The following is a 65,555-nucleotide window of genomic DNA, read 5'->3' on the forward strand; positions in this document are numbered from 1 at the left end:
GGGCAGGCATTCACAAGCCGCCTCACCAGGCCGAAGTAGCTATCGGGCAGGGGATCGCCAGGCCACATCCGGACTATAAGACCCTTCATGGCCTGTTCGGCTGCCTTGTGGAGCTCGACCAGTTGCTTCAGCTGGTCGCTCAATGGCATGGGGTGTTCGGTCCCAGTATACTGAGACCAGAACAACTTCTCCGTCGAGCTCCCCTCCTCGGCCCGGTAGAACTCCGCGGCATCTGACACACTGCGGGGCAGATCTGCGAACGCTCCTGGAGAGCTCCGAACTCGGGTAAGTAAAAGGAAATTTTCTTTCACATGCTTGCTTTGCATAATGAATGCCTTACCCGCCGCTATCTTCTTAACTGCCTCAATTTCCTGGAGGGCCTTTTGGGCTTCGGCCTTGGCGTGTTGTGCGCTTTCGAGGGCCTTCGCAAGCTCGGACTCTCGCGTCTTAGAGTCAAGCTCCAAGGACTCGTGTTTCTTGACGAGAGCCTGGAGCTCTTGCTGCACCTCGCCCACCCGGGCCTCTTGTTTTTCCCGCTCAATGCGCTCCTTGGCCGCCTTGTCCTCAGCCTCGGTCAGCGCCTTCTTCAGGGTCGCCACTTCGGTCGTGGCCCCTGGCAAAATTCATGACGATCCTATGATCTAAGCAACCACCCTTGTTTTTTCTTATCAACATACAGACGGGGTATAACTTACCTTTGTTCTCTTCGAGCTGCCTTTTGGCAAGGCCGAGCTCTTCCTTGGACCGCTCAAGGTCCCGCTTCAGTGCGGCGACCTCCGCAGTACGTGCGGCAGCGGCTAGCAGTGAAGCCTGCATATGCACATAGACATATTTCGATTAGACTCCTGCGGTTATTATTTGATCCTCTATTCGGCCTTTCTTCGCAAACGCCGAACAGAGCATCAGGGGCTAGTGTCTATGAGGTAACATTCTCTTATAATCTGGTCACTTACCTCAAAGCCTGTTAGGAGGCTGGCACAGGCTTCAGTCAGTCCGCTCTTGGCAGACTGAACCTTCTTGACCACCGCACTCATGATAGTGCGGTGTTCTTCGTCAATGGAAGCGCCACGAAGCGCTTCCAGCAAGTTGTCTGATGCCTCTGGATGGACAAAGGCCAGCGGCACAGGCGGCTTGCCCCTCTTAACGGGGGTCGCCTGACAGAGTCCGGAACCACTGGAGGTTCCGGCGCAGTGTTCGGCTGGGGGCCGAATTCGGAGCCCATGGGAGTCTTGCTCCCCTTGCGCCCAGGGTCCGGAACGTCGCCTGGAGGCGCCTCCAGGACTACCTCCCCTCGGCTCGGTGCCCTTTGAGACAACACCTCGACGTTGTCCGTAGGGCGAGGGGTGGAGGCGGTCGGAAGTGAATCACTATTCATATCCGACGGGTCCAAAGAACCATCCGACGAAGATACGTCGATATGGGCTCGGGATGGACTGCATAATCATGTTCGGCGTGATGAGAAGCAGTGCAATAAAACATACCATGAATTACTATGGAATCCGGATACTTACGACTTCGCCAGGGGCTTGTCCCTGGGCAACCACTCGTCGTCGCTGTAGGCGGCCGTCGTGGAGCAGTCCGGGAGGAGGGTCCTTCCCTTCTTGGACCCTTCAGCCTCCCCGGTTGGGGCGGCCTTCCTTTTCTTGTCCCCCCGGGCTGGGGCGGGGACTTTCCTCTTCCTCCTCCTCGTTTTCGTGGAAGGAGTGCGCCTCAGAGTTTTCGGACGATGGGTCCGATATAACCCTGCGCCGGAGACCCTTTCGGGTCCCCGTGGCCTTCTTCTTGGCCTTCTTCACCGGCACCTCGTAAGGCGCCGGAACCAGCATCTCCGTTAGGAGAGCATCTGCAGGATCTTCAGGCAGGGGGGCTGGGCAATCGATCTGCTCCGCTGTCTCTACCCAGTCCTGTTAACTAGCATGGAGGCTTAGATCCCGCACATGATTAAACTGGGGAAAATAAACATCCTATGAGATATGAAAAACTCACCGGATTGGCAGGACGCTTTGCACTGAGTCCGCGGTCCTCGGTGAGGGGAGGAGGTACCTCGGCGCCCTTGAACAGCACCTTCCAGACGTCCTTGTGCGTCGTGTCGAAGAGCTCTTGCAGCGTCTGGTGCTCGGCCGGGTCGAACTCCCACAAATTGAATGCCCGTCGTTGACACGGGAGGATCCGGCGGAAGAGCATGACCTGGACCACGTTGACGAGCTTGATTTTCTTGCTCATCATGTTTCTGATGCATTTCTGGAGTCCGGTCAGCTCTACCGGGGAACCCCAGGACAGGCCCTTCTCTTTCCAGGAGGTGAGCCGCATGGGGATTCTGGATCGAAATTTGGGGGCCGCCACCCAGTTGGTGTCGCGCGGCTCGGTGATATAGAACCACCCCGATTGCCACCCCTTTATGGTCTCCACATAGGAGCCTTCGAGCCAGGTGACGTTGGGCATTTTGCCCACCATGGCGCCTCCGCACTCCGCTTGCTGGCCGACCACCACCTTCGGTTTAACATTGAAGGTCTTCAGCCACAGGGCAAAATGTGGTTGGATGCGGAGGAAGGCCTCGCACATGACGATAAACACCGAGATGTTGAGGATGAAATTTGGGGCCAGATCATGAAAGTCCAGCCCGTAGTAGAACATGAGCCCGCGGACAAACGGGTGGAGGGAAAATCCCAGTCCGCAGACGAAGTGGGTAAGGAAAACTACCCTCTCATGGGGCTCTGGCGTAGGGATGATCTGCCCCGCATCTGGAAGCCGGTGTGCGATATCCGCGGCTAGATATCCGGCTCCCCGTAGCTTTGTGATGTTCTCCTCCGTCACCATCCACTTGTCTCCCGCTCCGGACATGCTTGGAGTGGTTTGAGGAGAAAAACGCGAACTTGGGCGCTGGAGCTCGAGTGCGCAAGAAAGGATGAGCTAGGAGGAAGAAGGCGTAGGTGAAAAGGGTGAATCCTTGTCCCTTTATAAGGGCGGAAGAGGCTATGCGCCTCCCCACCTACCTGGTAAAATCGCTTATTCCCCAAGCACCGTAATTGATGGCGTGGCTGGGTTACCCACACCCGTATTGATGAGAATCCCGTGATAAGGGGACACGATCTCTGCTTCGACAAGACGTGCCAAGGAAACCGCCTCGCAATATGTGCTGTGGCTGGTTGTGAAAACGGTTCGAATAATGACCAGGTCGTGGTGTGATGTCATGCTGCAAAATGCGTCAGAAGATTAGATTTGTGGGAATATTATTCTCTCTACGGTGGTATGTGGAATTTGTTTTGCAGAGCCGGACACTATCCTTGTGTTCAAAATCTTCTATGGAGTATTCGGAGGAGGAACCCGCCTTGCAATGTCGAAGACAATCTGCACGCCGGACTCATCGTCATTGAAGCCTGGTCCAGGGCTACTGAGGGAGTCCTGGATTAGGGGGTCCTCGGATAGCCGGACTATATCCTTTGGCCGGACTATGAAGATACAAGATTGAAGACTTCGTCCCGTGTCCGGATGGGACTTTCCTTGGCATGGAAGGCAAGCTTGGCAATACGGATATGTAGATCTCCTCCCTTGTAACCGACTCTGTGTAACCCTAGCCCCCTCCGGTGTCTATATAAACCGGAGGGTTTAGTCCGTAGGACAACAACAATCATACCATAGGCTAGCTTCTAGGGTTTAGCCTCTACGATCTCGTGGTAGATCAACTCTTGTAATACTCATATCATCAAGATCAATCAAGCAGGAAGTAGGGTATTACCTCCATCGAGAGGGCCCGAACCTGGGTAAACATTGTGTCCCCCGCCTCCTGTTACCATCCGCCTTAGACGCACAGTTCGGGACCCCCTACCCGAGATCCGCCGGTTTTGACACCGACACCGGGGGGCATAGGTTTCACTAGTGGCTTCTCTCATGATAGCATATATTACGGTGGGTGAACAAATTACTGCCGAGCAGTTGATAGAAAAGCGCATAATCATGAGAATATCTAGGCATGATCATGAATATAGGCATCACGCGAGACTGGTTCTACCGACGTGCTTCGCACACAGGTGGCTAGTGGGTGTCTGTTTCTCCAACTTTAGTTGAATCGAGTGTGACTACGCCCGGTCCTTGTTGAAGGTTACAACAACACACTTGATGAAAAATCATTGTGGTTTTGATGCATAGGTAAGAACGGTTCTTGCTACAAACCTATAGCAGCCACGTAAAACTTGCAACAACAAAGTAGAGGACGTCTAACTTGTTTTTGTAGGGCTTGCTGTGATGTGATATGGTCAAGACGTGATGATATATAAATTGTTGTATGAGATGATCATGTTTTGTAACAGTTATCGGCAACTGGCAGGAGCCATATGGTTGTCGCTTTATTATATGAAATGCAATCGCCATGTAATTGTTTTACTTTATCACTAAGCGGTAGCGATAGTCGTAGTAGCAATAGTTGGTGAGACGACAACGATGCTTCGATGGAGATCAAGGTGTCAAGCGGTGACGATGGTGATCATGACGGTGCTTTGGAGATGGGGATCAAAGGCACAAGATGATGATGGCCATATCATATCACTTCTATTGATTGCATGCGATGTTTATCCTTTATGCATCTTATTTTTCTTAGTACGGCGGTAGTTTTATAAGATGATCTCTCACTAAATTTCAAGGTACAAGTGTTCTCCCTGAGTATGCACCGTTGCGACAGTTCGTCGTGCCGAGACACCACGTGATGATCGGGTGTGATAAGCTCTACGTTCACATACAACGGGTGCAAGCCAGTTTTGCACACGCAGAATACTCGGGTTAAACTTGACGAGCCTAGCATACGCAGATATGGCCTCGGAGCACTGAGACCGAAAGGTCGAGCGTGAATCATATAGTAGATATGATCAACATAGTGATGTTCACCATTGAAAACTACTCCATCTCACGTGATGATCGGACATGGTTTAGTTTATATGGATCACATGATCACTTAGATGATTAGAGGAATGTCTATCTAAGTGGGAGTTCTTAAGTAATATGATTAATTGAACTTTAATTTATCATGAACTTAGTCCTGGTAGTATTTGCATAACTATGTTGTAGATCGATAGCTCGCGATGTAGCTCCCCGTCTATTTTTGATATGTTCCTAGAGAAAAACTATGTTGAAAGATGATAGTAGCAATGATGCGGAATAGGTCCGTGATCTGAGGATTATCCCCATTTTGCATAGAAGAATTATGTCCTTGATGCACCGCTAGGTGACGGACCTATTGCAGGAGCAGATGCAGACGTTATGAATGTTTGGCAAGCTCGGTATGATAACTACTTAATAGTTTAGTGCACCATGCTTTACGGCTTAGAACCGGGACTTCAAAAACGTTTTGAACGCCACGGAGCATATAAGATGTTCCAAGAGTTGAAATTGGTATTTCAGACTCATGCCCGAGTAGAGAGGTATGAGACCTCTAACAAGTACTTTGCCTACAAGATGGAGGAGAATAGCTCATTTAGTGAGCATGTGCTCAGACTGTCTGAGTACTACAATCGCTTGAATCAAGTGGGAGTTAATCTTCCAGATAAAATAGTGATTCACAGAGTTCTCTAGTCACTATCACCAAGTTACTGGAACTTCGTGATGAACTATAATATGCAAGGGATGAACGATTCCCGAGCTCTTCGTGATGCTAAAATCGACGAAGGTAGAAATCAAGAAAAGCATCAAATGTTGATGGTTGACAAGATCACTAGTTTCAAGTAAAAGGGCAAGGGAAAAAGGGGAACTTCAAGAATAATGGCAAGCAAGTTGCCACTCCCATGAAGAAACCCAAAGCTAGACCCAAGTCTAAAACTGAGTGCTTCTACTGCGAAGGAAATGGTCACTGAAAGCGGTACTGGCCCAAATACTTGGCGGATAAGAAGGATGGCAAAGTGAACAAAAGTGTATATATATATATATATGATATACGTATTATTAATATAGAAACCCCTCAATATTTGATACTGGTTCAATTGCTAAGAGTAGTAACTCGAAACGGGAGTTGCAAAATAAACAGAGACTAGTTAAGGGCGAGGTGATGATGTGAGTTGGAAGTGATTCCAAGGTTGATAAGATCACCATCGCACACTCCCTTTACCTTTGGGATTAGTGTTGAACCTAAAATAAATGCTATTTGGTGTTTGCGTTGAGCATAAATATGATTGGATCATGTTTATTGCAATACGGTTATTCATTTAAGTTAAAGAATAATTGTTGTTCTATTTACATGAATAAAACCTTCTATGGTCATACACTCAATATAAATGGTTTATTGAATCGATCGTAGTGATACACATATTCATAATATTGAAGCCAAAAGATGCAAAGTTAATAATGATAGTGCAACTTATATGTGGCACTGCCGTTTAGGTCATATTGGTGTAAAACGCATGAAGAAACTCCATGCTGATGGACTTTTGGAATCACTTGATGCTTGCGAACCATGCCTTAGGGCAAGATGACTAAGACTCCGATCTCCGGAACAATGGAGCGAGCAACTGACTTATTGGAAATAATACATACTGATGTATGCAATCCGATAAGTGTTGAGGCTCGCGGCGGGTATCGTTATTTTCTGACCTTCACAGATGATTTGAGTAGATATGGGTATATCTACTTAATGAAACATAAGTCTGAAACATTTGAAAAGTTCAAAGAATTTCAGAGTGAAGTGGAAAATCATCGTAACAAGAAAATAAAGTTTCTACGATCTGATCGTGGAGACAAATATTTGAGTTACGAGTTTGGTCTTCATTTGAAACGATGTGGAATAGTTTCGCAACTCACGCCACCTGAAACACCACAGCGTAATGGTGTGTCCGAACGTCATAACCGTACTTTATTAGATATGGTGCGATCTATGATGTCTCTTACCGATTTATCACTATCATTTTGGGGTTATGCATTAGAGACAGTTGCATTCACGTTAAATAGGGCACCATCTAAATCCGTTGAGACGACACCATATGAACTGTGGTTTGGCAAGAAACCTAAGCTGTCGTTTCTTAAAGTTTAGGGCTGCGATGCTTATGTGAAAAAGTTTCAACCTGATAAGCTCGAACCCAAATCGGAAAAATGCGTCTTCATAGGATACCCAAAGGAGACTGTTGGGTACACCTTCTATCACAGATCCGAAGGCAAGATCTTTGTTGCTAAGAGTGGATCCTTTCTAGAGAAGGAGTTTCTCTCGAAAGAAGTGAGTGGGGGGAAAGTAGAACTTGATGAGGTAATTGTACCTGCTCCCTTATTGGAAAGTAGTTCATCACAGAAATCAGTTCCAGTGATTCCTACACCAATTAGTGAGGAAGGTAATGATGATGATCATCAAACTTTAGATCAAGTTACTACCGAACCTCGTAGGTCAACCAGAGTAAGGTCCGCACCATAGTGGTACGGCAATCCTGTTCTGGAGATCATGTTACTTGACCATGACGAACCTACGAACTATGAGGAGGTGATGATGAGCCCAGATTCCGCAAAATGGCTTTAGACCATGAAATCTGAGAAGGGATCCATGTATGAGAACAAATTATGGACTTCGGTGGACTTGCCCGATGATCGGCAATCCATTGAGAATAAATGGATCTTCAAGAGGAAGACGGGCGCTGATGGTAGTGTTACTATCTACAAAGCTCGAACTGTCGCAAAAGGTTTTTGACAAGTTCAAGGTGTTGACTACGATGAGTTTTTCCTCACTCGTATCGATGCTTAAGTCGGACTGAATCATGTTAGAAATTGCCGCATTTTATGATTATGAAATTTGGCAAATGGATGTAAAAACTGCATTCCTGAATGGATTTCTGGAAGAATAGTTGTATATGATGCAACTAGAAGGTTTTATCGATCCAAAGGATGCTAACAAAGTGTGCAAGCTCCAGCGGTCCATTTATGGACTGGTGCAAGCATCTCGGAGTTGGAATAAACGTTTTGATAGTGTGATCAAAGCATATTGTTTTATACAGACTTTTGGAGAAGCCTGTATTTACAAGAAAGTGAGTGGCAGCTCTGTAGCATTTCTAATATTATATGTGGATGACATATTGTTGATTGGAAATGCTATAGAATTTCTGGATAGCATAAAAGGATAGTTGAACAAGAGTTTCTCAATGAAAGACCTCGGTGAAGCTGCTTATATATTGGGCATCAAGATCTATAGAGATAGATCAAGATGCTTGATAAGTTTTTTCAATGAATACATACCTTGACAAGATTTTGAAGTAGTTCAAAATGGAACAGTCAAAGAAAGAGTTCTTGCCTGTGTCACAAGGTGTGAAGTTGAGTAAAAACTCAGAACCCGACCACGGCAGAAAATAGAAAGAGAATGAAAAGTCATTCCCTATGCCTCAGTCATAGGTTCTATAAAGTATGCTATGCTGTGTACCAGACATATTGTGTACCTCACCATGAGTTTGGCAAGAGGGTACAATAGTGATCCAGGAGTGGATCACTGGACAGCGGTCAAAATTATCCTTAGAGGTATAAGGATATGTTTCTCGGTTATGGAGGTGACAAAGAGTTCATCGTGAAGGGTTACGTCGATGCAAGCTTTGACACTGATCCAGATGACTCTGAATCTCAATCTGGATACATATTGAAAGTGGGAGCAATTATCTAGAGTAGCTCCGTGCAGAGCATTATAGACATAGAAATTTGCAAAATGCATACGGATCTGAATGTGGCAGACCCGTTGACAAAACTTCTCTCACAAGCAAAACATGATCACACCTTAGTACTCTTTGGGTGTTAAATCACATGGCGATGTGAACTAGATTATTGACTCTAGTAAACCCTTTGAGTGTTGGTCACATGGCGATGTGAACTATGGGTATTCATCAAATAAAGATGTGAACTATTGGTGTTAAATCACATGGCGATGTGAACTAGATTATTGACTCTAATGCGAGTGGGAGACTGAAGAAAATATGCCCTAGAGGCAATAATAAAGTTGTTATTTATATTTCCTTATATCATGATAAATGTTTATTATTCATGCTAGAATTGTATTAACTGGAAACTTAGTACATGTGTGTCAGGACCGGTTTTTCGGGATATTAATTTCCCAGAAAATGGCCTTTGTGCTCACCAGCCCTAGGATTACTGTTAGCTGATGAGGCACCAACTTGATACAAGAATTCCAAGCAAAGTACAAAATATGTAGTACAAGACCATTGTGGCCTATGAGTACAACACTTGGTTTCTAGTGGTTGATGGCGGAAGCGGTTTGTGGTTCATCTGCGTCTATGGGACTCCATTTCCCACAAGAACAGCTGACCAGGATAACTCCTATCTTCGCGAGGCTATTATCATCACTGCGTAGGCTTCGGGGCTGTCATCGCAATGCTTATCTCCAAGCGAGAAATCTGGCCAAGACAATAGCCAGGGACAAGCCAGTGAGTACTTTTGAATGTACTCGCAAACATTATGAACACGGGTATAATATAATAAGGGATAATCATGCTCCGAAATATTCTATGATCATAACGTCTGTCACGAATTAAACGAAAATCCATGATGCACGCATGCGGGAAAATTATGAACATGCAATACGGGAGTAGAAATAGAATGCACCGATCGAGTGTCTGAAGCGACGCCTCGGAGGGATAAAAGATAAATCATGGCTCAGTCGGGCGTCTGAGCGACGCCACATAAAGGGCTTATAATATAAATAAAATAGCAAGCATGCCACAGTCGGGCGTCTATGCGACACCACATAAAGGGCTTATAAATAATAGAAATCACAGCATGCCACAGTCGGGCGTCTGAGCGACACCACATAAAGGGCTTATAATATAAAAGAAATAACAAGCATGCCACAGTCGGGCGTCTATGCGACACCACATAAAGGGCTTATAATATAAAAGAAAATAGCAAGCATGCCACAGTCGGGCGTCTATGCGACACCACATAAAGGGCTTATAATATAAATAGTCGCAGTGAGTATCCAGGAGGTAGAACCGTCCCAGGGATACTCAATAATTCAAATAATGTAAATGGTTAGTCCACAATAATAATAATCATAATCCTCATGTGTCACAGGTCATAATCAATGATCTAGTTTAGCCGTTTCTCCATCCGAAGACCGTCACTAAAATAATCATAATCCTCATATGTCACAGGTCAAAATCAAAGATCTAGTTTAGCCGTTTCTCCATCCGAAGACCGTCACTAAAATAATCATAATCCTCATATGTCACAGGTCAAAATCAAAGATCTAGTTTAGCCGTTTCTCCATCCGAAGACCGTCACTAAAATAATCATAATCCTCATATGTCACAGGTCAAAATCAAAGATCTAGTTTAGCCGTTTCTCCATCCGAAGACCGTCACTAAAACCCATCTCAGACTGTAATCCTTACCCATGGACATGGCTATCCGAATAGATATATCCTCTGCAGAGGGTGTACTTTTTACCCACGAGTAACGGATTTATTTAGTCCATCGGGACTAATTCCTCCTACGGTCTTTTAATTGAAAACACGCCTGACCTGCACACACCAGCTTAACTTACCGGTGTCTGGAATCACCCACGACACCTGTCAAGCAAAACTCTAAGTGGGGAGGCTACAACCTCGACGTAGCATGGGATCAAATTTATATCGCGCGCTCTAAGGGGTGCCCCCCTCTCGGTCCCAACCGGAAACACCCATGCCCCCGGACCAGGTGGCATGCCTACCGGATGCAGCCGGTATCTTCCACCATGGCCTCTCTGTACGGTGTGTGCTTTGGTAAGGGGTTGACAACTTACTGAACCGTACCCTACCTGCGGCAGGGACAAGTGGTAGTACGAAACAAGTATGGGGGTTTACTGGAACAAGACTCGATCTATGGCCGACTCAGGAGGTCCAAGTATCCCCTGTATGATAAGCATGACAAATATATTTCCATTAACCGATAAACTCACCACTCATCAAGCCTCACCATGCCATACCGGACATACTCGTCTCAACGAGGAACTAGGGACAAGCTCGTGTCTACCCAAGACCGCGACTTTCCCGGCTTCCTTCCGGTATGCATGAGAAGCTTATGAGGATGATTACCATCACCAGCATATCCATTTCTAACAGTAAAGCATCTCCATTATGCACTCATGCGTATGACTTTATCGTCACATAAAAATAACGTATGCTCCAAGTCAAGGTGGTGTTGCAGCCGTATCAAAACACCACACAAAAATATTATGCCAGAGTTCAGAATGCTTGCCTTCAAGAGTATGCAAGGGGGTGCACTTTTTGAAAGTTTTCTTCTCTCTCCATTTCCTATTTTGAAAAATATTCAAATAAAATATATTTCAAAAGCAGTACAAAAAGTTGTCCTAAATATTTTTGAAATAAATCTTAAAATAAACTATATGAAATTTGAGAGAGGTAGGAAAAAGAATCAACTCATTTGGAGTTTTATTTTAAAAGATATAGCCAGTCAAAGTTCTGTTTTTAATAAAACTAGAAAAAGAAAACGTTTCGGAGGGGCTTACGCTTTCTGTTTAGCGAAAACGTATATTGCGAAATACGCCTCCACTTAAAACACACGTCGGCGGGGCTGGGTCACTGACAGTGGGTCCAGCGGGCCCACTGGTCAGGTTTGACTAGTCTCTCCTCCCTCCTCTTCTTCTGCCCGAACGGAGGCGGGACTCCGGCGATCGTCGTCGACGAACGGTGCCTCCCCGCGGGTATCAGAGGGCAGGGATGGACCTGCCAGACCGGGGCGGTCCTCCCGGTGGTCGTTGGGTCGTCGGGGGTGGAAGGAGTTGCCGGCGGCGAGCTCCGCGGCGGAGGAGGTTTCGGGTGGTTTTGGGGTTTCTGGGCTGCGGTGGTTCTTGGTCCCGTTTGAGAGGCTGGGTGGCTCCGTGAGGTCGAGGGGAGTCGGGTGGTGGTGCTAGCTGAGCTGGGGAGGCTCTGTTGGCGACTAGCGGGACCGGAGGGCGACGGCGGCCGAACCTGCCGGAGGTGGGGGAGATGGCCTCTTCCGGTCAATCCGCGGCTAGAGGAGCACTAGGGGGACGGCCTGAGGTCGCCTGAGGGCTTGGACGAGCTTGGGGGCCCCTTTCATAGGCGGTTGGGGTCGGTTCCGCGGCGGCCGTGGATAAGAACGCCGGCGACCGTCGCTCTGTAGCTGCAGGGAGACGTGGCGGCGACGAGCGCATGCTGACGAGTAAGTGGATGAGCTCGGGCTGTTTAAGGGGGCAGCTGGCGCGCGCGGGTGGCTTGGGCGGCGCCGTCCATGGCAGAGCCTACTGCCGACGCCGGCGTGCCGCCAAGGGAGCCCTGACGGCGGCGCTGTAGGGCGCCAGGGTGGCTTTGCGGCGAGGGAAGGGGCGGGCGTGCTGGCTGCGAGTGGGGAGAGGCCAGAGCGGGCGCGGGGAGGCGGCCGTGCGACGCGGCGGCTCGGGCGCCCACACGTGCAAAACGTGCGCTCTGGGCGCACCCAGAGCACGCACGGGACGTGCTCGACGTAATGCAAGGGCAGCCTAGAGTGCTAGAGCGAGGCTGGCAATTAGCAGACCTAGGTTAGGAGTAGCTAGGATCTTAGTGGACAAGGTTGCTGGGTCAGTGGATTAAGTTCACAAAGCAAACTAATAACCATGCCAAATCTGGCCATGCACACCAAGTGTTCGACAGAATGCTAAGTGCGTCTAGGCAACTCTTGGAGTGGCATAAAACTCTAGATCAGGGCCTCCCTAGATGTAGGTGATGATGGCAAGATCATTTGGGCAAAACCAGGAACTTGCTAGTGCAAGTTTTGCAAACTTTCAGTTTTGGACAGAAAGAAAAAGGCCTTATTACATTTACTTAAAATCCTCCAATGGGTCCACTCTCCTGGACTTAAGGGTTTTGTAGGGAGGGCTACATGCAGGAAAAAGCTCATGGGCACTAGAGCTAAATAAAATAGGGTTGCAGTACAAATCACCAAACTGGAGCAGAATGAAGATGAGGTTGATTCACTCAAATATTTCAAAGAACACCAGTGGGTTTTTGCATAAAGTTGAATCATGTGCATCTACTGACATCTCCAAACACTTGGAAGAATTTTTAAAGGAATATTTAAATAGGTTGTAGTACAAAAATACCTACTGGACCAGGTTTGAAAAGTTGATGTAGAGCTCAAAATCTCCAATGACCAAAAGATATTTTTGCATAAAAGTGATGTGGAAACATCACATGACATCCCCAAATTTTGGTGAAAATTTTAAACGCATTAATCAAATGGTTGCAGTGCAACAGAGACTCCAAATTCATGAAAAATCATTTTAAAAGAATAAAGCTCAGGAAAAGCAATTATGCAATTAAATCCACTGATGAAGAATTGTTTTATTGGGAGAGTATACAAATCCAACAATATTTTTGGAAAGTTCCACTTGAGGTAAAACTCCACAATATTAAAGGAAAGAGAGGTTCTGAAATCAAGAGATAAATCCAGACAGATGGAAAAGTTTAATCTCCTGGCAAAATTTTAATTTATAAAACAAGGTCAAAATTTTGGGGTGTCACAATGTGTGAATACATAGACAAAACAGAGTGTCCCTAGTATGCCTCTACTTGACTAGCTCGTTAATCAAAGATGGTTATGTTTCCTGACCATAGACATGTGTTGTCATTTGATGAACAGGATCACATCATTAGAGAATGATGTGATGAACAAGACCCATCCGTTAGCTTAGCATTATGATCGTTGAGTTTTATTGCTATTGCTTTCTTCATGACTTATACATGTTCCTCTAACTATGAGATTATGCAACTCCTGAATACCGGAGGAACACCTTGTGTGCTATCAAACGTCACAACGTAACTGGGTGATTATAAAGATGCTCTACAGGTGTCTCCGAAGGTGTTTGTTGGGTTGGCATAGATCGAGATTAGGATTTGTCACTCCGTGTATCGGAGAGGTATCTCTGGGCCCTCTCGGTAATGCACATCACTATAAGCCTTGCAAGCAATGTAACTAATGAGTTAGTTGCGGGATGATGCACTACGGAACAAGTAAAGAGACTTCCCGGTAACGATATTGAACTAGGTATGATGATACCGACGATCGAATCTCGGGCAAGTAACATACCGATGACAAAGGGAACAACGTATGTTGTTATGCGGTTTGACCGATAAAGATCTTCGTAGAATATGTAGGAACCAATATGAGCATCCAGGTTCCTCTATTGGTTATTGACCGGAGATGAGTCTCGGTCATGTCTACATAGTTCTCGAACCCGTAGGGTCCGCACGCTTAACATTCGATGACGATATGTATTATGAGTTTTGTGATTTGATGTACCGAAGGTTGTTCAGAGTCCCGGATGTGATCAAGGACATGCGCAGTCTCGAAATGGTCGAGACATGAAGATTGATATATTGGAAGGTTATGTTTGGACACCGGAATGGTTTCGGATGAGTTCGGGCATTTTCCGGAGTACCGGGGGGTTACCGGAACCCCCTTGGGGGTTAATGGGCCTTCATGGGCCATGGTGGAAGAGAGGAGGAGGCGGCCAAGTGGTGGGACGCCCCCCCCCCCAAGCCCAATCCGAATTGGGGAGGGGGGCGGCTCCCCTTTCCTTCTCTCCTTCTTCCCCTTCCTTCCCCCTCCTAGTTAGACTAGGAAAGGGGGGAAACCTACTCCTAGTAGGAGTAGGAATCCCCCCTTGGGGCGCACCCCATGAAGCCGGCCCTCCCCCTCCTCCACTCCTTTATATACGGGGGAGGGGGGCACCCCATAGACACACAAGTTGATTGTTTAGCCGTGTGCGGTGCCTCCCTCCACAGATTTCCACCTCGGTCATATCGTTGTAGTGCTTAGGTGAAGCCCTGCGTCGGTAACTTCATTGTCACCGTCATCACGCCGTCGTGCTGACGAAACTCTCCCTCGACCTCAGCTGGATCTAGAGTTCGTGGGACGTCACCGAGCTAAGCGTGTGCAGATCACGGAGGTGCCGTACCTTCGGTGCTAGGATCGGTCGCATCATGAAGACGTACGACTACATCAATCGTGTTGTCATAACGCTTCCGCTTTCGGTCTACGAGGGTACATGGACACACTCTCCCTGCTTGTTGCTATGCATCACATAGATAGATCTTGCGTGATCGTAGGTAAATTTTTGAAATATTGCGTTCCCCAACAGTGCGGTACGACCGGCGCAAAGCCGCGCGCCACTCGGCGTTCGCGAAGTTCCACGCAGCGCCGAAATGGGTCCACAACAATCCGTACCTCGCCACCGCGTGATCCTCGAACGCTCCATCATCACCACGGAGATAGCTGCTAGGTTCCACCGTCGCCTTGACGGCGAGGTTGCCAAGATTGACCAGTGGTCGCTTAGCGACTCATCCGCCAAAGTCGGCATGGTCTAACCCGCCGACATAGCTCCGCGGGCACCGTCGATATTGGCAGCGGCGGCCCTCCGCTTCGCGCAGCAGGAGGCGGAGCAGCTCTTCCGTGAGCGGCAGGCAGCCGCCGAACATGGCTGTCGTGGCCCTTCGACGCCCTTCCGCCATTGGAGGGACGATGATGACGACGACATGGATGGCAACGGTGGTGTGGCAGGGCAGGGCGGCCACAAGTACGGGGTGCTCGTACGGTATAGAGTTTAGATTTTTCTTCTTCTAGTTTTTTGCTAAAAATGGTCAAAATATCGACCTTTTATTTATATAAATTGTGCTTGAACTTAAGTGAATTTCGTCTTATTTGCATGAAAATTTTCATCCGGTTTATTTAAATCCGTTTTAAATTGCATATGGACAGTATTAGATGGCGGCTCACGTATCCGTATTCACGGACTTGTCCTCTACGGATACGAGAGGAAATTTGGCGTCATGGAGATGCCCTAATCCTAGGAACCAACAAACCCATGCAAGAAAGTTATTGAAGGATTAGAATGGTACAAAACTCCTTCGAAAATCCTTCCAATCAGTGAGGACTTTCAAAGTTCTTATCGTTATGGTGTGCTATGCGCCTTTCTTGACCAAGATACGTACCATCACACCGCGTGAGATTCTTCTTCTGTGTCGACCTTCTTGACTTCTTGTCTACTTCCGTTGAATCCTGCATGGTGTTTCTAGATGCACGCGGCCTATTTTGTTGTTACGTACTAGTTGCAGCTGCTACAAGTTTGGTTTCCCTACCGATTCCGTTGCTGCACGACACGGAGTCCGTCCGCCCATGGATTCACTCCGAGGTCACCCCACGGCGGCGGCCCACGCCAAGGTGGAGCCGGAAGCGGAGCTCGGCGAGCGCAACAGCGCCCCCGCCGTCAACCCCGTCGTCGGGCAAGAAGCACGCGGCCCGATGGCCGGCGACCGGCGGACTCGCCCGGAGCGAGTGCGCCGTCTTATCCGGAGGCTCCGCCCGGCGCCCATCGGGAGCGCGTTCAAGCGGTGGCTGAAGCACCCGGCGCACGTCGCGCAGTTCGCGTGGGCGGTCTGCGTCGCGCTGTCCTTCGCCCTGCTCGGCCTCCTCCTCCTCGGCGTCTTCGACGGCGCCTTCCGGCGCAGGTCCGTCCGCGATCGGTGGGTCGAGATCGTCAACCAGATCCTGAACGCGCTCTTCACGCTCATGACCATCTACCAGCACCCCGAGCTCTTCCACCACGCCGCCCTGCTGCTCCGGTGGCGGCCCGGGGACGAGAAGGAGCTCAGGAAGGCCTACTGCCGGAAGGGCTCGGGTGCGGGTGAAGTGCAGCGGGAGCGGCTTCACCTGTCCGTGGTGGTCGGGCTCCTCCACCTCACCTGCTTCGCGCAGTACGCCGTGTGTGGGCTCTTCTGGGGGTACTCCAGCGCAGCCCGCCCAGACGCCGCCATGACCACGCTCGCCGGGGCCAGCGGCGTGGCACCCGTCGTCGCCGGCCTGTACATGTACCTCAGCCCGCTTGGGAGGAAAAGCGAGCAAAGCATGCACCAAGAACCCGAACAAGTCTGCGACGACGACGACAGCATGGTTGTGGCGGTGATCGCCGACCCCGCGGGAAGGGAGTGGGCCGGCGGGCTGCTGGACGTGCGCGACGACCCGGCGGCGTGCTGGCTCTCGTGCCTCTGCACCTTCTGCGTGTTCGGGTGGAACATGGAGCGGCTGGGGTTCGGGAACATGCACGTGCACGGCGCCATGTTCGCGCTCCTCTGCTTCGCGCCGCTGTGGGTGCTCAACCACGCCGCCACGAACATCCGGAGCAAGGCCGTCAGCAACGCGGTCAGCGCCGCCGGGGTGGTGCTCTGCGTGCTCGGCCTGCTCTACGGCGGGTTCTGGCGGGCGCGAATGCGGCGCAAGTTCGGGCTCGCCGGCAAGAACAGACTACCCTTCTTCTCCTCGCTGTCGCTCGACGTCGCCGACTATCTGCAGTGGGTGTTCTGCTGGGGGTGCGCGCTGGCGCAGGAGGTGCGGACCGGGAACCTTCTCCTCGACGTGGAGTCGACGGGAGGCATCGATCCGCGAGGCTCCGGCGGTGTGCAAGTTGATAACAGCCTACGGCCTTTGCCGAGAGAGGACGGTAGCTTTGAGATCGCGGCGGTCGCTGGGGCTCACTCTGTTCCGCTGGCCGACAACTCGGCGGGTCGAGGCGAGGAGTTGCCATTGGTGCAGCTGAAGCGGGACGGTAGTTCGTCACCTGGAGAAATGAGGCCACCAGTGCCGCCATTGATGCAGGACGGAGGAGGTCCTCAAGGTCCACGAATTCAGTGACGGGCAGTACCGTACGGTTGTTGCCATACATAGATCCTGCAGGGTCTCCCTTCCATCAGGGTGTCATCCTGGTTAGCAAAAAAGATGTCATGCCATGTCACTAACTCACTATCATACCAGCAGCTTAAGCTAGCATTTGTAATAAAAAAAGCAAGCAGGTTAAGGGATTGTGGTGCATACAGAAACTTCAGAACTGTTACCTATTTGATCAGCAGCAGCAACTGTAGCCGCCATTTTCTTGTCCGGAGGTAGTTTCAGATGCTACTACGTCAACATAAGTGGGCCAAGTGTTGACTAGGCCGAGTCAAGAAAAGCGCAATCCCTTGCTTCTTGAACTTCGTAGAATTATACTGTAGTTTGTTCGGTCAAAGTTGTTGTTCTATCTTGTGTCCTCTTGTTCATCTTTGAGCGCCAGCCAGCCCGCCTACTGTTTCTCTCAATCAGAGCACAAATGTATGTTATCAAGCACCCTGCGCCGATCACAGATCACTGAGCGGCAGTGAAAGAACTGGAAATAAATCATAGTGCAGCCACGCACCACACATACTGAAGAGCATATGCGTACCATAACAACATCATAATTATCACCCCCCAACTTTTAAACTGAAGTGGCGATCAATGATTCTATTCTGTCAGATTCAGTTATTTTGCGCCTGCGAGTCCGCACGCTATCCTGACTATTTGAACCCAGAAGCATACAGCAGCCAAAACTTGCAAGAGCATAGGGCACCAACTCTGTTTAAGCTATAGACCTGTCATCCTTGCAATTAGAATGTTCCTTGACTATACCCCTGACATGGTACAACATAAGCATCTAGTTTCTTCTGTTTCAAGAAAAACATGCTTGAAGCAAGCCGTATTATTCAGAATTTCAGATGTAAGAAAACAAAGGGAGATGTGACCACTGTGGTGGATCTTCCCACACATTTTGTTGTTGTTGTTGTTGTTAATACAATAGTAGTAACTCAACTACTGAATTTTTGCTTTGTTTTGGTTGGGGTGCGCCTAGCCTAGGCAGTAGTGCAACGCTCAGGCGACACAAGAGGGCCCCACTAGCAAGCTAGTGTGGTGGACCCTCCTCCATAAAAAATAAATTTAATATCGTTGTGAGCACATGACCCACATATTAGATATTAAACTGATAAGAACAGATACTACACTTGATCTTAGCCAAAAGGCCGAGAAAGGTATGCTTTGAAACGATGGCCTGGGTCTCCTTCTATATCTCTCTCAACCGCTCCGTTGTGCTGCGCGGGCGAGGTGGTACTAATCCACAATGAGTCCCTGTGCGTACTAACTATTTTCTCTTGTTTTGGACCTGTTGGCTCAGCTGAACTATAGCAGCCCAGGTGTCTCAAGACCTTTTTGAAAGAAAAAAAGATGTCTCAGCAGCCCAATAACGTGGCCTCTTAGTTCAGACTCATGGCCATGGCCTCACGGGTGTACTTTCTGATCTGTCAAGTTGCAAAAGAGGACATATGTTAGCCTAAATTAGGAACATTTTCCGAATTAGCAAAAGAGGACATATCTTTGCCTGAATTAGCACGTTTCATAAATCAATTTAGTCATAAAAACGTAATAAAAAGCAAAGCTTTTGTCATCTGGGTCGGTAAGGATTTAACTTCAACAACTTGATGGACCTGTGAAAGCTATTGAAACTATTTGTTTGTATTTTCTATCAGAAGAGTGTAATAGTAGCCACATGTACAGCAATACTTTCGTTCTCTCTTTCTCAAAACTGAACCACTCTGCTACACTGGTCATTGCCATATTGCCATCAGCTGGGAAGGACCTAAGGTGCAGCCACAGCATAGCATCATCTAGACATTAGAACAGAACTATAACCCAGAGAAATGTTCAGCTAAGCTGACGAGTAACTAGCCCGATTCCGATATGACTTGGGAGGAATCACCGAATCAGTCATGTTGCCACCGCAAAGTCCTCGAAATCCACCAGGCAACGCCGGCACGCTTCCCATGACTCTGCACCTCTTCTTGCCGTTACTCTCTGAAGACTTGCTGCATTTTCACACCATGGATTTATCAGAGAGCTAGGATTGCTCGAGGAAGAACTCGAGAACGGCTCCAAAGGAGGGCCTCCTTTTTTATAAAAGCCAGCAGTCGCTCCAGTTTTCGTACATGACGTATAGACAGCACACCATCTCACATACCTCCCTCTCAGCCTTTGCTGTTGTGCACATGGAAAATTTCAGGTCGCCTTGTGATACAAAATATTACACAAGTACAGTCATTAAGTGGAACTTGGAAACGTATTCTTCAGGGCGCTGTTTTGTTGATCTGAATATAGTACTATTCACATAGGAGTACAGAAAAAATATAACTTGCAAATATTCAGAAGATCAACTCACTGGCACATAGAACTTGATAGATAGGTTCTATTAAGAAGGGAAGCAATCTCACACATTCATAGGGAAATCTATTCAGATAATGCTCCCTGCTCCCAAGTGAAAAAAAGGGCTAAGCATCCTTCGGCTTCTGCTTGATGATGCAGAAACAAGAAATTGCTTTCCGGCAATTAATTAATTCAAATAATCATTCAAAACTAAAAATTATTCTTTTATATTACAAATCAAAAGATTTTTTTTTACTTTAACCAATCATCAAGACCAGAATTTATTTTATATTTTACAATCAAAAGACTAAGTTTTTTACTTTGTATTTGTTGGGGTGCGCCAGGCCTGGGCAGTAGTGCAACGCCCAGGCGACACATGAAGGCCCCACTAGCAAGCTAGTGTGGTGGACCCTCCCCCATAAAAAATAAATTTAATATCGTTGTGGGCACATGGCCCACATATCAGATATTAAACTGATAAGAACAGATACTACACTTGATCTTAGCCAAAAGGCCGAGAAAGGTATGCTTTAGACTGCTGGCCTGAGTCTCCTCTTATAGCTATCTTGGACGACTGCGCTGCTTGCACGGGCGAGATGGGACTAAACAAGTTAACAAGGAATCATTAGAAACCTGCCTCTGTGTGCTCCCGTTTTGGACTTCTTGGCCCAACTAAAGATTAGTAGCCCAGATGCCTCAACAGCCCAGTAATCATGCTAGTACATCATTAGTTGTCAAGTAGTAAACGACAAAATAGTCAATTAACTATTGCTGGCTCCTGCAACTCATCCAAGAATTATGTTCAAAAAAAAACTCATCCAAGAATTCGTATCTGGTCAGCAATGTTTCCTAAATTAGTTTATTTAAATAATGATGTAATTAAAACAAGTTTTTGCCATTTGGGGTTCAGTAACTTCAAGAACTCAACTAATCCCTCCCTTTTTCTTATGGTCTATTCCTGTGAATCAAATTGATGAATAGTATCACTATAGAAAAAATTCCTACTCTTTTGTTTTTCCTTCACTTTTTCCGACGAATCAAACAATGAGGCCCTAAGTAGGGGAACGTTCTTGGAAAAAGTTTATTTAACTTGGCAATCGATAAGTTAATCAGTGAAGTGCTGACCAAAAAGTTCTTTGAAACAGGGGTGCAAACAATGTGCAGAAGGAAAGGATTAAATCACATCGATTCACCCTTTCATCAGGGTGTCATCCTGGCTAGCAAGAAAGACGTCATGTCATGTCACTATCATAACAGCAGCTTAAGCTAGCATTTGTAAAAAAAGCAAACAGGTTATGGGATTGTGGTGCATACAGAACCTTCAGAACTGCTACCTATTTGTAGCCACCATTTTCTTCAGAACTTCAGAACTTCTCCAGGGACCAGGGATAGTTTCAGATTCTACTACGTCAACTCGTCAAGAAAAGTGCAAGCCCTCACTTCTTCAGCATTCAGATTTTCATTTCCATGTCAAGCTATATGGGAATTTGTACTTTGTCAGGTCAAAGTTGATGTCCTATCTTCAGTGGCGAGTAGTGACACTGGTCCTCTGGTTCAGCTTTGAGCGCTAAAACAGAGTGCCAGCCAGCCCGTTTGCTTGTTCGTTTCTCTGGTCCATGGAAGCATTAGATCCTTGTCCACAAAAAGATGCCGAGGGCCGTGGCTGCTTCAGAACGGGACAACGAAACATAGCGTGCTTGAAATTGTTGCAGATGTAGCAAAACTGCACCACAGTACAATCTCTGGACATGTGATCATTAGACCGGCATTTGAAACAGGGCATCTTTTCTTTCTTGGTTTTAGGCACGTTGGCAGAGGCTTCGTCCTGTTGAGCGGCAACCGTGCCGTCGGACTCGGCCAATGGTGGCATGGCGTGGGAGACGGCCAAGTTTCCGGCAACTGGGGGCGCCTGAGGTGTTGGTGTTGTATGTGCGCCTGGCCGACGCCCATTCTTCTTCTTCTTCTTTCCTCCATGCTTCAATGGTCCGCCAGTACCAAAAGCGAGGCCTTGCCCGCTCGTTTGTGAGGGGCCCGAACTGGGGCCAGCGGCCTGTTGACCAGCACCAGCACAGGTGGAGCCAGCTTGGTAGTGTTGTTGCCTGGCGGGAGCGCCAAACCTAGGGGGTCCAGCCGCCGGACCAAACCCAGCGAAAGGAGCAGCCAGGGTCGAGGCGCCGATGGAGTTCGTTGTAGCAGGTGCCTTAATGGTGTTGGAGGCGAGGCCGGACGTCGAAGGGTGCTGCGGCGCCCCAGCCATCGGAGCCGGCGAGGAGATGCGCAGCGCGTCGGCGTAGGAACGGCGCGAGGTGATTGAGGGCGATGCGAAGGAGCGAATAGGGTTCGCAAGTCGTGCCCAGCACCTAACCACACCCGGTCTACGGCTGATATCGGCTTGACGCAGTGGACGTCCACGATTCGCTTGCAAGGCTGGCCCATCAGACAGTGGCGGTGTCGATGGATCGCCCGCGATGGCTGCGACTTCCTCGGCCGCCGTTACGCGAGCAGTAACTGCAGGAGACGACCTGTCCGGCGCCTGAACCGCGGTTGTAGAGGACGTCGACGCCGGCAGAAACGCTGCGAGGGCCACGCCCTTCGGCTGCGCCCGAACTGAAGGAGCCGTCGAGTTTGCCAGCACTTTCTCCGGCGACGTCGCGCCCCTCGGGGAGGAGCGACCACTTGGAGACGCCGCTGGTACTTCACGATCGCTGCACACGGGCCCGGCGTCCATACGATCTGGCGAAGACCTGCGAACATCATCCTGAAGCACATCAGCTGAAACAGAACTAGGCCTCACCTGCAGGGAAGAGGATGTCGACGGCGAGCCCCGTTCCCAAACGCGTGATGCCGGCGTGGGGTACCCAATGTCCGTCCAGAACTCCTGAGCAATCTCCTCTTTCGTTTTCTTCCTCCTAGACTTGACAGTGGACCAACGGCCGCCCTCGTCTGCAACCCCGCCGCCGGTGAGTACCACGTCAGCCATGTGAGACGCCAAGCTGGGCACCTCCCCAACCTCAGCATGCTCCTCCTCCTCGACAGGCAAAGCCCCGAACCGTGATCCAGTACAAGTCGACAGGGAGAGAACTCTAGGCGACAGATCTCCCGGCGCCAGGGTGAGCCGCCTCCGATCCGGGAACACGCGGTGACCAACGCGCACAACGCAGTCGAGCAGGACCATATCGGTGCCCGGCGAGACCCATTCCCCGTCACGAAGAAGCCTTCCTTCCTCGATCTTGCCGTCCGCATTTCTCAGGAAGAGGAAGTTATGGGGGCGGTCGAGGAAGAGAGATCCGGGACGCCAATCCTGCCTTCCGTCGAGGAATGCCGAAGAGAATGTCGCCGTCCACCTCAGTGAAGGCGGCGCCTCCGGCGGTCTAGGCATCCCGCGTCGTCCTAACGGGCGATTACTATGGCAAGGTACCGGCACTATGCTGCTGAACTACAGACAGGGGAGAAACACATCATGATTGATTTTTCATATCAATCTCCTCTTGAGACAAAATGCGAATCTCTGCTATTTTGTCGAGGTCATCTATAATAGTGGAAAGGCGTTGCTTTTCTTTTTTATATATACCACTTGTGTGTTTGGCCCATCCAGTTAGGAACCGTCTCGTGGCTGGAATTTTGAAGTTCCATCTTTGAATCGGTGTGGGACCAACGGCAGACCTCTCCCATAAATTCTTAACTATATCCGCAAAACCATCCCGATGTAACCATCCCAATTCAAATTTGAATGGACGGCGAACAGTGGGAGAGCTAGTAGAGTTAGAATCAAGAATGATGGGTGCATGGTCCGAAAGTGACTCAATACGCTCTAGGGCACGCACTGTTACCATAGGGAATTTTAATTCTCATTCGGTATCCATGAGTACCCGATCGAGCTTCTCGTATGTCGGCACCGGACGGTTGTTGGCCCAAGTGAACTGTCGCCCCGACATACTAGCTTCTCGAAGATTCAAACTGTCAATTACAGCGTTGAATAAGAAAGGCCAGTATGTGTCAAAACGATCATTATTTTTCTCTTCCTGGTATCTAAGGATATTGAAGTCGCCTCCAATAAACATTGGATGGGGGTTATCCTTAGCCAAGTTCACCAATTCCTGAAGGAAAGCGGATTTATTCTCATCTTGGGCAGCCCCATAGACTGCAACCAGGCTCCATGTATAATTGTCAGCTCTATTTCGTAGGTGGAATTTGATGTGAAATTCACCAACCGAAAAAGCTAACAAGTCCATGGTTGTGGTCTGTATCCCAAGTAAGATTCCTCCGGACCTTCCACGTGGTGGTAAGCAATGCCATGTATATCCAAACCACCTGATAGGTGATCAAAGACATGTGCACAAAAGTCACATTTACCAGCCTCGGAAATTGCCACAAAATCTAACCCATGGTCACGCACACAGTCACCAACGTGTTTATGTTTACCCAAGTCTGAAAGACCTCTGCTATTCAACAGTTCAGACTGATCTGCCTCCTTAATGTCAGCTTCAAAATCTTCACCAAAGTTGCGACTAATAGGCTCAACATGGTCGCCGATCATGTTGTTCAGCCATCCCAAACGGCTTTCATGCAAGGACGAAATATACTCGATGGAGTAGTAATCCTTCATGAGACCGTCCATGAGATGCACCGGAAGAACATGAGTGGAGTAGTATTTAAAATTTACTTTGAAAAGGCATACGACAAAGTCAAATGGTCATTTCTCCAACAGACCCTAAGAATGAAAGGTTTCTCAGATAAATGGCGCGACTGGGTCCAAAATTTCGTTACTGGAGGTAGTGTGGCTATAGAAGTCAATGATGATGTAGGTCATTACTTCCAGACGAAAAAGGGATTACGACAGGGTGACCCAGTGTCTCCAATGTTATTTAACATTGTCGCTGACATGTTGGCTACTTTGATCAAACGCGCCAAACAAGACGGTCAAATTGCAGGAGTAGTGCCACATCTTGTGGATGGCGGACTCTCTATCTTGCAATATGCCGATGATACAATTCTTTTTATGGAACTTGACCTAGATAAGGCTAAAAATATGAAACTATTGCTTTCAGCTTTTGAGCAAATGTCAGGTCTGAAAATTAACTTCCATAAAAGTGAATTGTTCTGTTTCGGAGAAGCCAAGGAAGCGGCTGCACAATATGCTGACTTGTTCGGTTGTGCACAAAGCCAATTCCCGATTAAATATTTAGGAATTCCGATTCATTATCGGCGTCTCACTAATGCGGAGTGGAAACATGTTGAAGAGCGATTGGAGAAACGGTTGAGCAGTTGGAAAGGCAAGTTGCTCTCCGTTGGAGGGCGACTAGTTTTGATCAATTCTATTTTCACAAACATGGTTCTCTACATGCTCTCATTTTTCCAAATTCCCAAAGGGGTTCTGCAAAGACTGGATTACTTCAGATCCAGATTTTTTTGGCAAGGAGATAGTGAAAATAAAAAGTATAGGCTAACCAAATGGAGTGTGGTTTGTCGACCAAAAGACCAGGGAGGTTTAGGTGTTCAGGACCTCCAGGTTAAGAATGATGCCTTGCTCAGTAAATGGTTGTTCAAGCTACTTACCGAGGATGGTGTTTGGCAAACCCTGTTGCGCAATAAGTATCTAGGCGAAAAAGCGTTGTCCCAGGCGTATTGGAAACCTGGTGACTCACATTTTTGGTCTGGTCTGATGGCGGTAAAAAAACATCTATTCCACTTTGGATCATTCGCGATAAAGGACGGCTCTGAGATACGTTTTTGGGAGGACAGGTGGCTAGGAAACATCACTCTTCAGGAATAGTATCCGGCCTTGTACCGAATTGTACGCGATAAGAATGATACTCTTGCGCACGTGCTCAGCTCCTCCCCGCCGAATATATCATTTAGGAGGGATTTGATTGGCCTCCGCCTTGCGTCATGGCAACATCTTCTATCCTGTTTGGATTCGGTTAACTTGACACAAGGGAGGGGTGTGTTTCGCTGGAATCTCACTACATCTGGGTCCTACACAGTTGACTCTATGTACCGTGCACTCTCGCACTCAGAGGCTCCATTGAATAATAATAAACTAATCTCGAAATCAAAGATGCCACTAAAAAATAAGATTTTCATGTGGTATCTTCGGAGAGGAGTTGTGCTAACAAAAGACAACCTCGCTCGACGCAACTGGCAAGGAAGTAAGAAGTGTAGCTTTTGTACTCATGACGGGACAATTAAACACCTCTTCTTTCAGTGCAAGTTCGCGCGTTCTATATGGTCAGTCATCCAAATAGCGTCCAATTTGTATCCACCAACAAGTGTTGCCAATATATATGGTCACTGGCTTGATGGAATACCAAATACTTTTAGTACGCTAATACGGGTGGGAGCGTCTGCCTTATTATGGTCGCTTTGGCTATGTAGAAACGATTGTGTTTTTAATGGCAAAACCTCTTCTTCTATGCAGGTTATTTACCGTTGTACGCACTGGTGAGTATCAATCGCTGTTCAAGGCGGTGTGTATGCGGTTGGAGCGGGTGGTCAGGGAGGTTTTTACCCAACATGGGTGGCAACATAATCTCCTGATCGGTCCACCTCCTCCGTCGACATTGGCATAGTTTTGGACTCATATGGCTTTACTGTTGCCAACTTGTCGTTTTTTTATGCATACTTTTTTGCTAGACTCTTCGTTAAGGCTGTGTGCATCTTAGCTATGCAGAGGCCGAGTGTCGCTCATTATGCTTTGTATCCACTTGATGCTACATTATGAGTTAATAAAAAAGCACCCTTTATCGAAAAATCAAAGCACAAATATTATGAAGCACTCTGCATCGATCACTAAATAGTGCAGCCGCACACCGCACATACTGAAGAGCATCATAACAACATCATAATTATCACCCCCAGAAAAATATAAATCTTAGCACCAACTTTTTTTGAATTTTCATAACACCAACTTTCAACTGAGTTGGCAATCAACTAGCCGATTCTGTTCTGGGGCACCTGGTTTCTTCAGAATTTGAGAACGCAACCTTTTCAATCATTTTTTTGTTAATTGTCAAGACAAGATTAGGAACATAATTAAGACTATTTTTTGCTTTGTATTGGTTGGGGTGAGCCTGGCCTGGGCAGTAATACAACACCCAAGTGACACGTGAGGGCCTCACTAGCAAGCTAATGTTGTGGACCCTCCCCACAAAAAATAAATTTAATATCGTTGTGGGCACATGGCCCACATATCAGATATTAAACTGATAAAAACAGATACTACACTTGCTCTTAGCCAAAAGGCCGAAAAAGGTATGCTTCAAACTGATGACCTGGGTGGTACTAAACCACTAGAGTCATCAGAAACCTGTCCCTGTGCATCCCTGACTATTTTCTCCCATTCTGGACTTGTTGGCCGGTTGGCCCAGCTAAAAAACTATAGTAAGCAGCCCAGGTGCCTCAACAGCCCAATAACGTGGCCTCTTAGTTCAGACTTCAGCCCGAGTACTTTCTGTCAAGTAGCAAAAAAGGACATATCTTTTTGAATAGCAACGTTTTCTGAATTAATTTAGTCATAAAAACATAATAAAAGCGCTTTTGCCATTCGGGTGTTCAGGGATTTATCTTCAACAACTTGATGGACGTATGAAAGCTATTGAAACGATTTGTTTGTACGCATATCCTAATCAGAAGTGGAATAGTAGCCACATGGACTGGGAAGGACCTAATGTGCAGCCAGCATCAACAAAGCATCATCTACACATGAAAACGGAGATATAACTAATAAGCTGACGAGCAACTAGCCCGGTGTAAGCGTTGCACAAACAATAAGCACTGTGGTGCATCTTCAACCACACAAATTTTTATTTTGTTAATACAAGAGTAGTAACACAACTAAGAAGAAAATGATTAAATCACATCATAGATAGCAAGAAAGATGTCATGACGTGACACTATCATACCAGCAGCTTAAGCTAGCATTTGTAAAAAAAAGAAGCAAGCAGGTTAAGGGATTGTGGTGCATACAGAAACTTCAGAATTGGCACCTATTTGATCAGCAGCAGCATTTGTAGCCACCATTTTCCTCTCTGGAGATAGTTCCGAATTCTACTACGTCAACATAAGTGGGTTAAGTGACTAGACCGAGTCAAGAAAAGCGCAAGCCCTCGCTTCTTGAGCATTTAACTTCTCATTTCCAATACAACCTGTAACAGAATTTTGTAGTTTGTCCGGTCAAAGTTGTTGTTCTATCTTCTGTGGTGACGCCGGTCCTCTCCTTCAGCTTTGAGCGGCAAAACAGAGTGCCAGCCAGCCAGCTTGTTGTTTCTCTCAATCAGAGCACAAATGTTATCAAGCACTCTGCACGGAGTAATGGTCGAAAAACTGAAAGAAACCACATATACTAAAGACTGAAGAGCGTCATAACTTTTTCAACTGAACTGGCGATCAACTACTATCTGTAACTAAATATATGATGTTTCTTTAGTTACAGAGGTAGTAGTTGATTCTGTTCTGTCAGATTCAGTTATTTTTTCTCTGCGAGTCCATCGCTACCCTGTCTACTTGAACCCAGAAGTAACAACATGCAAATCTGCAAGAGCACAGGGCCCTCCAAATGTTCCTTGACTATACCGCTGACATTGTACAACATAAGCATCTAGCTTCTTCTGTTTCAAGAAAACATGCTTGATGCATGTCATATTATTCAGAATTTTTTCAGATAAGGAAACAAAGGGAGATGGGACAAGAACAAATAACTGACTGCAACATCCGGTGTAATATACTACTTGTGCAAGCTTTGCACAAGCAACAAGCACTGTGGTGGATCTTTTCACACATTTTCTTTCGATAATAAAGGATTAGGAAAACAATTATATTGCAACATCGGGTCTAAGCTTTGCACAAACAACAATCATTTTGGTGGATCTTGGCACACACATTATTATGTTAATACAAGACTAACTTTTTTCCTTTGTATTGGTTGGGGTGCGCCTGCCTGGCAATAGTGCAATGCCCAAACGACACATGAAGGCCCCACTAGCAAGCTAGTGTGGTGGACCCTCCCCCACAAAAAATAAATTTAATATCGTTGTGGGCACATGACCCACATATCAGATATTAAACTGATAAGAACAGATACTACACTTGATCTTAGCCAAAAGGCCGAGAAAGGTATGCTTTGAAACTCTGGTGCGGGTCTCCTTTTATAGCTATGTCAACCGTTCCGTTGTGTTGCACGGGCGAGGTGGTACTAAACCAACGGTCATTAGAAGCCTGTCCCTGTGCGTCCTGGCTAGTTTCTCCCGTTTGGGCTTGTTGGCCGGTTGGCCCAGTTAAAAAGCTATAGCAAGCAGCCCAGATGCCTCAACAGCCCAATAACGTGACCTGAAGGGAGTCCTTTCTGATCTGTCGAGTAGCAAAAAATGACATATCTTAGCCTGGATTAGCAACGTTTTCTGAATTAACTTAGTCATAAAAACGTAATAAAAAGCAAGATTTTGTCATTTGGGTGGGCAGGGATTTAACATCAGCAACCTGATGGACCTGTGAAAGCTATTGCAACGACTTATTTGTATTTCCTAATCACAAGACTGTATTAGTAGCCACATGTATACCGATACTTCTGTTCTCTCTTTCTCGAAACAGAACCACTCTGCTACACTGGTCATTGCCATATTGCCATCAACTGGGAAGGACCTAAGGTGCAGCCAGCATCAACACAGCATCAGCTAGCCAACAGAACGGAACTATAACCCAGAGAAATGTTCAGCTAAGCTGACGAGCAACTAGCCCGATTACGATATGAATCGGAGGACTCAGTCATAGACTCATGGTGCCACCGCAAGTCCTCGCAATTCACCAGGCAACGCCGGCACGCTTCCCATGACTCTAGAAAACTGCACCTCCTCTTGCCTTTACTCTCTGAAGACTGTAGACTAGCTGCATTTTCACACCATTGGTTTATCAGAGAGATAGGATTGTGTGCAACTAAATTGAACTTAAGCGACTACTCAGAAGAAGAACCTCCAGAATGCCGCCAAAGGAGGGCCTCCTCTTTGATACAAGCCACCAGCAGAAAAATAGCCATCTGGATTCCATATTAGTCGCTTGGGAAAACTATACAGACAGCACAACATTTCACATGCCTCCCTCTTAGCCTTTGCTCTTGTGCAGCTCATCTCCTTTATTGCAGGTGCACATGGAAAATTCCATGTCGCCCTGTGATGCAAAATGTTACACAAGTACAGTCATTAAGTGGAACTTGAAAACGTATATATTCTTCACATAGCGGCGCTGTTCTGTTGAACTGAATATAGTACTCTTCACATAGGAGTACAGAAAACCGTCACTTGCAAATATTCAGAAGATCAACTCTACTAGCACACTTGATAGATAGATTCTATTCCGAAGGAAATCAATCTTACACAAGGCACTTCTATTTCAAATAATGCCCCAAGTGAAATAACGTAAATCAACCATGTACTCCTGCCAGTGGAGTATTAAATTTGGACGACTATTATTTTTACATTGTATTGGTTGAGGTGCGCCAGCCTAGGCAATAGTGCAACGCCTAGGAGACACATGAGGGCCCCACTAGCAAGCTAGTGTGGTGGACCCTCCCTCATAAAAAATAAATTTAATATATCATTGTGGACATGTAGTTCACATATCAAATATTAAACTGATAAGAACAGATACTACACTTGATCTTAGCGAAAAGGCCGAGAAAGATATGATTCAAAATGGTGCCCAGGGTCTCCTTTTATAGCTCTCTCAACCTCTCCGCTCTGTTGCACGGGCGAGGTGGTACTAAACCAACAACAGATCATTAGAACACATGTCGTGCGTCAACATGTCTGCCCTGCGTCCTGGCTATTTCTCTCAATTTGGACTTGTTTTGACCCAGCTAAAGTATAGCAGCCCAGCTGCCTCAGTGGCCCACTAACGTTATTTCTTAGTTGATACTGATGGCCTCACGGTAGCCTAAAAAAAGCCATGGCCTCACGGTAGTAATTTCTTTCAACACGTGGCAGCGCATCTGAGAAATCATGTCTTAGCCGGACGAACAGAATCAACACGACATCATCAACAGGAATCGAAACAATTAAAAAAAAACATAATCTAGGAATGACTTAGCCAGAACTATAACCCAAAGAAATGTTCAACTAAATTGGTGAGCCCAACTCCGATACATCTCGGATGAAGAATCAGTCATGGTGCCAGTGCAAGTCCTCACAAAGTCACAATCCATGGTCCAGAATGATATGATGCTCCGATGAAGCCGGAAGAAGAGTGTCACCAGGCAATGTGGGTACGCCGGGGGAAGAGATGAAGGCATGAAGCTAGAAAACAGCACTTGCCATCATACTCTAAAGTCTTCCTTGAGTAGACCACTGAAGCTGTTGTACCCAGCAAGGCACAACACACGCGTCTGTTTTATTTTTGCCACGGCACGCTAGCTGCGTGTCACATCATTGTTCTATCAGGGAGCTAGGATTGTGTCGAACTTAATTGGACAAAAGCGACTTACTAGGGTAAGAACTCCGAAATGGCGACAAAGGGGGGCCTCCTTGCTTATATAGGCAACCAACTGAAGAATGAGCATCTGGTTTCCATGACAGTTGCATAGGAACCACTCCAGTTTTCTTACACGAAGATACAACAAGATTGCACATACCAGAGCATACCTTAGCCTTTGCTCTCGTGTAGGTCATCTCTTTTCTTGCAGGTGTACATTCAATATTTCAATTTCAGTTCGCCTTGCACAAGTACAGTCATCAGTACAACTCTGAAAGTGCATTCCTGAGATAGGGGTGCATTGCTATCTATTGAACTGAATATAGTGCAGATATCCATCACTTGCAAATATTCGGAAATTCAACTCTAACACCATATAGGCAATCTCACACGTTCATAGGGAAATATATTCTAGATGTTGCTTCCAAGTGGAAAAAAAGCGATGCACCTAGCAACAAGAAATCGCTTTCAGTTGAGTATGTACAACTCAAACTCGCTTTCAGTTGAGTATGACTCAAAACTGATTCATATAACAGAGAGCCGACTCCATTAGGTTATAAAATGGCCATTGCAATGCAAATGAAGAAGAAAGAGACAACTATCAAGACAAATAGCTATTCTGTTATCATCAAACCAAACATTGTTTGATACTCAAAATAAAAAACAAAAAAAAGATTACTTTATATTGGTTGAGGTGCGCCTGGCCTGGGCAATAGTGCAACGCCCAGGCGACACACAAGGGCCCCACTAGCAAGCTAGTGTGGTGGACCCTCCCCCACAAAAAATAAATTTAATATCATTGTGGGCACATGGCCCACATATCAGATATTAAACTGATAAGAACAGATACTACACTTGATCTTAGCCAAAAGGCCGAGAAAGGTATGCTTTGGAACGCTAGCCTGGGTCTCCTCTTATAGCTCGGTTGGCTCACTGTGCTTCTTGCGCGGGCGAGGTGGGACTAAAACAAGAGTTCCGAACAAGTTAACAGAGTCATTAGACCTGCCTCTGCGTTTCACTACCGGTTCTCCTGTTTTGGATTTCTTGGCCCAACTAAGTGATAGTGGCTCAGATGCCCCGACAGCCCAATAATGTGGCTTAACTCATACTCGTGGCCCGACCATGATAGTACATAATCAAAGTTGTCAAGTAGCCAAAACGACATGATTAACTAACTAATACTTCCCATAAAAAAAGCATTGCTAGCACGCAGCTCACCGAATGATTCATATTTTAGCTTGGGTTAGCAACGTTTCCTAAATTAGTTTATTTTATTTAATAATAAAGGCAATCGTTTTTCACTTGGGTGTGCAGGGATTTAACTTCAAGAACTTGATGAACCTGTGAAGACCATTGCCACCACGTCTAATCTGCAATGTCCATGTCGGTTACAGAGTGCCAGCCACTTGCTGTATTAATTCTTAATCAGAAACAGTATTAGTAGCCACGCGTTCAGCGATACTTCCTTTCTTTTCCTTGATCCAAACCGAACCATTGTACGCCGATGAATGCCTATGTTCAATTGGAAAGAGATTAAAGTGCAGTCCGCGTCAACACAACATCTTCGGAATATTACAACAGAAATATACCCTGCAGAAATGCAATTCTTTATAACCAACCATATATGTTCATTGTTCAATGACAAGAGAATAAAATGTCAAGCAGCCAGCCTGATTATGTTTCTGTCAGAATAATTCACCCTGAAGCTGCAAGTTCTCACATGGCACGTTGTCCATGAAACTAGAAAACTGCACTTCTTCTTGCCGTCAGACTCTGAAGCCTTCCTTGACTAACGACTAAACCATTGACACAATGGAGATCCTCACAAAGTAAGCGGATGTTACTCTTTTCCCACAGTATATGCTGCATTTCATAGCAGTACTATGACGGCCTAAGCATTATGTTCAAGTACCGCTTGGCATGAGCGGTCCGCTATCTCAGAAAACAATCAAGAATTTTTTTTTTATGTTAAAGTTAAACACGAAAGGATTATTCAAGTGTTCATTAAGAACTTCAGAACAGCGCCAAAGTATACACTGCCTGCAAGAGCTTCGGATTTCCTTTGTTTAAAGGAACCATGTCATATCATTACGACGGGATCCCAGAAAGTTTAAGGCAAGACAGGAAGTCAAGAAGAAAAATTGCTACATCGTGTGAGCCACTGCTATGTACTCCACAATACTACTCCCTCTGTCTAGGTGTGTAAATCACCTTACGAAAACGAAATAATCCCAAAACACTTAGGCACGGTACATTAACTCCCTCCTCGTTTCTTCATGACGTATCAACCAATAAAAGATGTGAGCCGTGCATGCTTTTAATGACTTGAGACTAACAAACATGGCATGCAATGGTTAGTTCATTGCATGCAATGCTATTAATTAGCAAAAGGACATTAAGTTCTCTCGTTTTCCCCTCCGCCTTGGTCACGGTGCACAACCTAAGATGACTTATACACCTAGACGGATGGAGTAACAGCTTGCTATGCACAAACAAAAAGGACTCAACACTAGTAAAATAGCAGTAATAGGCGTTTAGGCCCATTTTTTTAACCTTGTGTGGGGTAAAATGATGGTTAATTACAGGGTTAGCCAAAGCAATTAGAATTAAAAATGTTTACTTTGTGTTGGTTAGGGTGCGCCTGCCTGGGCTGTAGTGCAACACCCAGGCGACACCCGAGGGCCCCAGTGGCCAGCCACTGTGGTGGACCCTCCCCACAAAAAATTAATTTAATATCATTGTGGGCACATGGCCCATATATCAAATATTAAACTGATAAGAACAGATACTACACTTGATCTTAGCCAAAAGACCGAAAAAGGTATGCTTTAGAGTGTTGCCCTCCGCCTCCTCTTATAACTATCTTGGCGGACTGCCCTGCTTGCACTGGCGATGTGGGGGACTAAACAAGTTAACAGGGAGCCGTTAGAAACACTGCCTGTGCGTTTCCCTTCCATGGCTCCCGTTTTGGACTTCTTGGCCCAACTAAAGATAGTAGCCCAGTTGCCTCAATAGCCCAGCAAATATGTGGCTTAACTCATATAGTCATGGCCTGATCACGGTAGGGCATAATTGGTTTTATTTTTTAGACATCAATAGGGCATAATTAGTTGTCAACTAGTAAACGAGTTAACAATGGTTAATTAACTACAGTTTGTCTAATTCACATCTAGATGTTTTTTAAGGATGTCACATCTAAGCTCCTACAAGTATATAATGTAGCAACAAGAAAAAAAAAAATAGACCACAAACAAAGTGGACATAAGCTTAGATGTGACATAGTTCCTAGACAGACCCAATTAACTATTGCTACCGCTCAAGAAAAGTTAATTAACTATTGCTGGCTCCTGCAACTCATCCAAGAATTCATATCTGACTAGCAACATTTTTTTAATTAGTTTATATAATTAAATAATAACATAGTAAAAGCATTGGATCTGCAGGAATTTAACCTCGATAACTCAATGAACCTGTAAAAGCTACCCCATTTAGCATTGCTCGCAGAGAAGTCTCTGCATTGTTCCTGTCAGTTAAGTGTGCTGTATTCAGTATTCACAAGGTTACAGAGTGCCAGCCACTTCCTGAATTTATTCTTAGTCAGAACAGAGTTAGCAGCGATACTTTCTTTCTCCTCCTTGATCTAAACCGAATCACTCTACGCTGCTGAGTGCCTATGTTGCCATCAACTGGGAAGAAAAGAAATTAAAATGCAGCCCGCGTGAACACCATGATCGAGGCATATTACTGCCGGCCGTGAGAAGAACAGATCGGCCTAAGGCATGCATCACCATGGCAGTTGGTTACCTTGTTCGGGTTGGTTGTACCAGCACTCCAGCTGACACTGCCGTTCATGAGGGTCTGCCCAGTTCCGGCGTTACACAATCACATGCACGGCAGGGCAGCTCACATGCCTAGACACACTCATCTAGAGAAACTCGAGATGAGTCGTCCAACCTCCCCCGCATGCCGATTCTCCCCACATAGCTAGTGCCAGCTCCGTCGCTTGCGCGCACAAGCAAGGACTCGATTCCTCCCTCCGTCTATATAAGCAGTGGTATGGGTGCACTCTTCTTCCCAGAACCACACCGATCGAGCCAAGAAGTTTGCAGTGCGTGAGGGAGTGAGAGAATGGCGGGTGGCAAAGCCGCTCTCCTGGTGGCCCTGCTCTTCCTGAGCCTGGCCTTGGAGACCCAGCAGGCGGACAGCGGCGGGTACGACCCCGCCCCGACGCCGCTCACCACGTCCCACAGGAAGCGGCGTCCGTCTCCGCCGCGCCCTCGCCCTCGCCCTCTCCCCCGCCCACCTACACCTCCCACGCCAACGCCGCCCCCGTACACTCCGTCCCCTCCTGAGCCCACTCCGCCCCCATACATTCCGTCCCCTCCTGAACCCACGCCACCCCCATACGCCCCGGCCCCGATGCCATCTCCCTTCCTCGAGCACGGCGCGGAAGCCGACTCCGCTGGCGTACAGGCCGCCGCCGACGCCGCCGACTATGAGGAGCCGCCATCGACGCCGCCGGCCTACAAGCCCAATGTCTAGGGCTGTGACTGCGAGTCCCTGCCAACGCATGCAGGGCCATTATTCTCATTGGAGATTAAGTAATATGTAGTCTGAATAATAATGCAGGTTGCTTGGTTACCCGCTGCTGATTTGTGTTCGTCCAGAGTTAGCGTGCTATCATGCCCGTGGGTCTTTGTCGAAAAAATCATGCATGTGGGTTTTGCTACCGTTGTGGTGTTACTGTAAAACGTAGCATTGTCTACTGAATCTGTCGTGTGTCCTCCGCTGTTTAACTTCAACACGAGCATGAGTTCTTTCGCTGATGAGATGTGATATGTTTGCATGTCAAAACAGTAAATACTATGGCAACCAAGCTTGTTCTGCACAATGCCCATGCCACGCTTGAACAAATACTTACGATCAAGCCCTTCAGCTGCGCGCATAAGCCGGCAACGTACGTTGCGCATGCCAAACCGTCCGATGAACGCTTATCCTTTTTTTATCTCATCCGCCAAATTTGCATGAATTTACATGAATATTTTTATCTCACCCCTGTGAATTTTATTAACTAATAATTTTTGCATGGGAGCTAGCGTACGTGAAGCATGTTTCACTGCGCCCGTTTCATTTCAAAATGAATGTTTGTTTTTTCACAAGCTAGCGACCTAAATCATGCCCCGTTCTAGCACCAAAATGAGAGAAACACTCAACAGAAAGAGAGCAGAGAAACCCACCTTTGTCTAGCAGGGTGTTTATATTACTGTATAATTATAAAGGTTCCATTACGTGCACGATCGACTTCAAAAAGTCATTCGGTGTTTTGAAAACGGTTGAAGATAAGGTTAATGGATTGGAGGAGAGAGCCAAGTGAGGGAAGATAAGGTTATTAGTCAGTTGAACAACCTCTCCTTTCGGCTGGACATGGTAATGTGTGTCACCTCATTTGCAGGACTACTCGGTGGGTGTTACTCGTTTTGTTCAGAGCTCACCTAAACCTTGATCGTTTTGGTATGCATGAAACCAATCGGGTATGGAGCACTGAAACAGATTGTGCTTTTTTGAAAACGGTTGAAGCCCTCATTGCGTAAGTGAGAAGATTGGAATCAATTTCGCACAGGAAATATTTCAGTGCTTTTAAGTATACATAGAAGGGAATGCGTATGAACATGCACATATGGGTGCTTGAGCTGTCCACAGCCCCTCGTTTACTTGAAGATCCCTAAAATATAAAGTTGGTGTGAAATTTTACCTTTTCTGAAATCGGAGACATATTGAAACAAACAAAACGAAGGAAGTGAAATAAATGATGAAATTATTAAAATGTACATTATAAGTGACATTACTGCAATTATACGTCGACTAAATAAGTAAGATTGTTCCTAAAAAATGTAAAATTAAACAATGAAATAACCGAGGCTCAGATATGATTGAAACAATGAGATCTAAACTAACAGCGCTTCTCAAACCGTTCTAAATTGTTTACCTTGGCCTGGAGGACATTAACCAGTTCCAGTCTGCCTTCACTTGGGAGATGTATTTGCATGTGCGCTTTTTTTGTATTTTCCTTCTCATATAAATAGCTGCCTATGGCCGCATGCATCCCCCAGATACAGAGGCCCGGGGTCATCCTCCTTTTCTAAAAGAAAAATGTAAATAGCTGCCTGTACCTTTTGTTTTTACCACCTCAGTGAAATGGGCAGTGCTACTGCATTTCCGGTCAAAACAGATGTATTTGAAATTGTTATTGTGTTTACACTAGTAGAAAAAGGGGCTTTTACCCCGGTTGGTAAGGGCCTTTTGTCCCGGTTTTCGAACCGGGACTAAAAGGTTGTTACTAAAGCCCTAACCCTTTAGTCCCGGTTCTTACACGAACCGGGACAGAAGGTCCTCCACGTGGCCGCTGCTGCTAGCCCAGGCAGGGGCTAGTAAGCAAATGAAGGAAACAGAAGATCGTCATGAACATATGCATACAGAGAGAAGTGATATCGACCATCTCTCCTTCTCCGAGAGATTGGTCGAACAACAAGTTCTCGTATATCTATCTGACACTACCGGCTACATATATACAATAATTATCTCTTACAATATAATCTCCTAATTAAATTATAAGAACACATGGTCCACATAGTATTCTCCGTTTTCAGCGATCACGTGGTCAACGAAGAATGCCGCCAATTCCTCTTGAATTGCTCGCATACGATCTGGTGCTAGGAGTTCATCCCACATCCAAAAGATCTAATTTGAAGAAGGGGGTCAATATATATATATATATATATATATATATATATATATATATATATATATATATATATATATATATATATATATATATATGAATAAATGAAACTCGACACAAATGATGGTAATAAAATAAAATTGTGAATATTATTGCTTACGCACTTCATATTGTTCGTCAGAGTAGCTCCGCTCACAGGTCGTGTGGCGGATAGACTCGCAAACATAGTATCCACAGAAATCATTCCCTTGTTCCTGCCACAACCACTTTACAAGAAATAGAGGTCAATCTAACCGATAAGCAAGCATGCTAAATGGTATTGATGAAACTAGCGCTTGAATCACTAGGAGATGTGCGGAACATGCTACTATAGTACTTACTTTCGGGTGTCTAAATTGCAGCTTCTTCGGCAGTCCCGGAGCTTTTGTGGTGAATTTTCTCCAAACCCTGCCAGACAAAGAAAACAATTACTTGATATCAGGAAATGAACAAAGTTGCTGATATGATGGATAATGATCGATTTAACTTACTTCTCGAGCATTTGAGTCATGTCCGCATAGTCCTGGGGATCTTTTCGTCTCGAGTCTAAGACGGTTACTTACTCCCTGCTCAAGCTTAATCTCTAGGAGAATATAGTGGAAGCTGCGCATGCATGCATAAGTCATCAATTACATTACCATAACCTGGACTAATAAGGGAAACCGAATATGCACAAGACAGTAACACTCACTTGAAGTTGTAAGGAAAGAGTATTATATCTTTGTTTTGATTTAATACCAACGATCGTAGCAAGTTGGCCTCGGCTTCTTTGGCATGTTTTTCAACCGTATATGCATCTATGAGATTTGTGTTAATGAACCCAATATCACCGATTTGTCTTTTCTTCAATTCGGCGATCTTCAATCTGCATAATATAGTGAGGATAATTATAAATACATGCAATGAAAGAGCTGACCTATATAGAGAGACTTAATGACAGAAGTAGTACTACTTACAGACAGTAGCAAGTGATCGTTGATTTATCGAGGGCCTTTTGATTGAAAAACTGGAAGAACTCCTCAAATGGAACATTCAGCAGTGTAGGGGATCGTAGCAGAAATTTAAAATTTTCCTACGCTCACCAAGATCCATCTATGGAGTATACTAGCAACGAGGGGAAAGGAGTGCATCTACATACCCTTGTAGATCGCGAGCGGAAGCGTTCCAATGAACGTGGTTGATGGAGTCGTACTCGCCGTGATCCAAATCACCGATGACCGAGTGCCGAACGGACGGCACCTCCGTGTTCAACACACGTACGGTGCAGAGACGTCTCCTCCTTCTTGATCCAGCAAGGGGAAAGGAGAGGTTGATGGAGATCCAGCAGCACGACGGCGTGGTGGTGGATGTAGCGGGATCTCGGCAGGGCTTCGCCGAGCTTCTGCGAGAGGGAGAGGTGTAGCAGGGGAGGAGGGAGGCGCCCAAGGCTGTAATATTGCTGCCCTCCCTCCCCCCCTTTATATAGGCCCCCTGGGAGGGGGGGCGCCGGCCAAGACCCATCTAGATGGGGGGGGCGGCGGCCAAGGGGGGAGACTTGCCCCCAAGGCAAGTGGGGCGCCCCCCCCCCTAGGGTTTCCAACCCTAGGCGCAGGGGGGAGGCCCATGGGGGGCGCCCCAGCCCACTAAGGGCTGGTTGCCCTCCCACTTCAGCCCATGGGGCCCTCCGGGATAGGTGGCCCCACCCGGTGGACCCCCGGAACCCTTCCGGTGGTCCCGGTACAATACCGATAACCCCCGAAACCTTCCCGGTGGCCGAAACTTGACTTCCTATATATAATTCTTCACCTCCGGACCATTCCGGAACTCCTCGTGACGTCCGGGATCTCATCCGGGACTCTGAACAACTTTCGGGTTTCCGCATACTCATATCTCTACAACCCTAGCGTCACCGAACCTTAAGTGTGTAGACCCTACAGGTTCGGGAGACATGCAGACATGACCGAGACGCCTCTCCGGTGAATAACCAACAGCGGGATCTGGATACCCATGTTGGATCCCACATGTTCCACGATGATCTCATCGGATGAACCACGATGTCGAGGATTCAATCAATCCCGTATACAATTCCCTTTGTCAATCGGTATGTTACTTGCCCGAGATTCGATCGTCGGTATCCCAATACCTTGTTCAATCTCGTTACCGGCAAGTCTCTTTACTCGTACCGTAATGCATGATCCCGTGACTAACGCCTTAGTCACATTGAGCTCATTATGATGATGCATTACCGAGTGGGCCCAGAGATACCTCTCCGTCATACGGAGTGATAAATCCCAGTCTCGATCCGTGCCAACCCAACAGACACTTTCGGAGATACCCGTAGTGTACCTTTATAGTCACCCAGTTACGTTGTGACGTTTGGCACACCCAAAGTACTCCTACGGTATCCGGGAGTTGCACGATCTCATGGTCTAAGGAAAAGATACTTGACATTGGAAAAGCTCTAGCAAACGAACTACACGATCTTTGAGCTATGCTTAGGATTGGGTCTTGTCCATCACATCATTCTCCTAATGATGTGATCCCGTTATCAATGACATCCAATGTCCATAGTCAGGAAACCATGACTATCTGTTGATCAACGAGCTAGTCAACTAGAGGCTTACTAGGGACACGTTGTGGTCTATGTATTCACACATGTATTACGATTTCCGGATAACACAATTATAGCATGAACAATAGACAATTATCATGAACAAAGAAATATAATAATAACCATTTATTATTGCCTCTAGGGCATATTTCCAACAGTCTCCCACTTGCACTAGAGTCAATAATCTAGTTACATTGTGATGAATCGAACACCCATTGCGTCCTGGTGTTGATCATGTTTTGCCCTAGGGAGAGGTTTAGTCAACGGATCTGCTACATTCAGGTCCGTATGTACTTTACAAATATCTATGTCTCCATTTTGAACACTTTCACGAATGGAGTTGAAGCGACGCTTGATATGCCTGGTCTTCCTGTGAAACCTGGGCTCCTTCGCAAGGGCAATAGCTCCAGTGTTGTCACAGAAGAGAGTCATCGGGCCCGACGCATTGGGAATCACCCCTAGGTCGGTAATGAACTCCTTCATCCAGACTGCTTCCTGTGCTGCCTCCGAGGCTGCCATGTACTCCGCTTCACATGTAGATCCCGCCACGACGCTTTGCTTGCAACTGCACCAGCTTACTGCTCCTCCATTCAAAATATACACGTATCCGGTTTGTGACTTCGAGTCATCCAGATCTGTGTCGAAGCTAGCGTCGACGTAACCCTTTACGACGAGCTCTTCGTCACCTCCATAAACGAGAAACATATCCTTAGTCCTCTTCAGGTACTTCAGGATATTCTTGACCGCTGTCCAGTGTTCCATGCCGGGATTACTTTGGTACCTTCCTACCAAACTTACGGCAAGGTTTACATCAGGTCTGGTACACAGCATGGCATACATAATAGACCCTATGGCCGAGGCATAGGGGATGACACTCATCTTTTCTCTATCTTCTGCCGTGGTCGGGCATTGAGCCGTGCTCAATTGCACACCTTGCAATACAGGCAAGAACCCCTTCTTGGACTGATCCATATTGAACTTCTTCAATATCTTGTCAAGGTATGTACTCTGTGAAAGACCAATGAGGCGTCTTGATCTATCTCTATAGATCTTGATGCCTAATATATAAGCAGCTTCTCCAAGGTCCTTCATTGAAAAACACTTATTCAAATAGGCCTTTATACTTTCCAAGAATTCTATATCATTTCCCATCAATAGTATGTCATCCACATATAATATGAGAAATGCTACAGAGCTCCCACTCACTTTCTTGTAAACACAGGCTTCTCCATAAGTCTGTGTAAACCCAAACGCTTTGATCATCTCATCAAAGCGAATGTTCCAACTCCGAGATGCTTGCACCAGCCCATAGATTGAGCGCTGGAGCTTGCATACTTTGTTAGCATTCTTAGGATCGACAAAACCTTCCGGCTGCATCATATACAACTCTTCCTTAAGGAAGCCGTTAAGGAATGCCGTTTTGACGTCCATCTGCCATATCTCATAATCATAGTATGCGGCAATTGCTAACATGATTCGGACGGACTTCAGCTTCGCTACGGGTGAGAAAGTCTCATCGTAGTCAACCCCTTGAACTTGTCGATAACCCTTAGCGACAAGTCGAGCCTTATAGATGGTCACATTACCATCCGCGTCTGTCTTCTTCTTAAAGATCCATTTATTTTCTATGGCTCGCCGATCATCGGGCAAGTCAGTCAAAGTCCATACTTCGTTTTCATACATGGATCCTATCTCGGATTTCATGGCTTCTAGCCATTTGTCGGAATCCGGGCCCGCCATCGCTTCTTCATAGTTCGAAGGTTCACCGTTGTCTAACAACATGATTTCCAGGACAGGGTTGCCGTACCACTCTGGTGCGGAACGTGTCCTTGTGGACCTACGAAGTTCAGTAGTAACTTGATCCGAAGCTTCATGATCATCATCATTAACTTCCTCCCCAGTCGGTGTAGGCACCACAGGAACATTTTCCCGCGCTGCGCTACTTTCCGGTTCGGAAGGGGTGACTATCACCTCATCAAGTTCCACTTTCCTCCCACTCAATTCTTTCGAGAGAAACTCCTTCTCCAGAAAGGACCCGTTCTTGGCAACGAAGATCTTGCCTTCGGATCTGAGGTAGAAGGTATACCCAATAGTTTCCTTAGGGTATCCTATGAAGACGCATTTCTCCGACTTGGGTTCGAGCTTTTCAGGTTGAAGTTTCTTGACATAAGCATCGCATCCCCAAACTTTTAGAAACGACAGCTTAGGTTTCTTCCCAAACCATAATTCATACGGTGTCGTCTCAACGGATTTCGACGGAGCCCTATTTAAAGTGAATGCGGCAGTCTCTAAAGCATAGCCCCAAAATGAGAGCGGTAAATCGGTAAGAGACATCATAGATCGCACCATATCCAATAGAGTGCGATTACGACGTTCGGACACACCATTTCTCTGAGGTGTTCCAGGCGGCGTGAGTTGTGAAACTATTCCACATTTCCTTAAGTGTGTACCAAATTCGTGACTTAAATATTCTCCACCACGATCTGATCGTAAGAATTTTATTTTCCTGTCACGTTGATTCTCAACCTCACTCTGAAATTCCTTGAACTTTTCAAAGGTTTCAGACTTGTGTTTCATTAGGTAGACATACCCATATCTACTTAAATCATCAGTGAGAGTGAGAACATAACGATATCCTCCGCGAGCCTCAACACTCATTGGACCGCACACATCGGTATGTATGATTTCCAATAAGTTGGTTGCTCGCTCCATTGTTCCGGAGAACGGAGTCTTGGTCATCTTACCCATGAGGCATGGTTCGCATGTGTCAAATGATTCGTAATCAAGAGACTCCAAAAGTCCATCTGCATGGAGCTTCTTCATGCGCTTGACACCAATGTGACCAAGGCGGCAGTGCCACAAGTATGTGGGACTATCGTTATCAACTTTACATCTTTTGGTATTCACACTATGAATATGTGTAACATCACGTTCGAGATTCATCAAGAATAAACCATTGACCAGCGGGGCATGACCATAAAACATATCTCTCAAATAAATAGAACAACCATTATTCTCGGATTTAAATGAGTAGCCATCTCGAATTAAACGAGATCCAGATACAATGTTCATGCTCAAAGCTGGCACTAAATAACAATTATTGAGGTTTAAAACTAATCCCGTAGGTAGATGCAGAGGTAGCGTGCCGACGGCGATCACATCGACCTTGGAACCATTCCCGACGCGCATCGTCACCTCGTCCTTTGCCAGTCTCCGTTTATTCCGCAGTTCCTGTTTTGAGTTACAAATATGAGCAACCGCACCGGTATCAAATACCCAGGAGCTACTACGAGTACTGGTAAGGTACACATCAATTACATGTATATCACATATACCTTTGGTGTTGCCGGCCTTCTTGTCCGCTAAGTATTTGGGGCAGTTCCGCTTCCAGTGACCACTTCCCTTGCAATAAAAGCACTCAGTCTCAGGCTTGGGTCCATTCCTTGACTTCTTCCCGGCAACTGGCTTACCGGGCGCGGCAACTCCCTTGCCGTCCTTCTTGAAGTTCTTCTTACCCTTGCCCTTCTTGAACTTAGTGGTTTTATTCACCATCAACACTTGATGTTCTTTTCTGATCTCCACCTCCGCTGATTTCAGCATCGAATATACCTCAGGAATGGTCTTTTCCATCCCCTTGCATATTGAAGTTCATCACAAAGCTCTTGTAGCTTGGTGGAAGCGACTGAAGGATTCTGTCAATGACCGCGTCATCCGGGAGATTAACTCCCAGCTGAGACAAGCGGTTGTGCAACCCAGACATTCTGAGTATGTGCTCACTAACAGAACTATTCTCCTCCATTTTACAGCTGAAGAACTTGTCGGAGACTTCATATCTCTCGACCCGGGCATGAGCTTGGAAAACCATTTTCAGCTCCTCGAACATCTCATATGCTCCATGTTTCTCAAAACGCTTTTGGAGACCCGGTTCTAAGCTGTAAAGCATGCCGCACTGAACGAGGGAGTAATCATCAGCACGTGATTGCCAAGCGTTCATAACGTCTTGGTTCTGAGGGATTGGTGCTTCACCTAGCGGTGCTTCTAGGACATAATCTTTCTTGGCAGCTATGAGGATGATCCTCAGGTTCCGGACCCAGTCCGTATAGTTACTGCCATCATCTTTCAGCTTGGTTTTCTCTAGGAACGCGTTGAAGTTGAGGACAACGTGGGCCATTTGATCTACAAGACATAGTGTAAAGATTTTAGACTAAGTTCATGATAATTAAGTTCATATAATCAAATTATTCAATGAACTCCCACTCAGATAGACATCCCTCTAGTCATCTAAGTGAAACATGATCCGAGTTAACTAGGCCGTGTCCGATCATCACGTGAGACGGACTAGTCAAGATCGGTGAACATCTCCATGTTGATCGTATCTTCTATACGACTCATGCTCGACCTTTCGGTCCTCCGTGTTCCGAGGCCATGTCTGTACATGCTAGGCTCGTCAAGTCAACCTAAGTGTATTGCGTGTGTTCCGAGGCCATGTCTGTACATGCTAGGCTCGTCAACACCCGTTGTATGCGAACGTTAGAATCTATCACACCCGATCATCACGTGGTGCTTCGAAACAACGAACCTTCGCAACGGTGCACAGTTAGGGTGAACACTTTCTTGAAATTATTATAAGGGATCATCTTACTTACTACCGTCGTTCTAAGCAAATAAGATGCAAAAACATGATAAACATCACATGCAATCAAATAGTGACATGATATGGCCAATATCATTTGCTCCTTTGATCTCCATCTTCGGGGCACCATGATCATCTTCGTCACCGGCATGACACCATGATCTCCATCATCATGATCTCCATCATTGTGTCTTCATGAAGTTGTCACGCCAACGATTACTTCTACTTCTATGGCTAACGCGTTTAGCAATAAAGTAAAGTAATTTACATGGCGTTATTCAATGACACGCAGGTCATACAAAATAATAAAGACAACTCCTATGGCTCCTGCCGGTTGTCATACTCATCGACATGCAAGTCGTGATTCCTATTACAAGAATATGATCAATCTCATACATCACATATATCATTCATCACATCTTCTGGCCATATCACATCACATAGCACATGCTGCAAAAACAAGTTAGACGTCCTCTAATTGTTGTTGCAAGTTTTTACGTGGTTTGTAGGTTTCTAGCAAGAACGTTTCTTACCTACGTATGACCACAACGTGATTTGCCAATTTCTATTTACCCTTCATAAGGACCCTTTTCATCGAATCCGTTCCGACTAAAGTAGGAGAGACAGACACCCGCTAGCCACCTTATGCAACTAGTGCATGTCAGTCGGTGGAACCTGTCTCACGTAAGCGTACGTGTAAGGTCGGTCCGGGCCGCTTCATCCCACAATGCCGCCGAAACAAGATAAGACTAGTAGCGGCAAGAAGAATTGGCAACATCAACGCCCACAACTACTTTGTGTTCTACTCGTGCATAGTAACTACGCATAGGCCTGGCTCATGATGCCACTGTAGGGGATCGTAGCAGAAATTTAAAATTTTCCTACACTCACCAAGATCCATCTATGGAGTATACTAGCAACGAGGGGAAAGGAGTGCATCTACATACCCTTGTAGATCGCGAGCGGAAGCGTTCCAATGAACGTGGTTGATGGAGTCGTACTCGCCGTGATCCAAATCACCGATGACCGAGTGCCGAACGGACGGCACCTCCGTGTTCAACACACATACGGTGCAGCGACGTCTCCTCCTTCTTGATCTAGCAAGGGGAAAGGAGAGGTTGATGGAGATCCAGCAGCACGACGGCGTGGTGGTGGATGTAGCGGGATCTCGGCAGGGCTTCGCCGAGCTTCTGCGAGAGGGAGATGTGTAGCAGGGGAGGAGGGTGGCGCCCAAGGCTGTAATATTGCTACCCTCCCTCCCCCCCTTTATATAGGCCCCCTGGGAGGGGGGCACCGGCCAAGACCCATCTAGATGGGGGGGCGGCGGCCAAGGGGGGAGACTTGCCCCCCAAGGCAAGTGGGGCGCCCCCACCCTAGGGTTTCCAACCCTAGGCGCAGGGGGGAGGCCCATGGGGGGCGCCCCAGCCCACTAAGGGCTGGTTGCCCTTCCCACTTCAGCCCATGGGGCCCTCCGGGATAGGTGGCCCCACCCGGTGGACCCCCGGGACCCTTCCGGTGGTCCCGGTACAATACCGATAACCCCCGAAACCTTCCCGGTGGCCGAAACTTGACTTCCTATATATAATTCTTCACCTCCGGACCATTCCGGAACTCCTCGTGACGTCCGGGATCTCATCCGGGACTCCGAACAACTTTCGGGTTTCCGCATACTCATATCTCTACAACCCTAGCGTCACCGAACCTTAAGTGTGTAGACCCTACGGGTTCGGGAGACATGCAGACATGACCGAGACGCCTCTCCGGTCAATAACCAACAGCGGGATCTGGATACCCATGTTGGCTCCCACATGTTCCACGATGATCTCATCGGATGAACCACGATGTCGAGGATTCAATCAATCCCGTATACAATTCCCTTTGTCAATCGGTATGTTACTTGCCCGAGATTCGATCGTCGGTATCCCAATACCTTGTTCAATCTCGTTACCGGCAAGTCTCTTTACTCGTACCGCAATGCATGATCCCGTGACTAACGCCTTAGTCACATTGAGCTCATTATGATGATGCATTACCGAGTGGGCCCAGAGATACCTCTCCGTCATACGGAGTGACAAATCCCAGTCTCGATCCGTGCCAACCCAACAGACACTTTCGGAGATACCCGTAGTGTACCTTTATAGTCACCCAGTTACGTTGTGACGTTTGGCACACCCAAAGTACTCCTACGGTATCCGGGAGTTGCACGATCTCATGGTCTAAGGAAAAGATACTTGACATTGGAAAAGCTCTAGCAAACGAAACTACACGATCTTTGAGCTATGCTTAGGATTGGGTCTTGTCCATCACATCATTCTCCTAATGATGTGATCCGGTTATCAACGACATCCAATGTCCATAGTCAGGAAACCATGACTATCTGTTGATCAACGAGCTAGTCAACTAGAGGCTTACTAGGGACACGTTGTGGTCTATGTATTCACACATGTATTACGATTTCCGGATAACACAATTATAGCATGAACAATAGACAATTATCATGAACAAAGAAATATAATAATAACCATTTATTATTGCCTCTAGGGCATATTTCCAACAAGCAGTTCAATTCCAACGAGGTCATGCTCCGGTTTAACTCTCAGCGTCAAAGTATTCATCCCATCAGACTCTCTGCAGGTTTGCATGTACCAATCATGTAATCTTCGCATCATCGTTGTTAGAGATATTTCATCTTTGACGAGAGGCTTCTCGTAATGGTATTTGTGTTCGTCCACCTCCATGATTTCGTAATGTACATCGTCGGGCAGGTAATCTCCAATATTGCTATAACCGGGCACAATCCTCAGATCATTAGTGACGATGTCGCTAGACACCTTGAGCGGGGGGCACGATTGGTTCGCTTGTTCGCCGAGCGGGGCAATTTTTTCCCAGCTCGTCATTCTTTTAACCTTTGATCACTGACAGTACTTCCCGACCGCTCCGCTTCGACAAATGTCTTTGCAATAATGCGCTCATAGTTGCCTTTCGGCGGAGACTTTGGTGGTTTTGTCAGGGCAGCCAGAGTGCGCTTCGCTTTCACCGGATCTACCTTCTCCTCCGGAGGTGGATGTTTCTTTGCTTTCACCCCTTGAAAGAAGTTTGTCACTTCGGCTCGCACGATCTTCGCGTTCTCCTCCGGGGTCCTCTCGTATGGTAACTTCTCTGGAGTCTTCAGAGAAGGACCGAATCTGTATTGCCTCCCGCCTCTGGCAGCTGTACTGCTAGACACCGGCAGAGCAGACGGAGCGGCTGCGGCTGTCTTCTTTCCTTGCTTACGAGGCGGAGGAGAAGGACTACGACGCGCCGGAGCAGCCGGAGCGGCGGCGGGTCTCTTCCGCCCTTGCTGACGAGGCGGAGAAGGAGGAGGCTGGCTGCTCTGGCACGCCGGCGCAGGCGGAGAAGGAGGCGGAGTGCCGCCACGCGCCGGAGAAGGAGGCTGAGTGCCCTGATCACTCGCCGGAGGAGGAGGCGGAGTGCCGCCACGCGCCGGAGAAGGAGGCTGAGTGCCCTGATCACTCGCCGGAGGAGGAGGCGGCGGAGTGCCCTTACTCGCCGGAGGCGTCCAGTTCGGAAGGTTAATGAGCTCCTTCCGCCATAGGCACGGAGTCTTCAGAGCTAAACCCAGCCGAGTCTCCCCTTCACCGGTAGGGTGGTCAAGCTGGAGGTCCTCAAATCCCTCCGTTATTTCATCCACCATCACCCTAGCATATCCTTCTGGAATCGGCCGGCAGTGGTAGGTTGCGCCGGGTTCAGGAGGTAAAACAGAGCCAACAGCCGCCTTGACTTTGAAGTTCTGCCATTGCGCCATAAGGTGGCAATGTTGAGACTCCGTGATAGCATCCACGAGGTAGCTAGCAGGAGCCGTCAAGACATGCTCCGGCTGAAGCAGCTCGGTGGAAGCCACGCTGCTTCTCCGCTGAGATGGCGGGGTAGCTTCGGGGGTAGTTTCGGCATGTCGATTGCCGGGTTCCTCTAGCGCTTGAACCCTTTCGTGCAGCTTCTGAATTTGGGTCTGCTCCATTTTTTTCCTCCTCTCCTGGCTTTTGTAACCGCCTGCGTCTGGAAAACCAGCCTTCTACAGAACGGAGCCTGGCGTGCCCCGTGTCCGTCCAGGGTGCTCAGGATTCCCGAGGGCCATTGTGAGCTCGTCGTTCTCTCTGTCTGGAACGAACGTCCCTTCCTGCGCTGCATCGATATATTGTTGAATCTTCTTGACTGGTATTCTCAAAAGCTCGTTCGTCCAAACGCACCTCCCTGATACAGGGTCCAATTTTCCGCCAGCCCCGAAGAACCAAGTCCGGCAACGGTCTGGCCAGTTCATTGTCTGTGGTTCGATCCCTTTTTCAAGCAGATCATTCTCAGCCTTGGCCCACTTAGGCCGGGCTTTGAGGTAGCCACCTGACCCTGTGCGATGGTGAAGCTTCTTCTTCGCAGCATTCTTCTTGTTTGTCGCTGACATCTTCTTACTCTTTTCCGATGTCTTGTGGGCCACAAATGCGGGCCAGTGATCTCTGATCTTCTCATACCGGCCGATGAATTTTGGTGTCTCTTCTTTGTCGACAAACGTTTTCAGCTCATTCTTCCACCTCCTGAATAGGTCTGCCATCTTCTTAAGAGCATGAGACTTGATTAATTGCTCTTTAACTGGCTTCTCCGGATCCTCCTCTGGCGGTAGGGTGAAATTTGCCTTCAGCTCAGTCCAAAGATCATCTTTCTACATATCATTGACATAAGACACCTCAGGGTCTTCCTTCTTAGGCTTATACCATTGGTGGATGCTGATCGGGATCTTGTCCCTAACAAGAACCCCGCACTGAGCAGCAAATGCTTCCTTTGTCCGGATGGGTTCAATCGGTTGGCCGTCGCGCACGATTGCTGTGATCTCAAACCTTTCATCCGAGCGCAACTTTCTCTTCAGGCCTCGTCTCTTTACCGAAGTTGTACTTGATCCGGAGGGCTAGAAAAAAAAGAAAGACGAGAGTTAATTAATATGTGTACATACCAAAACAATGAATGCATCAATTAGCTAGTCAGCACAGGCTTAACTAATATATTTACCTGGCCGGACTCTGTTCGGTCACCGGAGCCGTCACCACGGGCTCCTTCTTGCACCAGCATTGGGTCACCGGAGCCATCATAATCATCTCTTTCCTCCTCCACTCTTCGATCACCGTAGCCTGCTTCTTCACCCTGTTCTTCCAGACCATCATTGTCGTTAAGATACGACAAGATATCACCTCCGGCTAAGATTATGTCCCCCAACACCTCTTCTGCTTGCTCGTCTCGTCCATGCTCCATTGTTTCTGCAAATATTACAACATGGCAATTATTACACAAACATGACAGCGGGTGGATATATTAGTGCAAACGTAGACCTAGCTTATTCCGGGTTTGGGGTGGCCTCGGCAACGCTTCAAGGGTAGGGGCGCGGCGGGAGGGGGTAGGAGACCGACATCGTTTTTTTCTAGGGTTTGGGTGTCCTTGAGAGTTTTGGTCGAGCGAGAGGGCCCGGGGGTGCTCCCGTGGTATAAGTTATCACGGTCGAAGTTATCCGGGAGGGATTTATCCGGGAGGGGGAGGCAACTGGCGATGAAAACTGAAACTTTTCACAAGTGTTTGTTATATAGTCCGACGTCCCCCCCTCATGTCGAAGTTATCGGGGAGGGCCTGGGTAGATCGACAACGACGACGCTCTTTTTCTAGGGTTTGGGTGGCCTCGATAGTTGGTCGGGCAAGCGGACCGCCTCTCTCCCATGCATGTCCGACGTCCCTCCTCATGTCAAAGTTATCGGGGAGGGGGTAAATTTTACAAAGTTTTCATACAATCAAAGAACTCTATATATATCATCATCATCTATCATCACAATCAAAGAACTCTATATATCATCATCATCATCATATCATTTACAGAAAAATTCTAAAGAAAAAATAATCTATATATCACAATATCAATATTTTCTATATACATACATCCATCCATACATACATACACATACATATACATCTATATTAATTATATATATATGAACAAAAAAATACTAATTCTATGAACAAAAAAACATCACATCAATATTTTCGTCCATCCATACATACATACATACATATATATATACATCTACATTATATATGAACAAAAAATACATAAACTTTACTAATAAAAAAAGACAGCGGGCCGGGCGGCGGCGGCTCACAGCGTGGGTGGCGACGGCGACGGCGGGGGCGGGGCAGGGCGCGGGCTCTGGGGCGGTGACGTACGGCGACGACGATGGCGGTGGCGGGGCAGGGGCGCGGGCTCGGGAGCGGCGACGACGACGGCGGGGGCGGGGCAAGGCGCGGGCTCGAGGGCGGTGACGGCGACGATGACGGCGGGGGCGGGGCAGGGCGCGGGCTCGGTGACGGTGACACGACGGCGGTGGCGGGGTAGGGGCGCGGGCTCGGGGACAGTGACGTCGACAGCGACGGCGGGGCCGGGGCAGGGCGCGGGCTCGGCGACGGCGCGGCGGAGGGGCCGGGGCACGGGCGCGGGCTCGGCAATGGCGACGGAGGGGGCGGGGCAGGGGCGCGGGCTCAGGGGCGGGGCGGCGACGGCGTCGGGGCAGCCTGGCGGCGTCGATGTGCTCGGCGTCGTCGGGGCAAACTGCAGATGAACTCTGAAAAATTTACTAAGTGTTTGCTTATATAGCAAAGCCATTGGTCCCGGTTCGTGACACCAACCGGGATCAATGCTCCCTTTAGTCCCGGTTGGTGCCACCAACCGGGACCAAAGGCCTCTTTGGTCCCGGTTGGTGGCACCAACCGGGACTAAAGGGGGGGCATTGGTTCCCGGTTGGTGCCACTAACCGGTACCCATGCCCCCCTTTAGTCCCGGTTGGTGCCACCAACCGGGACCACGGGACATGTGCTGCCCGAGTCGCGGCCAAAGTTTAGTCCCACCTTGCTAGTTGAGAGAGCTCGAGAGTGGTTTATAAGCGCTACTCGCCCACCCTCTCGAGCTCCTCTCAACTGCAGGCTTTCGGGCCTAACCATACACTATGTGCCTGTGGGGCCTACTGGGCCACGTGCGGGCCTGAATCCTGGCCCATGTTTGGGTTTCTAGTCGTATTGAGGCCGTGGTGGCCTAGTAGATGGCACTTTTTTTCTTTGTTGCTTTATTTATTTTATTTTGTTTCTACTTACAACAAAATACTTACTGTTGCTATTTTTATTTATTTTATTAAAGTTTATTTTTTTAATTCTTTTTGCTTTTAGGTCAAAAAAATTATAAACTTTCTGTTAGTGCCATTAGTTTTCAAATTTGAATAGTTTAAATTTGAATTCTTTGAAATTTGTGTGAATCACTAGTTTGTGATTAACTTTACTATAAAAATAGATTTTGGAGTGATTCTTTTTCCTGCTATTTAATATTACTGTGTTTTATGATTCTATTCAAAAACAAATTTTGTTATTTTAGTTTCTAACAAAAAAATCTTTATGATAATGCTTTTTGCTATTAAAGTTTCTAACAAAAACATTCTTTATGAAAATTCCTTTTGCTATTGGAGTTTTATAAAAGATTTTTAGTTGATTCTTTTGGCTATTGAAGAATATTATAGTTTTGTTTTAGTTGATCATAATAGCATATTTTAATTGATTATTTTTAGTTCATTCTTTTTGCTATTAGTTCATGAGCTATAAATGACCCTGAAATTGAAAAGCACTACAAATGAACTCTGAAAAGGTTGAAAGTTGGCATGGTGTCATCATTTCACCCACATAGGATGTGCTAAAAAGTTGAGAGGGTTACAGCAAAAACTGGATGCACTTCGTGTACAAAATGGACAATATCTTCCGAAGTATCAGGGTTTCGAACGAAAACTCATCAGTTACAAAGGGATTTCATTTTTTTGAACTTATTTGAACTCCAGACTTTGTGTGTGTTCAAAATGCACCATTCAAAGCCACATCATCAATTTTCAACCCTTTCTGACTTCATTTGTTATTTTTCATGCATTTACTGATTTTCATGAGCTATATGACCGTGAAATTGAAAAGCACTACGAATGAACTCTGAAAAGGTTGAAAGTTGGCATGGTGTCATCATTTCACCCACGTAGCATGTGCTAAAAAGTTGAGAGGGTTACGGCAAAAACTGGATGCACTTCGTGTACAAAATGGACAATCTCTTCCGAAGTATCAGGGTTTCGAACGAAAACTCATCAGCTACAAAGGGATTTCATTTTTTTGAACTTATTTGAACTCCAAACTTTTTGTGTGTTCAAAATGCACCATTCAAAGCCACATCATCAATTTTCAACCCTTTCTGACTTCATTTGTTATTTTTCATGCATTTACTGATTTTCATGAGCTATATGACCGTGAAATTGAAAAGCACTACAAATGAACTCTGAAAAGGTTGAAAGTTGGCATGGTGTCATCATTTCACCCACATAGCATGTGCTAAAAAGTTGAGAGGGTTACGACAAAAACTGGATGCACTTCGTGTACAAAATGGACAATCTCTTTCGAAGTATCAGGATTTCGGACGAAAACTCATCTGTTACAACAGGCATTTCAAATGAACTACAAAAAGGTTGAAAGTTGGCATTGTATCATCATAATAGTTATGGAGAGAAAGCCTTCACTTTTTCTTCGCTTGTTGTCCATGGATAATCTTCATCGTTTATCAGGATGCTTGGATCAGCCTTGACTTTGAAGGGAGGAATTTCATGAAACTTTTCATAATCTTTAGACATGTCTGTCTTGCCCTCCACTCCCACGATGTCCCTTTTTCCTGAAAGAACTATGTGGCGCTTTGGCTCCTCGTATGATGTATTCGCTTCCTTATCTTTTCTTTTTCTCGGTCTGGTAGACATGTCCTTCACATAGATAACCTGTGCCACATCATTGGCTAGGACGAACGGTTCGTCAGTGTACCCAAGATTGTTCAGATCCACTGTTGTCATTCCGTACTGTGGGTCTACCTGTACCCCGCCTCCTGACAGATTGACCCATTTGCACTTAAACAAAGGGACCTTAAAATCATGTCCGTAGTCAAGTTCCCATATGTCCACTATGTAACCATAATATGTGTCCTTTCCCCTCTCGGTTGCTGCATCAAAGCGGACACCGCTGTTTTGGTTGGTGCTCTTTTGATCTTGGGCGATCGTGTAAAATGTATTCCCATTTATCTCGTATCCTTTGTAAGTCAATACAGTCAAAGATGGTCCCCTGGACAACGAGTACAGCTCATCACAAACAGTGTTGTCACCTCTGAGACGTGTTTCCAACCAACTGCTGAAAGTCCTGATGTGTTCACATGTAATCCAGTCGTCGCACTGCTCCGGGTGTTTGGAGCGCAGACTGTTCTTGTGTTCATCGACATACGGGGTCACCAAGGTAGAGTTCTGTAGAACTGTGTAGTGTGCTTGAGACCAAGAATATCCGTCCCTGCATATTATTGAGTCCCCTCCAAGCGTGCCTTTTCCAGTCAGTCTCCCCTCATACCGCGATTTAGGGAGACCTATCTTCTTAAGGCCAGGAATGAAGTCAACACAAAACCCAATGACATCCTCTGTTTGATGGCCCATGGAGATGCTTCCTTCTGGCCTAGCGCGGTTACGCACATATTTCTTTAGGACTCCCATGAACCTCTCAAAGGGGAACATATTGTGTAGAAATACGGGCCCCAGAATGACAATCTCGTCGACTAGATGAACTAGGACGTGCATCATGATATTGAAGAAGGATGGTGGGAACACCAGCTCGAAACTGACAAGACATTGCGCCACATCACTCCTTAGCCTTGGTATGATTTCTGGATCGATCACCTTCTGAGAGATTGCATTGAGGAATGCACATAGCTTCACAATGGCTAATCGGACGTTTTCCGTGTAACACCCTGAGAATCATGCTACAGTAACCCCCTGTGATTAAGCTAATCATGTTGCTAAACAGGGCTTGATCACATTTGAACCACACCCCTGTCAAACTCCTAGTTCAAACTTCAAATATAATTAAAGTGGAAAATAAAAGTTTTCAAAAATTCAAACAAAAATGTTCAGTGGGTTCTAAATAATACACTGGTAATTATGGTGGAGAAAACACATTTTTATAAAATGTCTAAATACTTTTAAATGAAATAAAACAGAAAAGGAAATAAACAAATAAAAAGAAAACAGAAAACAGAAACAGTCAGAAAAAAAGAAAAAAAGGGAGCAGGCCTTCCCCCCCCACTGGACCCGTGGCCCATCTGCACCGAACCCCCCCGGCCCAAACTGGGTCGCACCCCCGCGCCCCCGGCCCAGCCCACCTCCTCCCTCGCCCCTTCCCTGTTCCCCCGACCCGGTCGGAACAGGGGCGCGCTGCCGCCGCACCACCTCGCCGGCGGTGAACCCCGCGAGAGGATAAGGGCGCCAGCGGCCCCCGCTCCCTCGGGCCTCTCTCCCACTCCCCCCGCTCACTCCCTCGGCCTCTGCGCCTCTCCCCCCGGATCCGCGCCGCTCCACTCTTCCCCACGCCCGACGCACTCGCCGCCGTTCCCGTCGTTCTCGCGGCCACCGTGCCCCACTCGCCACCCCGCCTTGTCGTACGACGTCGCCGCCCTCGACTACACCCCCTCCGCCTCTCCGTCGAAGCTCGGAGCCACCGCAACGGCCTCCCCGAGCTCGCCTTCAACCTCGGACACCGGCGACCCCCTTCTTCCCCGGCGCCGACCTGCTGCTCCTAAGCACCCACGGGCCTTTCTTGCGCCACGCGGTGAGCTCCTCTACCTCCTCCCCCACTCCGCTAGCTCGCCCACGCTCCCTAGCTTTTCCCCCACGCGCGCCCGAACGCCGCGCCGCGGAGCTCGCCGCCGGCGGGTCTCCGGTGACCAAATGGTCACGGGCTCAAGCCCACAGCGCTCCCCACCGCTCGTAGAAGCTCCCCAGCCCCTCCGCTTGCTCGACCGCCTGCCGTAGCCCTGTTCCCGTCGGGCACCCGTGCGCGCCGCCGCCTCCGCCGCTCGCCGGTGCCGATTCCGGCCAAGTCCGGCGAAGCCCCGGCCACCCCTGGATGCGGCGCTGTGAGTTCTTTCGAATGGACCTAGCCCCGTTCCTCCCCGAGCCCCGTAGCGCAATTCCGGCCAACTCCGGCGAGGGACCGCCGCGGTTTTGGTCGCCGGAGTTGCGCCGGCGCCGGCCGCCGACGTGGCTGGCCAGGCCCCACCCCCAGTGTCCCTGCCAGTGGCCCCCACGGGCCCTAGTTGACTGGGTTGACCCAGTCAACTGCTGACTGGGCAGGCCCAGTCACTGACATGCGGGCCCCGCCGCAAAAATTAAAAAAAGAAAAGAAAAAGAAAATGTTTTATAAATAAAAATAATTAGTTTAATTAATCTCTCACTGACAGGTGGGCCCAGTAGTTAATTAACTAAAAACTAATTAGTTTAATCCTCGTTAACCCACTGTCTATGACAGGTGGGTCCCCCTTGTCAGTTTGACCAGTCAACCCGGACTGTTGACCGCTGACGTCACTCATACGTCATGCTGACGTCATATCCCTTTTTCTGTTAATTAAATAATTCCAGAAATTCAAATAAACTTTGAAAATTCATATCTTTTAAACCGTAACTCGGATGAAAATGTTTTCTATATGAAAGTTGCTCAGAACGACGAGACGAATCCGAATACGCAGTCCGTTCATCCACCACACCTCCCTAACCTATCAAACTAGCAACTTTCCCCCTCCGGTCCGTTTGTCCGAAAACGCGAAACATCGGGGATACGTCCCGGATGTTCCCCCCCCTTCACCGGTACCACCTACTGTCGCGTTAGGACACCCCTAGCACCGCTCATTGTCATGTCACGCATCGTCATGCTTATGTTTGCATTGTATTTACTGTTTCTTCCCCCTCTTCTCTCCGGTAGACTACGAGACCGACACTGCTGCTGCCCAGTTCGACTACGGAGTCGACGACCCCTCCTACTTGTCAGAGCAACCAGGCAAGCCCCCCCCTTGATCACCAGATATCGCCTACTCTCCTCTATACTGCTTGCATTAGAGTAGTGTAGCATGTTACTGCTTTTCGATATCCTATCCTGATGCATAGCCTATCCTTGCTACTACTGTTGTTACCTTTACCTGCAATCCTACATGCTTAGTATAGGATGCTAGTTTTCCATCAGTGGCCCTACATTCTTGTCCGTCTGCTGTGCTATACTATCGGGCCGTGATCACCTGGGCGGTGATCGCGGGTATATACTTATATACTATATACATGACACATGAGATGACTAAAGTCGGGTCGGCTCGTAGGAGTACCCGCAAGTGGATCTTTGTGGCGGAGCGACAGGGAAGGTTGAGACCGCCTAGGTGAGAGGTGGGCCTGGCCCTGGTCGGCGTTCGCGGATACTTAACACGCTTAACGAGATCTTGGTATTTGATCTGAGTCTGGCCATTTGGTCTATACGCACTAACCATCTACGTGGGAGTAGTTATGGGTATCCCGACGTCGTGGTATCAGCCGAAGCTCTTTTGACGTCAGCGACTGAGTGGCGCGCGCCGGATTGGACTGGAACGCCACTAGGCTAGGTCTGCTTCCGGCCGCGTACGCAACGTGCAGGTGTGCATAGGGCGATGGGCCCAGACCCCTGCGCGCATAGGTTTAGACCGGCGTGCTGGCCTCTCTGTTGAGCCTAGGTGGGGCTGCGACGTGTTGATCTTACGAGGCCGGGCATGACCCAGAAAAGTGTGTCCGGCCAAATGGGATCGAGCGTGTTGGGTTATGTGGTGCACCCCTGCAGGGAAGTTTATCTATTCGAATAGCCGTGTCCCTCGGTAAAAGGACGACCCGGAGTTGTACCTTGAGCTTATGACAACTAGAACTGGATACTGAATAAAATACACCCTTCCAAGTGCCAGATACAACCCGGTGATCGCTCTCTAACAGGGCGACGAGGAGGGGATCACCGGGTAGGATTATGCTATGCGATGCTACTTGGAGGACTTCATTCTACTCTCTTCTACATGCTGCAAGATGGAGTTGTCCAGAAGCGTAGTCTTCGACAGGACTAGCTATCCCCCTCTTATTCTGGCATTCTGCAGTTCAGTCCACTGATATGCCCCTTTACACATATACCCATGCATATGTAGTGTAGCTCCTTGCTTGCGAGTACTTTGGATGAGTACTCACGGTTGCTTTTCTCCCTCTTTTCCCCTTTCTATACCGGATTGTCGCAACCAGATGCTGGAGTTCAGGAGCCAGACGTCACCGTCGACGACGACACCTACGACACTGGAGGTGCCTACTACTACGTGCAGGCCGCTGACGACGACCAGGAGTAGTTAGGAGGTCCCAGGCAGGAGGCCTTGCCTTTTCGATCGTTGCTACTTTTGTGCTAGCCTTCTTAAGGCAAACTTGTTTAACTTATGTCTGTACTCAGATATTGTTGCTTCCGCTGACTCGTCTATGATCGAGCACTTGTATTCGAGCCCTCGAGGCCCCTGGCTTGTATAATGATGCTTGTATGACTTATTTTTTGTTGTAGAGTTGTGTTGTGATATCTACCCGTGAGTCCCTGATCGTGATCGTACACATTTGCGTGCATGATTAGTGTACGGTCAAATCGGGGGCGTCACAAGTTGGTATTAGAGCCGACTGCCTGTAGGAACCCCCCCTTCCACACTCCTTGGCCGAAGTCGAGTCTAGACATTGCAAACTTATACTAACATGGCTGTGCGGCTTACGGGCCCACGTCGCCATTGGGTGGTACTAGGATCTTTTACTCCTCGACCTTTACTCTGGGACTCTGAACTCTCTTCTACTCGGGTTAAACGAATTTACTAACTCTAACACTAGGATCCCGTGACCGCGTTCACCCCAAAGATGGATAAACCATAGTTGTTTCTTAGAATAGTATTTTGAACAATTCACACACTGTCATTTGACTCCTTTGAAATGTCTTTGCTTTCAGATGGAACCCACGAGGCAAGTCGTTCGCCACACGATGGCCATTGGTGCCTCGGGATCACCTGCGGTGCTAGCTGAGATGATGACCTATCTGGGTTATCGCTGGCACCCTGAGTACACCGTCTACGAGGAGTTCCAGGACTTTAACCAGGAGCAGTACCGTGCCATCGTCCACCTCTACTCTCGGGAGTACGACTCCACTACTGTGCTGCACACCGCACATGGTGTTGGTGTGACCATCGATATGGCTGTCCACGATGCAGCCTATGCTGCTCTGACACGTCTTCGTGGAGAGTATCGGGAGTTGGACACCTCTCCTTTCAGGCACATTGCTATCGCCTCTGATGTTGGTGCGGAGGGATACTATACTGCTGCCTACTCCACTGTCACCCGGGAGCCCTTCTACCATCAGCACCTGGTTCTGCATGCTGATGGGCTGGATCGAGCTAACCGAGCTCTTCGCCACGATATGTACACCACCCGTCAGCACCTTTACCGTGCTCTGACGCTACTGCACCCCTTTGTCCGGTCTGGACAGGTACCGCGTGCTGCGATCTACCCAGTCAGGACCGTGATGCCCCACGGTGTTGGTTGGCCAGAGGTGGGAGGCTACTCTCCCGCACTTGGTTCTCTTCTGCCACCTGAGCGTCGGACTCTACACCTGAGTATCCGCGGCCCCCAGTCTGCTGACGTGGAGGACTATCCGTTGCCTCACTACCAGCTGACGGGCTACGATTACCTCCACAGTACCTCTTGGGACTGATGTAGGCTTGCTTGTAGTATTAGTTGCAGTCGCCGCGAGCCTGTGTGCCGCCTATGATGTTTTAGTCTATGTACTGAACTCTGTGTACTGAACTCTATGCATGACCGCTTTTGTAAGTTATGCCGACTACTATGTAGTAGCTATCGTGCTCCTTCCAATAATGCATGTTTCATCATGAATGATTCTTGTCATTGCAAATTTTCTCAAATGCTGAACTACCCCTGTTATATATTAGCAGGATGGTTAGACCAGGTGGTCGTGGTCGTGGTGGCGATGCCCCACCACCACCTGAGTACATGGCTGGTATGATCCAACAGTTTGAACTGAACCGCCAATTCATGGAAAATATGATGGCTCAGTTTCCTCGCCCCAATATGAACCAACAGCCAGCTCAAGTGACTCTTCAAGATTTCATACGCCTCAACCCAACCATCTACCGCAGCTCAACTCAGCCTCTGGATGCTGATGACTGGCTTCGTGACATCACCTATGAGTTGGAGTCTGCTGATGTAGCCCCTGCCAGCTATGTCAATTTTGCTTCCTTCTTCTTGAAGGGACCCGCAGCTCAATGGTGGGACAGCCACAGGCGTACTCTGCCAGCTGGAACAATCATCACCTGGCCAGACTTCCAAGCTGCTTTCCGTGCCCGCTTCATTCCTCAGGGAGTCATGGACCGGAAGAAGCGTGAGTTCCGCAACCTCACCCAAGGCAACAAAACTGTCGAAGCTTATCAGTGGGAGTTTCTGGACTTGTCCCGCTATGCTGAAGAAGACATTGCAACTGATGCACGCAGACAGGAGAAGTTCCGTGATGGCCTTCAAGCTGACATCAAGCTCGCACTTCTAGTGCATGACTTTGCTGATTTCGCCACCTTGGTGAACAAGGCCATCAATGTCGAAACTGGCCTGCAGGAATACCAGAGCTCTCACAGGCGCAACCGTGACACGGGCTCATCTTCGGGCCCACCCTCACAGAAGCGTAAGATATGGATCCCGAACAGCATGTATCGTCCAAATGCTTCTGCCCCAAAGCAGACCTATGCTGCCCCTCGTCTGCCTACACCACCGTCCAGGCAGTCAAGACTTCCAGCTCCACCATCCCAAGCTCCTGTTCCCACTCCGAATAATGGCTTGTGCTTCAGGTGTGGTCAACCAGGGCACCATGCTAAAGAATGCAACCAGAACCAGAATCAACTGGCCCTTCCAGCAACTGGCCGTGGTAACAATCAGCCCCGCAATAACAATGCTAAGTCTTATGGACGTGCTCATGCCAACCACGTTGATCTCAACGAAGCTCAAGACCAGCCTGCTACTGTGATGGGTACACTCCTCGTAAATTCAGTACCAGCATCCGTTTTATTTGATACAGGTGCATCGCATTCATTCATGTCAGAAGATTTTGCATACAAGCACGACGTTAAATGTGAGGAGATGAACACCTCTGTATTGGTCAAAACCCCCGTGGGACAGTGCCAAACCTCCTTGGTTGGCATCGATGTCCCCGTGGAAATCGAAGGGCTGGAATTCTATGCCTCTCCCATTATCCTGAAGACGTCTAACATCGACCTCATTTTGGGTATGGATTGGTTGAAAGCGCATACTGCTTCTATAGTTTGCGCCACTAAAACCGTCCATCTGCTACACCCTTCGGATGAAATAGTTGCTTACCAAGCTCATCTGGTGCAAAATGCCGAGGCAAGGCTCTATGCATTGAATGCATTGAACGCTGCACCACTCGAGGGCATTGAAAACATTCCCGTCGTGCGTGAATTCCTCGACGTCTTCCCTGAAGAACTTCCAGGGATTCCCCCTGCTAGAGCTGTCGAATTCATCATCGACTTGAAACCAGGCACCACTCCTATAGCCAAGCGACCCTACAAAATGCCGCCGCATGAACTCCTTGAGCTTAAGGAGGAAATCGACAAGTCTCTTCGCAAAGGATTCATTCGCCCAAGTTGCTCTCCTTGGGGAGCACCTTCTCTCTTTGTCAAGAAGAAGGATGGGACAAACCGGTTAGTTCAAGACTACCGTCCTATAAACCAAGCTACCATTCAGAATAAATACCCTCTTCCTCGGATCAATGATCTGTATGATCAACTGGCGGGTTCGTCAGTGTTCTCTAAGCTCGACTTGAGGTTGGGCTACCACCAGATCCGTGTTCGCGAAGAGGATATCCCAAAGACCGCCTTCGTGACTCGCTATGGTTCATACGAGTACACCGTCATGTCTTTCGGTTTAACCAATGCTCCAGCCACCTTCTCTCGTCTGATGAACTACATATTCATGGATTACCTCGACAAGTTCGTCGTGGTTTATCTGGATGATATCCTGATATTTTCCAAGAACGAAGAAGAACATGCTGAACATCTTCGACTTGTGCTGGAAAAGCTACGAGAACATCAACTATATGCCAAGTTCTCTAAATGTGAATTCTGGCTACCTGAAGTAACCTATCTTGGGCATGTCATCTCTAAGGATGGTATTGCCGTCAACCCCGAGCGAGTTCAGGCTATTCTTGATTGGACTCCTCCCAAGAACGTTAAGCAAGTCAGAAGTTTTCTCGGTCTCGCCAGCTATTGCCGTCGATTTGTCGAGAACTTCTCCAAGATCGCCAGGCCTCTGACTAACCTGTTGCATAAGGGCGTCAAGTTCCAATGGACAGACAAATGTCAGGAAAGTTTCCAAGCACTCAAAGACAAGTTGACTTCTGCTCCAGTTCTAGCTCCACCTGATACTAAGAAGGACTTTGTCATTTACTGCGACGCTTCCCGTCAAGGATTAGGCTGTGTCCTAATGCAAGACCGCAAAGTGATTGCTTATGCCTCTCGACAATTGCGCCCTCACGAAGAGAACTACCCAGTTCACGACCTCGAACTTGCTGCTGTCATTCATGCGCTGAAGCAGTGGCGACATTACCTTCTCGGTAATCGTTGCGAGATCTTCACTGACCACCAAAGTCTGAAGTATCTGTTTACTCAACCAGATCTGAACCTCCGTCAGCAGAGATGGATGGAGCTTGTTGCAGACTTTGACTTGGGTATTTCCTATACTCCAGGCAAGGCTAATGTAATGGCTGATGCCTTGAGCCGCAAGTCTTACTGCAACCACCTCCAGGTTCATAAAGTTCAGCCCTCGCTTGTTGAAGAATTCAGGAAGCTGAACCTCCATATTGTTCCTCCGGGTACACTCGCTCCCCCTCCTAAGAAATTTGGCAAGGTGAACCTCCACGTTGTTACCCAGGGTTCCCTCAATACCCTAGTTGCTAAACCAGATCTCGAGGACAGCATCAAAAGGCTACAGAGGTATGACTCTGAAGCCCACAAGATTAAGCGCTACCTCGCAGAAGGAAAGCCCTCATTCTTCACCATTGCTGAAGATGGCACCCTATACTTCAAGGGCCGCCTAGTGGTGCCATGTGCAGAGAAAAACCTGGATATGACACAGGAAGTTATGAAAGAAGCTCATGATACGCCTCTATGTATCCATCCTGGTAGTACAAAGATGTACCAAGATATCCGTCAGAGATTCTGGTGGACTAATATGAAGCAAGACATTGCTCGTTATGTTGCTGAGTGTGACGTTTGCCGTCGTATCAAAGCAGAACATCAAAGGCCTGCTGGAACTCTGCAACCTATCTCTATTCCTGAATGGAAATGGGACCATGTTGAGATGGACTTCGTCACTGGATTTCCCAAATCACAGAAAGGTAATGATGCTATTCTTGTCGTCATTGACCGGCTTTCCAAAGTTGCACATTTCCTGGCAGTCAAAGAAACGATCACTGCTAGCCAGTTGGCAACGCTCTATATGTCCAGGATTGTTTCACTCCACGGTATTCCATTGGTTATCAGTTCAGACCGTGGTAGCTTATTCACTTCAAGATTCTGGGCAAGTTTCCAAGAAGCTATGGGAACTCATCTGTCATTCAGTACTGCGTTTCATCCTCAATCGCAAGGACAAGTTGAACGCGTCAATCAAGTTCTCGAAGACATGCTTCGAGCTTGTGTTATTTCCTTCGGCAAGAAATGGGAGGAATCTCTCCCGTATGCTGAGTTCTCTTATAATAATAGCTATCAAGCTAGTCTGAAGATGGCCCCCTTCGAAGTGTTATATGGACGAAAGTGCCGAACCCCTCTGAACTGGTCAGAAACTGGGGAACGTCCACTCTTCGGTCCGGATATTATCCAAGATGCCGAAGAACAAGTCCGCATTATTCGCGAGAATCTCAAGACTGCTCAGTCACGTCAGAAGAGTCAGTATGACCGTCATCATAAAGACATGGTCTATCAACCTGGCGAAAAGGCTTATCTTCGAGTCACACCTATGAAGGGTGCTCACCGCTTCGGGATCAAGGGCAAACTAGCTCCTCGCTATATTGGCCCATTCACTATTCTCGAAAGGCGTGGAAAAGTGGCATACCAACTGGAACTACCGCCGAACCTTTCTCAGGTTCACGATGTGTTCCATGTGTCACAGCTCCGCCGTTGCTTCAAGGATCCAATCCGAGCTGTGGATCACGAAGTGCTCGAATTGCAGCAAGACCTCTCCTATAAGGAGCAACCGGTCCGCATTCTCGACCAAGCTGAACGCCGCACACGTCAGAAGGCGATCAAGTTTCTCAAAGTCCAGTGGTCGCACCATTCTGAAGATGAGGCCACTTGGGAACGAGAGGATCGTCTGCGCGAAGAATACCCCGCACTGTTTCCTTCTACCTCCTAAATCTCGGGACGAGATTTCTTGTAGTGGAGGAGATTTGTAACACCCTGAGAATCATGCTACAGTAACCCCCTGTGATTAAGCTAATCATGTTGCTAAACAGGGCTTGATCACATTTGAACCACACCCCTGTCAAACTCCTAGTTCAAACTTCAAATATAATTAAAGTGGAAAATAAAAGTTTTCAAAAATTCAAACAAAAATGTTCAGTGGGTTCTAAATAATACACTGGTAATTATGGTGGAGAAAACACATTTTTATAAAATGTCTAAATACTTTTAAATGAAATAAAACAGAAAAGGAAATAAACAAATAAAAAGAAAACAGAAAACAGAAACAGTCAGAAAAAAATAAAAAAGGGAGCAGGCCTTCCCCCCCCCACTGGACCCGTGGCCCATCTGCACCGAACCCCCCCGGCCCAAACTGGGCCGCACCCCCGCGCCCCCGGCCCAGCCCACCTCCTCCCTCGCCCCTTCCCTGTTCCCCCGACCCGGTCGGAACAGGGGCGCGCTGCCGCCGCACCACCTCGCCGGCGGTGAACCCGCGAGAGGATAAGGGCGCCAGCGGCCCCCGCTCCCTCGGGCCTCTCTCCCACTCCCCCCGCTCACTCCCTCGGCCTCTGCGCCTCTCCCCCCGGATCCGCGCCGCTCCACTCTTCCCCACGCCCGACGCACTCGCCGCCGTTCCCGTCGTTCTCGCGGCC

At 47.6% G+C, this 65,555-nt stretch overlaps 1 protein-coding gene and 7 non-coding genes across 8 annotated transcripts; 1 reads left to right on the top strand and 7 right to left on the bottom strand.

Annotated features, from left to right (window-relative positions):
* Positions 1–16,012: 16,012 nt before the first annotated feature.
* Positions 16,013–18,069, top strand: LOC123141236 (uncharacterized). Its single transcript, XM_044560432.1, has one exon. It carries the CDS (start codon positions 16,131–16,133, stop codon positions 17,640–17,642), a length of 1,512 nt encoding a protein of 503 aa, XP_044416367.1. The 5' UTR covers positions 16,013–16,130; the 3' UTR covers positions 17,643–18,069.
* A 567-nt stretch (positions 18,070–18,636) lies between these two features.
* On the bottom strand, positions 18,637–18,833 carry LOC123146460 (U2 spliceosomal RNA). The gene has a single exon (XR_006472732.1). It is a non-coding gene; the product is annotated as a U2 spliceosomal RNA (small nuclear RNA).
* Positions 18,834–20,324: 1,491 nt separating this feature from the next.
* On the bottom strand, positions 20,325–20,521 carry LOC123146722 (U2 spliceosomal RNA). Its single transcript, XR_006472910.1, has one exon. It is a non-coding gene; the product is annotated as a U2 spliceosomal RNA (small nuclear RNA).
* A 6,532-nt stretch (positions 20,522–27,053) lies between these two features.
* LOC123146462 (U2 spliceosomal RNA) lies at positions 27,054–27,249 on the bottom strand. The gene has a single exon (XR_006472734.1). It is a non-coding gene; the product is annotated as a U2 spliceosomal RNA (small nuclear RNA).
* Positions 27,250–28,914: 1,665 nt separating this feature from the next.
* On the bottom strand, positions 28,915–29,109 carry LOC123146454 (U2 spliceosomal RNA). The gene has a single exon (XR_006472726.1). It is a non-coding gene; the product is annotated as a U2 spliceosomal RNA (small nuclear RNA).
* A 1,361-nt stretch (positions 29,110–30,470) lies between these two features.
* Positions 30,471–30,668, bottom strand: LOC123146457 (U2 spliceosomal RNA). Its single transcript, XR_006472729.1, has one exon. It is a non-coding gene; the product is annotated as a U2 spliceosomal RNA (small nuclear RNA).
* A 1,472-nt stretch (positions 30,669–32,140) lies between these two features.
* Positions 32,141–32,337, bottom strand: LOC123146725 (U2 spliceosomal RNA). The gene has a single exon (XR_006472913.1). It is a non-coding gene; the product is annotated as a U2 spliceosomal RNA (small nuclear RNA).
* Positions 32,338–34,081: 1,744 nt separating this feature from the next.
* Positions 34,082–34,276, bottom strand: LOC123146461 (U2 spliceosomal RNA). The gene has a single exon (XR_006472733.1). It is a non-coding gene; the product is annotated as a U2 spliceosomal RNA (small nuclear RNA).
* Positions 34,277–65,555: the final 31,279 nt, after the last annotated feature.

Source organism: Triticum aestivum, chromosome 6D, assembly GCF_018294505.1.
Source record: "Triticum aestivum cultivar Chinese Spring chromosome 6D, IWGSC CS RefSeq v2.1, whole genome shotgun sequence".
In the NCBI taxonomy this organism is placed as follows: domain Eukaryota; kingdom Viridiplantae; phylum Streptophyta; class Magnoliopsida; order Poales; family Poaceae; genus Triticum; species Triticum aestivum.

Bases quoted from the DNA above. Each gene is read 5' to 3' on its own strand.
- LOC123141236 (XM_044560432.1), top strand. From the start codon at position 16,131: ATGGATTCACTCCGAGGTCACCCCACGGCGGCGGCCCACGCCAAGGTG.